This window comes from Amblyomma maculatum, chromosome 4, assembly GCF_055883805.1.
Source record: "Amblyomma maculatum isolate TAMU_Amacu chromosome 4, ASM5588380v1, whole genome shotgun sequence".
NCBI classification, from domain to species: domain Eukaryota; kingdom Metazoa; phylum Arthropoda; class Arachnida; order Ixodida; family Ixodidae; genus Amblyomma; species Amblyomma maculatum.
The window spans coordinates 77,242,636-77,314,724 of NC_139347.1; the positions used below are offsets into that span (position 1 = coordinate 77,242,636).

At 45.6% G+C, this 72,089-nt stretch overlaps 1 protein-coding gene and 1 pseudogene across 1 annotated transcript in view; one reads left to right on the forward strand and one right to left on the reverse strand.

The window, feature by feature from the left end:
• Nucleotides 1–7,628, forward strand: part of LOC146191473 (uncharacterized) — a 26,186-nt gene extending 18,558 nt beyond the window's left edge. The window contains exons 2-7 of the mRNA XM_084600334.1: nt 571–634; nt 3,923–4,008; nt 5,386–5,478; nt 6,768–6,827; nt 7,361–7,444; nt 7,620–7,628. Coding sequence (XP_084456460.1) covers nt 571–634; nt 3,923–4,008; nt 5,386–5,478; nt 6,768–6,827; nt 7,361–7,444; nt 7,620–7,628 — 396 coding nt within the window. The remainder of the gene's footprint in view (nt 1–570; nt 635–3,922; nt 4,009–5,385; nt 5,479–6,767; nt 6,828–7,360; nt 7,445–7,619) is intronic.
• Nucleotides 7,629–20,600: 12,972 nt separating this feature from the next.
• LOC146191474 (beta-galactosidase-like) lies at nt 20,601–55,446 on the reverse strand (annotated as a pseudogene).
• Between the last annotated feature and the right edge of the window lie 16,643 nt (nt 55,447–72,089).

Genomic DNA, 72,089 nt, shown 5'->3' on the forward strand with positions numbered 1-72,089 from the left:
AATGCTGAAACCGATGCGGTGCTCGCACAAGCCTCCCCCATGCATTGTACTTCCGCCCCACCGATTCTGTAATATCATGCGTAACTTGTCCGAACTTCCTGCGACGAACATGCAAAGCTTTCACTATAGCGTCGCACTCACGGAGCAAAACTTAATGACCACATGTCTAGATAGTAAATAACAGGCGTTATAACTGCGCTCGCGAAGCCTTTCGGTTGCCTCCTTTGGGAATTTGGTAGATTATACTTCTTGTGGAATTCTTTGTAAATTCAGCTTCCGAACACAGTTATTCAGGCCATGTCCAAGACAACAAATCGGTACCGCGTATATTACAATGCGTATAGCTTTCACTATAAATTTTCTCGCTTTGTTATTTGGATAGTGAGCAGAGTTGAATGTCACATGTTTTTCCCTTAATTTTTTTGTCACTGTTTTAAAACGGCATTCTTTTTACAACGCCGTGACTACTTCAAAATGCCTTCCTTCCAACTTAGTGCTCATTGCTACTGTCTCAAGGACCTTTAGCTTGAAATTTCTCGACAGTTAACTTCCTTACCAATCTTATCGCAGGTGTTTTACACCATCATGATCGCGACAGGCGTGTGCCACGTCCACTCGGAGCTTCTATCCACAGGTGAGAATACATGAATGTTTCGCTATTTCTGACCTTGTCTCTGCACAGCAAGAGAATGGATGGGTAGAAGGAAAATATTCGGTTAATAATTTTCTGACAATTAGATTGGCATTTAAAAGTATAAGATTAAAATTATGGGAATGAACACACCACTATAAACCGAACTAGTTTGTTGTCATGCATGTCAGATATGTCTTTAACACTTTTGTTTGACCTAGGACTGTTTTACTTTAACAAATGAATTATAGTGATAGTCACAGAGCGCGCTAGTTGCGGATCTCTTGTATCATTTACTTAATTACCCTAATTTTTATTTATTAGTTGTTATCAAAAAGAATATCTCTGCTCAAAATAACGGCTTGAGGGGCTAGTTGCTGCTGCATCATATTCAGATATGTGGCGCAAAAATTTTATTGAGCAAACCTCCTGAGTAATGCAAAGAACGAGATTACTATCGGGCCTCAAGCTGTTATTCTTGGCCTAAAGTTGTTATTCTTGGACACAAGTTATGTGGTGTGGATGGACATGTCCTACTGGATATGTGTGGCGGTGGTGTTTAGTGTATGACTATGTGACAATGTGGTGATATTTTTTTGTCCAGCGTGGTATGAGTTACTGGGCAAAGCAGAGGTGTGCGGTAACAAGACAGTGAGAATTTGTGACTGTCATGTTTGGACGAGGTATATGGTCTGTGAGGAAGAAAGTGTCACTATCCCCCCGATAAAGAAGAGGAAGAAGAGAAGAAGAGGAAGATGAGATTGGTCAATACCATGTTTGGACGATGTTAAGGTCTGCGAGGAAGAGAGTGCCATTATCAGCTTGGCAAAGAAGAGGAAGATGAAATGTGCCTGAGTGTAGAAGAGGAGGCGTGGTGAAGAGGAAGTGTTTTCAAATTCTAATTACAGTTGGTAGTGTGCGCGTGTGTTGTGTATCTTCTCTTGTGCTTGTGTTTTTTGCGCCACATATCTGAATATCTCTGCTGCAGATGATTTTAATTTTATTGCATAAATGCAGTGGCCTGGGGCCGTCACATGTAAAACGTAGCCACATGCTGCCCCAGCCCCAACAATACAAACAATACACAGTGTTATGGATCGACGCGACTCGTCCTTCTCCGCGCTATATAACCTCTGTACAGCGAATGTACTTCTCGAGTCTCGTCGATTCTTCTAAACCTGCCCTTCATGCCCTAATCTAGATAATGAGAAAAATTGGTTGCATGACGCCAAGCACCTCCAATTTAACTGATAAAATGTTTTACATAAATTACGGCAACTACCTTGCTTATTGTAATATCTAATCGTACGACCGTGGCTCAGCTCCCTTACGTGTGCTCACCCAGTTCCACAGCAGATTCAGGCACATATCAAGTCCTCGTTTTGACATGCGCTCCCCTGATTTAATACATATAATGAAATACCAAACTAGGAGCGGCCCATGCAAGCATTTTGCCTTTCCACCACGCAGATATAAACAAATGAACAAGAAATATAATCCCGGCCTCGGCGGCTGCGTTTCGATGGAGGCGAAACGAAGTGGCGTCCGTGTGCTGTGCGATGTCAGCGCACGTTAAAGATCCCCAGGTGGTCGAAATTACTCCGTAGCCCTCCACTACGGCCCCCCTTTCTCTCTATCCACTTTCACTCCCACCTTCATCCCTTCCCTTACGGCGCGGTTCAGGTGTCCACAGAGCAAGTGTGACAGATACTGCGCCTTTCCCTTCCTATGAACCAACCAACCAACAAGAAATATAGGAGTCAGGCCAAAACAAATCAATTTTGGAAACATCTAATAATGTAAATCGGCGAACACACTTTCTAGAGTAGAAGGTAAGCATGAAATTCTTTGCAGTATACTGGCGTAGAAGATGAATGAAACTGAACCTCTTAGCAAGGTCTCTTCTCAGCCAGATACAACCATCCTTCCGCCGCGTCGCTGGGGCGGCTGAGTGGGACGTCTAGATCTACTGCTTGCAAGGGGTCCGTGCCACGCCGAAGGATGGTCCCGTGGCGCCGCATGAGAATGCACGAGTAAGAGCAGGCTATGCTACAAGATAAGATCCGAAATGTCAACCATCACCAACATCAGCCAATACAAAACCGCCATTGAAGATGTTTTGTATTCATATTAAATTTCACAGCCCACCCCTCATGTAATGTCCGCGGACCTTTGAGGAATAAATAAATAAATAAATAAATAAATAAATAAATAAATAAATAAATAAATAAATAAATAAATAAATAAATAAATAAATAAATAAATAAATAAATAATGCGCCTCAAAGTTTGAGCACGAGACCAGTTGCCCGCAGGAGCGCGAATTACGCAACACACGCACCGCTCCCGATTTTCTCACGCGTAACAAGTACTGTGCATGTGCGGCTCGTACTGCAGGACAAGAGGCAGACTTCTACGCCGCGCGCTATCTTCGCCCATCTTAAGACCCTGAAGAAGATGTTGATGACGCATGCGCTCCTCTGGCGTCAGAGCTTTCAGCACGTAGGCGTCAGACGCACACTCAAAGTTTCGCCAAGCAACGTTCAGATTCGCCTTCATGGTCTCCCTGTCGGTTCGTCGCTTTGTTCTCCCTTCCGTCCTGGCGCCAACGTCCCCCGAAGTGCCCAGAACTCACGGGCACGGCTCTGGCAGGTGGTAGTTGGTGGCTGCCATGGCCGGGCTCTGATTAGCCGTAGGATTTCCTGACGTCAAGCAACTATATAACAAGGCCGATTCGGCAGGAGCGGCCAAATTTGGCCTCTCCTTTCAATGAGAGGGTGAAATAAGTATTAGCCGTCCAGGAAGGACCCTTGCATTCGTAATCAGACACGCTTCGCTAGCCCGGGCAGGGCATGCAGGCCCACGCAGCATGTCTATGCTGAGTGGACTTCCACATGGGATTCTATGCCAAAAAAAAAAAAATGTGTGTGTAGGATATTAGAGGAAACTATTAAGGGTTCAGTAATTAGCCAAATAGCAAAATCCATGTAGGGGAACAAGGGTTCGCAAGGACCGTTGTTCGCCTACATGTACTTCGCTTACATGGACGAAGAAAGAAGGAACTATAAGGTCCGCAAGGACTCTTGTTTCTTGCAGATGCACTCTCCTTGCAGAAACTCTCCTTGTTGCAAGAAGAATTTGCAAACGAGAGCAGTTAACGCTGCCGCCTCTTACCGTTAACTGTCCTCCCAATTTTGTTTTGACGCTTATTGAAAATTGCCTCCCTAAAATCACCTCCACACCCCACATTCTTCTTCTTATGACCATCACATGATGTTTTTTTTCTTTCCAGTCGGTTTCACGCTAGTTCTTCTGCTCCTGGTACTTTCGGGGCTGTGCGTCGTCTTCTCCATGGTTCTACTATTGGGCTTGTATACTGTAAGTGCTTTCAGTCACTGTAAACTCGTGTTTGTACACATCTGTACTTCATTTCACAATCTGCGCCTTATTCTCGGCGCCCCAGTGCTGGTGAGAGCTGCAATAGAAGCCATTCGATTATACTATCAATACGCCCCTCCTTTTCACTTTCTACGCGAGGAAACTTTATCCCATACACTGGTGCACTTCAGTCCTGTAGCGGGGAAGGCGGTAAGCCTAATCTTGCTCTAGTCCCGACATCAACAAAAAGAAAACTATGATGGGTCTCAGAGCTGCAAAGGCTCCACACGATGTACTATATGAGTCCTTGTTCTTTATAAGAACCTTTCAAGGGTACACGTTAATTCAGGACGCAAAGGATTCAGGATGCGCGCATAAAAAAAAAAAAAAAAAAAGAAAGAAGAGCCCTCAGGAGACTGAATGATTGCGTCAACCGTTCATGCGCTTTCAGTGCTCAACACGCTTGCACGTACTCTCTGGCTCTCAGAACGCTATTATGCGTTTGCTTTCAAAGCGTAGGTTATTACCTCGCAGGCCTACGTGCGGAGTATATTCGAAAAAGGCATACGCCGTCGGTCCTGCGTCTCCGACAGGCCAGCATCGATCAATGTCGCTTCCGTTTCCATAGTATCCTCCCCCCAATTTTAAAAATCCTATTAGGGTTTGAAGCTGGCTCATTCGGTATTTAGAACAGAACACGGAAAAAGAAAAATGTCTCGCATTGACCTTCATTTACGTCATGGTGATTTTTTTCCTTTCGAACATAGTGGTCGTTTGTTTGCTGAGATGTAGAGAGAGCATATAAGGAACCACCAGTTCGCAAAAAGCTGCCCCATTAAATTTACAGATGCTCCAATATTATGCTTTTTCCATTCGTCTACCGAATGGCTTTAAATAGAACCCATTTCAGAAACTCTATTGTGAAGAAGCAAGATGCGGAAAGTATACCAGAAGCTTTGGTAGTACAACGTTACGCAATACTACAATTTTACGACACACTAAAAATCACACTTTCTTCTTGCCCCGCCGGGGTGGTGCAATGATAAGACGCCCGACCACTGTGCCGGAGTTCCCGGGTTCGAATCCGACCTCGGCGGCTGCGTTTCGATGGAGGCGAAACGAAGAGGCGTCGTGTGCTGTGCGATGTCAGCGCACGTTAAAGATCCCCAGGTGGTCGAAATTACTCCGTAGCCCTCCACTACGGCTCCTCTTTCTCTCTTTCACTTTCATTCCCACCCTCCTCCCTTCCCTTACGGCGCGGTTCGGGTGTCCACAGAGCAAGTGTGACAGTTACTGCGCCTTTCCCTTCCTGTGAACCAATTTAACTTAACTTAACTTAACTTAGTTGTAATTTTTCTCGCTTATACTCTCTTGCAGAACAACCGTCTCATGCTACTCCCTTGGCTGACCTTCGTACCTCTAGCGACCCTTTACGACATATCCCTTTCGTTCTACTTCATCACAGACCTCGTAAGCCTCACTTACGTTCTCTCTTTTTAACTTATTGTCGTGATTACGGCTGAAACGTTTTTAGGTAGCGTCGAGGGAAAATTAGGATGCCACTGCTCTCGCCACTAGGCAGGCTTGGCTAAATGTCCATGCTGGTCATGTGTAGTTGTTCTCACGAGCCCTTTCCAAACGCATAAACGGTAAGAAAATTGCCTCAATTTCCAGTTTGAGAACCAATGCGGTGAAGATAGATACCCTTAGAGGTCGTGAGACAAAAGCTTTATTTCACTTCTCATGGAGTTATAGCTTTAAACGGCTTCTGCGAGAACCGCATTGTGATGAACTTGAGTGAAAGGGAAGGAGGAACTGTTGCGTATTTAAACTTCTGTTCGCCTTTCCTTATTACTCTGTGCGTTGGTTTATACCCCATGACTAAGTTACTCTAGGCGAATTTCAACATCCTGCGCCAGGTTCAATTCGCGTCCGAAGTGCCTTATATTATTCGAGTCTTCCCCGAAGTTACACGGGACAACCTGCATATCTTGAAATTGTGATCACTAGCGCTCCATCCGGCGTACTTACTGTCCACTGAACATAACCATCATGCAGAGAAGTTTTATGATGGGCAGTTGCGGCAGAATCGCCGCCGCACGTCATTCTACCGCCGCGGGCCAAAGGAGGGTGAAATAATCTGTATAGGTATCGTCATGTCCTCTATGAAACCATCCCTCCAAGCCTAGTTTCTTGTAGGTGCCGTAGAACGACAACAACAACAACAGGCGCCTTAAAACGACAACAACAAAAAAGAATGCACAAGGTTGTGGTTGTGCATTGTCGGCTGGTGTGCCTGAATTTGTCAGCGCTGACCGCGCTCAGCGCAGACGTTGAAGGCTCTCTCGACACCGAAGATGTTCGGCACATGAAATGCCAGGAATGTCGTCATCAGTAAGCGCGGTGACAATTAAGACGCCCGTCAACATACGCCCGATGCAGCCACCTTTCCCTATGGCCACGACAAAACAACAAATAACAATAAAGAAATCGCGTGGCCCTTAGGCTTCGTTATAACGAAGCTCAGCTGTAGTACTTACAACGGCAGCTACAAATCAGACGGTATACATGATAAAAGCTGTTTAACTGCCCAAGGAATATCGCAATATACGCTTCTTCAGCGTGACCGTAACTATTGCCGCATTATATTGATGTTACTTTTCCTAAGCTATAGCACAGAACACCTGTGCCCTCCATTATTCCACGGTTTGTGTCGTTTTAGCGCGTCACTCTCTTTTCTACTTTTTCTGTAATTACAGCAAATCAACGGGTTCGTCATTGCCATGCATATCGTCGACTACATCTTATGCTCAGTAAATGTAAGTAATCGATCCCTTACATACCTCAATTCCTGCGTTTCTGCTGGTTATTTTAAGCTCGCCTCGGCCCACACTTACGCAGTTAAGGCAGCTAATAAGACAACTTATCTTGTAGCACAGAACGACCGCCCATGGTTTAAAATGGAGTGAAGGAAGACAATTTAAGTTTGTATTTGTACGTGTATTAGTCTGTATTCGTGTGCTTGTGCAAACTGCCATGCGATATCCTCAACTAAAGACCTTAAGTGCAAAAATGAATAACCAATAAAAAACTTGGGGAAACCGCCGGAGTAATTGTTCAGTGCCGTTTCTTGAGTTGTAAAAACCAACATTCTTAGATATAGACGTACCCACTGGCTCAGGCAGAGAAACCATTGCTCTGAAAACTCGCATATTGGTGCCGTTCTCTTTGATTGGGTGCGTGATGCGTGCGTGCTCGTGTGTAATATGTATTACAGAACGAGATCTGTGAACCAGATGCTTCTTTAGCTGACAACTGTCACCGTGATCCTAAGCGTTGAATGCTTCTGCAGGTGTACTGCACAGTGTGCGTACTATCCCAGTACCGGCAGTACGCTGACGGAAGACGAGCAGTAGACCAGACTGCCCCAACAGGGGTAAGTTTCGTGAACCCACTAAAAGGGGCGAATTGTGCAATTCTAAGATTTTTGACTCTGGAAAAAAACGTGATTGTCGCGCCTTGGGATTTTCTTTTATTAAATGGAGTATTTTTACCATTTTGCTCCAAGATATTGCATTGTGACGTGCAACACTAAATGATTATATTTGCAGAAAATATGAATATAGGTGATAGATGACACACTACAGACGAGCCGCAATTTGCACGACCAAAAGAACACGCACTCCGTTCTATTCGCGTTCCACGTACGAGCGCATCACTTCGTCCTCATCGTTGGTCATCAATGACAATATGCCAAAACGTAGCTATTTAGACAGTCTTTGACAGGCATATTAGCTGACCTAAAGATTACACATAGAATTAAAAATATATTCCCAGTGAGAACTTACTGAAAAAAAAAAAAAGAACACGAAAATCCAGGAAAGGTAGGAACATAAAAATAAAAATCGTAGCAAGAATGATTCAGAAAATCAAAATTATACCGCACTGCTCGCTTTATAGGACACTTCCTATAGGACACTTTATAGGACACTTGCACATTTCTTTATAGGTTTTTTTTTTTTGGTGGCAACTCTCTAGGAACCGCAAAAAAAAAAAAAATGGGCTTCGAGGGGTACTGGAAAAAATAAATATCTGCACAATCCTGATATTCCATATACTAAAATTAAGCTTTCAGACGTCATTTCAAGCACAAGCTAAATTATTTGTTCAAACACTACACATGCCATGACAAAAACATTCATGTCAACTTGCTGAAAAACACAAAAAACCCGGGAAAGCACAAATATCATTATAAAATCAGCAATAACAATAATTTAAAATATAAGCTAATTGGTGCAAAGCCTCTTTTCTTAGTAGAGAAAATTTGGCATGCCTATTTGTAAGTTCCTCAGATTAGTACTACGCGGAAGCAGTGATCGCTATCCAGCTCCCGAGCCGGTTGTTTGAAGTATGACGTACCCATTATATAATCTTAGTACACCAGTAAAATGCACTGTATATATATATATATATATATATATATATATATATATATATATATATATATATATATATATATATATATATATATATATATATATATATATATATATATATATATATATGACGTACAATGCGCACCCCTTTCCAATTCTGTCCACTTTCATCGCCTCCTTCCCCACTATCCCCGGCGCAATAGCTGTAGGCTAAATATTCTCAGCACCGAGCCGACCTTTCTACCTTATTTTGCAAATTAATCTCTCTGTAAAGTCTGTCGCTCTTTGGCGGTCGCTTCGCCTTCACTTTTCACATGCATTGTCAAGATGCCAACCTCCTATTGTCACATGGCGTCACGTGTTCGCAGCTACCGGCCGTGTCCTCCCAACACAACGACGGCAATCGGGGTGGCAGAGAACGCTACGCCTTCGGCCCTATCGGTGCTTGGGTGCCAAAGTGGTTCTCTCGGAAAGATGCTTTTGCGAACGGCACTGCTTCTTCGGGCTCACGCTCCACTGCCGGAGGTGCACCAGCGACGACCATCGACGCTGGTAAGCGCTGCCTCTCGAAAACGAATCAGTCGCTGTTTCAGTTTGTATTCCTTTAGATAACATGAAGTCACGAAGAAAAGAAAAAGAAAAGGCGAATCATCAAGCGGAAGCAAAACAGCATTTCACGAAAAATTAAAACAAAAAAAATAATCCATGTGCATTTGCCATCGAGAATTTTATATCCCAATGAAAGTTTTAATTTTTTTTTTAATTTAGGCTTTTAGGTGATTTGCCGCCCGTGCTGTTCGCTCTCGTTTCATTTCCCTACCTTTTTATTTCTAGGCGAGGGTGACGAGCACATGACTTGCGCCGTAGGAGATAATTATTTCACGATCAAGGAACGCAGACGCGGAGCCAGCGGATTGTCCAGAAGTATGCAGGCGTCGAAAGCGGAAATATTCCTGCACCTTTCGGTCGAAGCGCCTGAATTTAGTCTCCTTCCCGGCGAAAAGGTAAGAATGGATGGAAGGTCACGACTTTTGCCAATTTGAGCGGCAAATTTGTAGCACTTGTGGAGTTCAGTAAACCAGTTTTACGGAATTCTTCCTTTCAGGCTTTTAGTAGGTTGCCATGCGCTATCATCTATTTGCCGCTGTACTGCATCACCTCAAAGAGCTTATTTGAAGTTTTTGCGGCGGGACAATGTAACCAACGCTAAGAGTTGCTGTTTCTGTGCGGACTAGAAATGAACAACTTCACGCGAAATTTGTCTGCGTTTTAGGTGCTTTTTATATGAATACAGACATCTGGAACCCGGATTTCGCTAATAAACCAGCCAGAAAAATTAAACCCGCTTGTCATAATCACAGCTCTGCTCGAAAAGCAAGCTAGCTTTTAATGTAATAGTCTCGTGCTAAAAAAGAAACAAATTACAAAACGCAACTGTTTGAGCAACTCCTACAGTGAAGCTTATGCAGTGCTTTTTCGGAGCCGCTTGAAGAGTTCATAGAGTGCGCTAACAACCAAACACTAAGTGTTCCAAAAACCAAAGCTGCAAATAAAATTAAGGAGTGAAAAAAACTACCAAGCTCCTCGGCCGCTTTCACAGTCAGTCAATCGCACATAATTAATGAACGATGGCTGGAAATCCCCAATGTTAACCTAGTTTAGTGTTGCTGGCATATTTTATACCTTTATTTCAAAGTCGGTTTCTCTGACTGTTCGTGTTTTCCTGTCTCTCGCTCACAAACCTCCGCCAGGTGAACGACAAAGGGCAAGCGTTGGCAAAGCTTGCAAACGACCACCCTTGTGAGACGACTCTAGACACTGGCGCACAAGAACAGAGGCTGAGAGCGGAAACAGCTAGCTCCACGTCAGAAAGCTTACCTTTGCTGCATACAGTAGGCAGGGATGACATCTGCCGTGACCAAGGCAACACTAGCGAACACAGGTGAGCAGTGTACAAGGGCGATTATTTACAGGCTGGCAAACCATTCGTGGCTGCAAAATTCAAAATCTCGAAAAACCTGAATAGACCTTGCCGAAGTATGCCGTCCTGAAAGAAACATGCCATTCGTAACCTTTATCCCGTCTCCCATAAAACCTTAGGAATGTACAGAGGAGAACGGACAGTGGACGCTACTGATAGCGAGGTTTGGAAACTGTACAAGCTTTAACTATGTAGAAATGCAGACATACGTTGAGTAACATTGCCAGAATTTTGCTGGATACGTACAAAAAGTTGTCTATGCCGCCTCGTTACCTTGTATTGAGACAAGTGCTTTTCAATGAAAGATTAAAAGTGCACTTATATAACACGGGGAAACACACACTTCTGGTATTTGTCTGTCAAAACAAGCAGGCGCTGAAGTGAAAGACTGGAAGCACGCTTATATAACACAGTAATCTTGGCCTTTACGGCATGAAATGGAACTTCACACCATTTTTTAAAGAGAATAGCATGCGGTATGAGCTGAGCATACACACTAATGCGCGAAATTTCAGGAGCGTTAGATATTTAGAAAAAACAAAACTGAAGAACCCTCGTCGGCCCGTTTCAGCTACATCATTTTCAGCGAAATAACTTATTAACCTACACTTCGGCATTAAATGACTGACTCCTTTCAATAAATTTGTTATTGTATTGTTACATTTGTGTTAGTTTGTATGCTGATGTCTTTTGCGTGGGTAGCAAAAATAATTAGTTATTAGTGCGCTTAAGAGTATCAGGTCCTTCAATTTTTTTGCATGATTTTCTCGTTTCCACAAAAATAATATGTATATTGGCTAAAAGATAATATACAAGCCCACACTAGGTGAACATTTCAGCGTAACTCGAATGCTATAGGTAACTGTAAGTACCAATGATGCGGACTTCAAAGCTGCCAGCGGGAGGAGCGGTGTTCACGAAGCGAAGGAACACATATGCAGCTGGATGAAGTTACACTTATTTCCCTTGGTAAGACGATGTTAAGGTTCACATAAGGTTCGCATAACTAATACCAAAATCTTTATTTTGACAGTTAAGATCAGCTCTACTTATAATGACGCTAGTCTGCAACTGACTGCGCATGATTTTCGTATTTAACAACAAAGCTCTCCAATATCTTCAACCCACGCCAAAGCTCAGTAGCTGACGCTAAAAGGCTATACAATGAAATGAATACAGCGTCAATTCTCCTTGCATATTAGGGAGTGTTTTTCTTTTTTTCTTTTTGCTATGTTAAATAAAAAAAAAAGAGATATTTAAGTTTTGCCTAAGAGAACGACGCGACAGCGTTAAAATATCTTGTCTGCCTTCATGAATCCTCTTTCGTGTACAAATTTTGCTTTGCTAATTGCCTAATCCCTACTGATCTGTCAATTTGTGCTTCTATTATCACACAAATATAGTCTTTAGTATACAGCCAATTGTGAACTACTGTATTCTGTAAAAACCCACCCGAGATACACGCAAATGTACCTGCATGTCCTGGAGGGTTTGATTTCCATCTCCCACTGCCTGCCAATTAGTTATTTACAAACTATTACCAGCCATTGGCATACTCGTGATTTTTCGCTGACAGTGCCAACGTTAGATCTTGTGATTAACGAGATATTTAACGCTGTCTTATTAATATATCACGATTTATTGACCTCTGTCTGAAACATTTTGTTAGGTATTCTTTCTAGGCAACTATACCGAGAGCTGCCCTGGTGCCGCACGAGATGAAGTCTGGCGTTAATCGAGAAACACGAAGGACTCCGCGGGCAAGAACGAACGAAGGCGACAGTAACCCATGCTCTGACCGCTGACTGAAGCAAGCGAACCATAACGGGATGGAGAGGCAGAAAACTCTCATGCTATTAGCCACCTTGCCACAAGCCAGGTGACATCAAGCTACGCTTCGATTCTGGTTCTTTTTTCTTTATAGGGTGCAAATTTTTCATCAAGACCGTGGTCTCGGCTCAAAAAGTTTGGGTAATCCCTTGCTTCGTTTACGGGCTTGTTCATCATCATAATCACTATCACCTTCATTTATTTGTCATTAAGAGCTCCTGTTCCGGCGTTAAGTACGGGAGGGGAAAGACAGGTAGCAACCACAGGATCCCAAAAAATCTATGGGGGACAATTAAGCTGCGCCTCTAAAGGTATGACGCGATAGCGTAGGCTGCCACCTCCCCCGCTTTAATCGAGCCGTAGGAACGTGCATGCGTGGCCTAAGGATATACGTGAATGCATGCGGTCCTGGCAGGCCGATTTTGTTATCACCCTCCCGTATGAAAGGAGAGACCCGAGTTGGCAGCTCCTGCCAAACGTAATGTCAGGAAGCCTAACGTCCAGTTAGTGCTAGGCCATGCCAGCTGCCTGCTTCCGCCAGCGATTATTAACGCTATCGCGTTATTAAATAAGCTACTATGCATAAAGAAAAGGTTTGAATTATGGCGTTTAACGTCCCAAAGTGACTTAGGCTATGAGAGACGCCGTAGTGGAGGGCTCCGGAAATTTAGACCACCTGGGATTCTTTAACGTGCACTGACATCGCACAGCACACGAGTGCTTTGCCTTCCGCCTTCATCGAAAAAAGGCCACCACGGCTGGGATTCGATCCCGCATCCTTGGGCACAACAGTCAAGCACCCTGAATAAAGATAAGGTAGCCCGAATTATTTGCTGAAGAAGTCAGTCAGTCATTGCTTTAGATTTTACGTAACTTAATTCACAACAGTGTCTGAAATTGCATTTGGCTCCTGCCTAGCAAAGCCTTGGACATTTAGGAAAGGTTTAAAAGGCTTACTGTAACTACGAGTATAAACGTTTGCTTGTCTTAAGTTCCATGAGTATACTGTTAGCCGCTTGACATTATTTTTTGCTCGGCCAGTTCATGCTTTCAAATTTGAGCAAAACTGTTCAACACAAAAAAGCGCAACACATAATGGGAGATTTGCGCAGCGATTCTTGCTCAAATCGCTTATCACGGATGATTGTATTGAGAATACGATACCTAAATGCTTCGATGGCAGCGCACCAACCTTTTCGAGGCTTTATTTGGTTTACGCTAGGCGCCCTGATTCATTATCATCGTCATTATCACCATCAGCCGGACTATACCCATTGTAGGGTGAGGCCTCTCCCATACTCCTCCAATTAATGCGGTCGTGAGCTAGCTGCATGCACTATTTTTAACCTCTTTCGCTCACCTAACTTCTACCGCCCCCTACTATGGTTTTCTCCCCTTAAAATCCAATTTGTTACCCTAACTGACCATCGATTATCCTCTCTTCGCACATGCATCCTGCCCATGCTCATTTCTTCTTGTTGATTTCGGCTAGAATGTTATCAACTTATTCCTCTCACACACTCTATACGATTCCTATCTCTCAATGTTACACCTGCCATTTTGCGTACCATGGCTCTCTGCGCTGTACTTAACCTAAGCAGAACCATTTTCGTTAGCCACCATGTTTCATCCCATAAAGTTAGTACCACTGAGATTAAACTGTTATATACCTTCCTCTTAAGCGATACTACTCTGTAATTAGTGATAACCTGCGAGTACTTGTCAAATGCACTGTATCCCAATCTTATTCTCCTAGTTATTTCCGTTTAATGGTCCGAATCTGTGGCTACTACCTATATTAAGTAGACATATTCGCCTGCCAGTTCCAACCTATTGTAAACTGCTGTTCCTTCCAGAGTACATTAGCCGTAGGACATTACCTTAATCTTCTGCATGTTACTTTTTAGGCCTTCCTTTCTGATTTTCCTTTGTATGTCATCAATCCTAATTTGAAATTCATCCCGCCATTTACTTAGCAAAGCAATGTCATCAGCGAATCGCAGATTACTGAGATGTTTACCATCAACCCTTACCGCTAACTGCTCAATTCCAAGTCTTTAAACACTTTTTCTACGCAAGCCGTGAATAGTACTGGGGAGATCGCGTCTTTTGCCTAATATCTTTATTTATGAAATATTTATTACTTCCTTTATGGAAAACTATGGTTCCATTGCAGCCACTATGAATATCTCCCAGTACTTTCACATAAGGCTCATCTACACCCTTATTTCACAATGCCAGCATGACTGCTGAAATTTCGACTAAGTCAAATGATTAGTCATAATCAGTGATTAATATGTACAGGGGCTGGTTATATTTCGATCATTTTCTATCACCTGGTTTATAATATGAATATGGTCGATGGTAGAGTCGCCTTTACGAAAACCTGCTTGATCCGTTGCTTAACTTAAGTCTACGGTTACCCTGATTCTATTAACGATTACCTTAATTTATATCTTATTTAGTAAGACCCTGTTTCTCATACGCCTAAATAATATACCATAAGTGTCTGGTTACGTGCACATGCCTCTACCGAAATAAAAAGGATGTTTGTCATAAATCTACAATCCCTGTTTGCTTCATTTCTTTTCTTAAGTGTGTAAACGTCCGTTCAGCTTTTTATGGGAGCTACATGGAAAGGTCAATCCTAGTCGCTGTGTCGAGGCGAAATAATGAGAGCACCTTCGCCCCCTCCGTTAGTTCTTTCTATATCTAAGTGGCAGCAAGGAGAGAGTTTGGTCAGGCTCCTAAGTGCAAAAGCAACAACGCCGACCGAAGAGGTCGCTGCGTGACCTGCTGGTTGGCAGTAGGTTATGCGTATAAGTACCAGCTCAAAGAAAGAAGTTAAATATACCTGCCAGATTTCCATCCAATCCTCTTTCCTTTCCTTTCCTTTCCTTTCCTTTCCTTTCCTTTCCTCAGAATTTCCTTAATGTACACCACTTCCAGCCCAGACAGTTCAGACCCGATGACGCAATTTCGGGCTACAGCGTGGGCTTATAAGGTCGTTGAGAGCAACGGATTTGAGGCCATCTAAGTGTAGTGCCCACAAATCGCTCATTGTTGACAATAAATGTTTTCCAATCCAATACAGCCTGCACTCTCGGGCTTCCAACGCCAGAGAAGCATCGCAGACCACCTTTGGTTGCATCATTGAAAAAAAAAAAAAATATATATATATATATATATATATATATATATATATATATATATATATATATATATATATATATATATATATATATATATATGTCTTATGTTTTATCCCAATAGCGCACTTGACCGTAAAACCCCACTGAACGATATGCAATGAAGATAACCAATCGGAGCTTAGATCAATTTAAACTGATTAAGAAGTGCGAAAGCACAGTCGCGCTGTCTGGTATGGTTAGGCTTAGTTTTGCTTGCGAATTAGCATTGAAACACTGTCACAGGGTTTGGCTAAGTGTTAAACGTCTTTATTGCACGTGCTGGGCTTTAAATTCAAGGAGATAAACTTATGGTTGGTGCATAGTCCAACATTTCATTAATGCTACACAGTCTGCGTTGAAGCACCGTATTCCCTATGGCTAGGTTAGGCTTAACAAGGTGTCACAGTTGCTATGGCAACCTGCGAGGCACAAAAATTTTATTTATTTGCTCTGCTCTGACATTGTATGACAATGTTCGCACTGATAATTCCCGAACGTTATTTTCTTACTGTAAAGAGAAGCTTATGAGTGAGGCACATACACATTATGTGCAGGTGCTCAAGCGTAAAGCCACTTCCTTCCGATCCTAAACACAACACAAAACTTAATACTCTACCTCAAGAGAGATCTAGCTCGGGACACCAAGCAAGAAGCGGCAACAAATCTTGGTGAGTGACTCAGTTCCAGGAGGGGAGTGATAGAAAAATGCCCAAAGAGCGGAAAAGTAAGTTGGCAACGATTTTATTCTATCTCATATGCGACAATGCATTTATCATGTTTACATCTCAAACATACATCGTCGAAGCATTAAACAGGAGCGCACTGAGGCCCTGGAAGCAAAGCGGACCGCGCACACACACACACACACACACACACACACACACACACACACACACACACACACACACACACACACACACACACACACACACACACACACACACACACACACACACACACACACACACACACACACACACACACACACGCGCGCGCGCGCGCGCGCGCGCACGGACGCATGCACACCCACACACCCCCCCCCACACACACACACGCACACACACACACACACACACACGCATACACATCCACACACACACACACACACACACACACACACACACACACACACACACACACACACACACACACACACACACACACACACACACACACACACACACACACACACACACACACACACACACACACACACACACACACACACACACACACATCCACACACACACACACACACACACACACACACACACACATCCACACACACACACACACACACATCCACACACACACACACACACACACACACACACACACACACACACACACACACGCATACACATCCACACACACACCCACACACACATCCACACACACACATCCACACCCACGCGCACGCACACACACACACACACATCCACACCCACGCACACACACACACACACACACCCACGCGCACACACACACACACACACACACACACACACACACACACACACACACACACACACACACACACACACACACACACACACACACACACACACACACACACACACACACACACAGTGCGTCCCGACTGAATTAAACCAAGGTTTTAAAAATAAGGAGTCCAGGCACCAGTGAAACCATCTCAAAGCTGCCCAGAGTCACCTTTCCTAATCTGCAGTATTTTATTTCGTTACATAGTCGTAGATAGCCATTTTTTCAGGTGACCTACTACGTTCGCATTAATTCGTTGCTCCTGAAGTCAACGAATGAATGTTGGCTAATTATTCTCTGCAAATTAGTTATGAGGAGTGCAAAAAAAAAAAACAACGATTGCACTCTAGGATAAGCGACCATCAACAGCTCTCACTCATGACAGTCAGAACTCGATTTCATGAAACCCGATTTAAAGAAGATATCCGAATTCCCCCTCAGACGCTTATAAGGTCTAATGATTTAACTAACTCTATATAACGTTTCGAAACCAATTTCGTTATTGTTCCCAATTTAACAAACCTTTCTTCTAAAAATGAAGGCAAAAGGTGTTAATTTTCGGTCTGTTTTGGAGGGAACGCCCGACAATTCATTCCTGACGAGTTAACAGCAACATATCGCGGAGCACCTTTTTCCTTTTACCAAACTGGATGATGCAAAACGTGCTTTATAATTTTGAATTGAATTAACCAGATGGTGGGCGAAAGGGGGGATTCCCTCTGTCTGCCGCGGCAATTTGCGAGAGCTGGGACCGAATAAGTGCTAGATTCACTTAATATTAACAGGAATCAGTGCGGTCGTTCCTTAAAACGCGAGCGCAAGCAAAGATCACGGACTTCTTTCCTGGGACATATTTATTTCTCAGGCTCTTTTCGTTGAGGTGATAATCTCTGTTAACACGCGCGCTGGGGGTGTCGGTTGTCTGCACGGGCCTAAATTTAATCTTCAACGTAATTACGCTTTGAGAATATGACTCCGCGGTAGCTTTCTCAATGTCACTACGCCATATAACCGAAAGTATAGAATAAAGTGACCGAAAAAGCCCACTCAATTTCACGAAGTTCTCTATTTAACGAAATATTTCATGGCTCCTCTCAATTTCGTTAAACTGGGTTTAGCTATATATATGCCGGGTGTTCCCATGAACACTTTCAAAAATTCGTAAAAAATAATGGATTTAAAAAAGCGAAGAACTTTTTTGAAAGAAACTGCCGCAGCGGACACAATACGGTGCAAGACCCTTCTAATTATTCAAATACGTAACTAAAACCCAGTAATTAACCTTTAATTATTGAAGTTTGGTGGTTAGTTTCTATGGTGAGCTCAAAGCAGTGAAAAAAGCAATGCCGCATCAGCATTTGAAAAAAGAAAAACTTATTTTCTTAAGCCCTGCACCGAAACTGAGCGCGAGATGCGCCGAAAGTTCGGTGCAGAAGTGACGTCCGGTAATGACGTGTAAAGTGGTAGCGGCGCCAAATTCAAACTGCTTGCTCTAGTGTGACCTGTCAAACACTATTTCGCTTTGTCTCCCTTCAAAATAATCAACACGCAGTTGGCAATGTCTGGCTTTTCCCATGTCCCAATAGCTGCGAGGCAAAAAGATGTAGTCTTTATCAAAAGTCCTAAAGTCAGATAAATTTTGTCTCAGTGAGAAAATAGAGCCATCATTCCACCATTAAAGGCCAAATTGAGTTTAAAATGCTGTAAAATAATTCTTGATCCCTGCAAGAAAGTATCCTATAGCATTTCATGGCCCCTTATTCTCTAATGGCACCTTGACAGTTTCATTTTGCGGCTGAGGCGAAAATTCTGTGGCTTCACTTTTGACCAAGGCTACGTGACGGGGCTCTACGTCGCTTTCAGTTTAAAGTGAGCTCTGTAGTTCCTGGTCACTCACTGCTCACTCACTCAATTATGGTGTCCGGGCTTACTTTCGGAAATGCTGTTTTGTGCCTAAAATCAGAGGTACAGTCGATATTAGAAATAAATCAGAGAGCCGTCGGACGATTAGCACTGGGTGCCCACGGCAAAACCACAAATGAGACGGTACAGGGAGATATGAGCTGGAGATCTTTCGAAGTACGGGAAGCTCAGAGTAAAACATTATATGAGGAACGCCTGAGAAAAATTGACAGTAACAGATGAGCAGCTAAAATATTTAAATACCTATACCTAAAAAGCGTCGACTCACAATAGAGGAAAAGAACTAGGAAACTAACCAGTAAGTATGCTGGTCACAAGGACGAAGAAAGAAAGAGCGTTAAGCAACAGGTGAAAAACACAGAAGGCAAAAATTAGATTAATTCGATGGAAAAGAAAGATAGCGTGGAACTATGCCGAAAGTGGAAAAGGCAGATCAGGAAGGAAGCTTTTTTCGATAACTCAAGAGGCAGTACCCTACTTTTTGAAGCTAGATCAGGGTGCCTTAGAACACGCAGCTACAAAAAGAAATTTAACAATGAAGATGACGCATGTGCAGTATGTGGTAAATCCACTGAAACAATTGATCATATTATACTCGAATGTAATGCCATCCATCCGGAAGTCGATGCAGGCGCAGTCACTCTTCCTGAAGCTCTGGGGTTTAGAGATACCAGTGGCCGGTTGAATGAACCTGCGGTTGAAGCTAGCAAAAAAAGATTGGTGGCTTAAAAGCAGAAAAGCTACATAATGTTAGTAATGTAGAAACAAAAATTCAATAAATAGAATGATGGTATACATAACCAATCAAAAACAATAATTAAGATATAGGGGGAAAAATGAGCATGATATTAACTGCTACCACCCCATTTCAAAGGGGACGCTCCTATATTCCATCCATCCATCCGCCAACCATCCTAGGCGTTTAAAGAGCTACATTTTGGTTTAGTACTAAGAAGAAAAAAAAAATACTGGGGTGCACATAAGTCTGCGTTCGTGCAGACATACGAAAAAATTGCGAGTTCCGTGCCTAGTGTTATGAGTTCTACGCTTCGCTGCTCACTGCCGTCACTTATAGCTGCCATTTATAATAATCAAATTAAGAGAGAGAAAAAAAATTGGAAGGAATTAACCGATCTTTACTGACGGCCCAAACAAATTTGAAAGTGACCCTTGAGTTGTCCTTACTCAATATAGTTTACATGCCATGTTTGATCCAATCCGGACGAAGTCAAATTTCAAAGGGTCTTGTGTAGGCAAACTTATGGTGGTAGCCAACTTAAAGTTGGAGACCACCACTTAATTGACCCAAATCAAATTAGGTTAGACATCAGTTGTGGTCAGATTCTAACGAGGTCAAATTGTGGAGGTGGCCTATCCAAATTTGGAGCTCACCAATGATTTAGCCATACTAGAATTACACAATTCATTTTGTCCAGCAAGGTGGCTTTTTCTCACGCCTCGTAATATTGGAACAAAGCACGCTTTACACAATTCATTTTGTTTGGCAAGGTGGCTTTTTCTCACACCTTATCATATTGGAACAGAGCACGCTTTACAGGAGCTGCACAATTGTTTGGAAATTGCGCTGTTGGCAATTTCATTCGCATTTGTATAACGAGTTGCATTATTCTGTTTCATTTCTTGACCTATGCAGTCAGGACATGCCTTATGGAATATTTACATGAATTGACTCCTTTATCTTCAAATTGTCATTTTAATAACGAATAGTCATAAATGGCTCGCTTTTTCAACTGTCCCGTTCAACTCGGCCTTTAGTACAAAATGGACGACGCATGGCCTGCCGCGCCGAAGGGGACCCCCTTCGAGTTCCACGAGTACCAGTACGTTCTCCTCTCTGAAGAGCGTCCGGGGAACGTACAGGGTCTCCTGCGGTCCTCCCCGCGGCCAGTAGCGACCCAGGTTGAAACCATTCAGGAACGCGATCCCCTGCAGGAAACGAGGTCAGGTATCGCGTTAATTTTTAGCCCATGCACAAATCCTTCCCAAAATATTTCCTTACTATGAGTGCGGTGCCACTGAAATAATATATCCCCCTGATCCTCCAGACTTCCTCCCACGTCGTTCGCCATCACCACGTCACCGCTCCATTTCGCCGATGCGCCGACGACCCGCCACCCAGCACCTCCACCAAATGTAACGGATGAAATGGTCTTAATACACGTGAACTTCGTATGAAGGACGGACGCACATGACTCAGAAAAACCCGGAACAGAATGCGCGCGCCTCGCTTCCTCCGCTTCTTCTTCTGCTTCTGCTGCTTCTCAGTGCGCCGCTACGCGGCGTAACAATATATTTGTTTGAGCTTGAAGAGGAAGCTCACCATCTGTTGGTTAGCGCACCAGGCTAAGGTGCAGAATCACTCTGTAAATAAACCTTAACAGTGTGGTGGAGGTGCTGGGTTGCGATTCGTTTATCATGGACTGAAACTGGGAATCGGCATGATCGGGACGTCTAATTGAACGAGAAACGCCGTCACTGAACGCGGCGATGAGCATAGAAAGGCGTTCTTTTCCAAAGTCGGCGAGTTTCAAACCACGCGGCAATACGACAGGTTCGTTGGAATGGTTGACAGTCCACAGCGTGGCACGGCCCTCGTTCACTCGAACAACACTGCGGGGCACCAACACACTCTTTTTGGCACCGGAAAGGGAAACGGGTTCCACCAGAGCGTCGAAGGAATTGGGAACCGCGCCCGAGGACACAACTGGGACGAAGATGGCGGACATCGCCGGAACGACGGTATCCTCGAAGACAGAAAACACTTGGACAGCCCGCGGCGGTTCTTCTATGAGGGCAGATCGAAGGCTGGGGCTTATTGATATCTCGCCACTGTTGAAGTCCAGAGTTGCGCCACACTGCTGTAAAAAGTCAACTCCTAGTATAACGTCGTGCGTAGAGTGAGGGAGCACATAAAATTCAGTTCTAAACTCGTGTCCAGCGATCGCTACATTTACGTAACAAATACCAAGCGGAACCAACGATTCTCCCCCACACCTCGAAATATGACAGTTTTATCCCAACCAAACATAATTCTGAGGCCGAGATGGTTCTTAAAATCTAAGCTCATCACGGAAACTGTAGCACCCGTATCCACTAAGGCCATAACACAAACACCATCCACTAACACTTCCAAGCGGTTCTTCAGCATAGCAACCGGTAGAGTAATATATATATATATATATATATATATATATATATATATATATATATATATATATATATATATATATATATATATATATATATATATATATATATATATATACATATATATATATATATTTGTGTTTATTTATCTTTCCCCTAAACACATTACATTACTAATTTACGTGATTATGAAGTAAAAATAAAAAAAAAAGGACAAAGTACAATCCACAATGCTTTCCTTGGCCTCGCCGACTGTCGGCTTCTTTCCTTATATATATATATATATATATATATATATATATATATATATATTAATATAATATAATTTATAATTTTTAAAGGTGCCAACGGTCTACAGGTCAAAGGCAAACGTTGGGGATATACATATTTTTTTTTTAATATTTTGTTGTTGGTATTGACAAGACTGTATTTTGATGATTTTAGTGATAAAGCATATTAAATGCAAAGCGGAAGGAGAAACAACGCTCCAATGGTGGGAGACGAACCCACGACCTCCGAATATCGCGTCCAGTGCTCTCTCAACTGAGCTACAACGACGGCTGTCCAACCTTCCGCTTTCTTGGGTATTTATGTTAACTGTAACCAAAATCTGTGAGCGTTCACCAGCGCAACCCTCACTCCTAGCGGCGGATGTGAAACATCCTTTTATACCGCGAGGGTAACGTAGCACGTGATCATTAAAGAGGGAGGCAGCTGTGCGAGAACCCTCTTACGCTACCTTTTCGACCTCAAGACTTCCAGAACCGAGATCCTCGCAAGCTATTAAGCAGACAATTGAAGGGGGGAAATGAGGGCTCGTTATTACAGAATTTAAAGCGTTCACGTTACCCCCAGGCCACCCAAGTACGTTCAAAGGGCTTTGTAAAAGCGGGGCTTTATATGTGGGCGGAGGAAAAAGAAAAAGAGGAGAAGAAGAACGCTCGGTCACCTGCCCCTAATGCTTTCGCTCAATATTTGGTTCAGCAGCGTTGAACCGTTTTAATTATTTTGAAACGTATCTACGTAGTGCATGTTCTCGCTTTAGCGGGACAGACCGCAACATCTAATTGTATAACGCTTATTTATGCTAACAAAAAGAAAACGTCATACTTTCGTCTAGGATTTAGCAGATATACAGGTTAGCGATCGGTGTTCCATCACAGCAAATATGCAGTTGAAATTTAAGAAATAAACAAATACACACTCTCAGTGTTAAGGGAAATATGTCAGTTATGTCAAGTCAGCAAACGTTAGCCAATCCATCGTGTAAAGCAGCGGGAGAAGAATACCTTAGTCATCCGGTCGGGCTTTAGAAACGTATCTTGAGCGGGAACGTGGGCAACTTGAACCTGGCCGCGTGGAAGCGCACCTCGGACACATTGTCGGCGGCTCTAGCAAGCATGTTTCTTTGTATGACACGCATCTTGATGTAATTCGTGAGCCAAGAGGCGTTTGTAAGCGGCACCGGTCTCATGGTCCAATTGGTCAGCACTCGCCTGTTCTGCGTCACGTTTCCGATGATCCCCTGCCGAATATCAGAAGAAAAAAAAATATAAAAAAAAAACAGTCGTTCTATTGTCCACGGAGAAGAACAGTTTTTCTATTGCCTGTTGTCTATTGCCCAAGAAGGAAGAATGAAACGCAGATTTTTTTCCGTTAAGACGGAAAATGATATATGCATTGGTTATAGTTGCGCTTACAAGGGCTGTAAGCTTGCTTTATGGCTTCGAGTCCAACGCGATCATGTAACGTAGTAAGTATTTTCTGAACGTACACCACAGCTCCGCCTCCTTAGCACCTCCAGTCACGAGATATACACCGGGACTAAACTATGGTGCTCTCAAGTTGTAACAAACTATGTTTCTTTTTGTACCAAAAAAAGTAACGGCCTCAGTCAGTTGCGCAGCCTGAAGATCGCCAGAGAAGAGAGCGGGGGAAAGACTTTGAATGAACGACGGAGAAGTGCACTGCCGGACTCAGAAGTAATATACAATACTCCGCTCGCTCATTTTTTTCGATGGTTCTATTTTATTTTTGTAATTAGCAGCACATCCCTGAATTAAAAACGAAATTCAAGTAGTACTGGCGTTGCCATTTAATTTGAATACATTATATTCACGCTCACACTTTTCAGGGTCAACATCATATCGTGTATCGGACAGTATCACGTGTAACTCAAATAAAAGGCAAGCGAGTAATTTGCGTTGTGTTGTGTATTATGTTTTTTATGGTGCATAAGAATCTAGGGCTATCATGAGCCAAAGGAAAGAGCTTGTGTTCAAGTGGTTGCTAACGTGCTAGCGTACATCTAAATGAACTTACGTCGACTAGAAATAGTTTGGTACTTTCATGAACTAAGCATTGCTTTTTTATTCAATGTGTTTACCATTGGAGATAGCAAAAATAAACAGGGGTTAGAAATAACTACGTTATTTAATGAGTTAACAAGCGTAAACATTACTTCTTTTTATCCTTATAGTAACGGTTTGATCCTTGTACAAAAATTCTTACGGCTCATCTTTTCGTTTTGTTTTTACATTGACTATGCTAAGCAGCTCTGTGCAGTACGTAGGCACAAATACAGGTCATAAGCCTCAAAGCTCCGTGTTAGATGTTCGCACTCGTTTAATAGTAGTTTTTTTATGTTACTGTACGTGAGCTTTGTGCACTGGGTACGCACCTAGCTTCCGTGTGTTTTTTTTTACGCTCCACTAGCTGCAGAAAGGCACACATCAGCGTGACGAAATCTCACTCAGGCTTGGTGCAGGGAGCCAGTGACAAAGAAGATGGTTAGCGTGAAGGAGCAAGAAGTTGTGGCGTCAACGGGTGCAATGGAAAACGTTAACAAAGAAAGCAGAAGACGTTAGCGTGGTAGGCGCGTCCACAAATGACTATCAAACTCCTACTGCGGCCAGATGAAGCTAGCACTAATGTAACAATAAGCCGACCCTATTAATGTAAAGGAATTATCGCAGTGAAGATGCGGGAAAGTCCGACCATGCCCTGCACGTCAAACGCACCTATCTCGATGGGCGCTGTAGTTGGGTGCGCTACTAAATAAAGCTCCAATAGGATTTGTTTTTCTTTTATTTCTTTCTTTCCTGCTCTCGATAAGTTGCAGTCATGGATAGATGCCAGATTGTCATTGTGATGCAAGGGTAGATTTATGGGTCACTTCCGACACAGGGGTGCTTACGACAGATCTGTGGACACATTCCCATACCAAAGGCATATGACAACACGAGAGGATCAAACGAAATAGTCCAAGAAAAAGCCCTGCCCGTGCTGTGAATTTTTTTTTTTTTTTTTGCAGGGGATAGCAAAGTCGAAGCTACTACTTATGACCTCTGGGATCTGTTAATGGGGGAGCCTTGCCGCATGGAAATAACATCTCAACAAAGTTGACGACTGGGCAAGTTGGTAAGGGTTCATACTTAACCAGCCAAAGGACGAGACACAGGAAAGAGGAGGACAGGACAAGGCTGGACTAGCAACTGAATGTTTATTGAACAGGAGAAAACAACGAAGACTCCTTCCGAAAATCACGTGCACAACCCAACCGTAGGAATGGCAGGAAATTGGGAAGAAGATGAAGAAGAAAATTGAAAGCCAATTCAAAGTCAAGGCCTAACTAACGACTTTTCTAATAGATCAAATTCCTTACAATGAAGGCTAACCGATGCCTTAGCCACACACTTGTCCTCGGCTTTAGCAATGTAAAATGCTTCAACCAACTCTCTACAGAGTTGATTACCATTGATGTAAACTACACCCGTATTATTGAAATCAGGCGCACAAAGGGACGGGTCATGCTCCGACTTACACTCTCGGGATTGCACATGTAGCGCCAGATTAGAACTCGCCTTCCCTCCCAGAGAATTAAGAGTGCTCCGTCAGGCGTCTACCCGTAGTAGCACCGGCCACAATTGAGCGGAATGCGATCGACCACATTCTTTCTGCAGGTGGTGAACTTTTTCTTATGTGACACTGCACAACGAAAACTATCACGAGCTACACTGTCGAGCCCCTGTCTAACTCTGACGCACAAGCCTCCTATCTTATTTCTCGCTGTAAATACAACGTCAACGTCGCACCTTGCCGCCAGTTTTTTGAGTCGGTGCGAAACGCCATGGAGGTAAGGTATATGGCAGCAAACTTCTTTCGCCGCGACCCGTTTTGCTCTTCCTCGACCGTGTTAAAACACGTTCTGACAAACGAGCGAGATGGACAGTTGGAAAGCCTGCCGCCAACAACTTCGAAATTTGTTGGGAAAATGCATCTTCAACACGGTGATGGCAAGATTTACGTAATGCGGACTTGATGCATGCGACCGCCAACCCATCCTTTACCAACCTCGAGAGGTCTGATTCAAATCTAAGCAGGGGCTTCCCTGACCAGGGGCTGTAGCTCGAGGACCATTTGAAGCATTTGGTTGAAGCATTTTACATTGCTAAAGCCGAGGACAAGTGTGTGGCTAAGGCGTCGGTTAGCCTTCATTGTAAGGAATTTGATCTATTAGAAAAGTCGTTAGTTAGGCCTTGACTTTGAATTGGCTTTGAATTTTCTTCTTCATCTTCTTCCCAATTTCCTGCCATTCCACCGGTTGGGTTGTGCGCGAGCTTTTCGGAAGGAGTCTTCGTTGTTTTCTTCTGATCAATAAACATTCAGTTGCCAGTCCAGCCTTGTCCTGTCCTCTTCTTTCCTGTGTCTCGTCCTTTGGCTGGTTAAGTATGAAATAACATCTCACAGTTCGTTCGCAGCGCTATGAAAGCTATGGCGATATGTGCCTGTTAGGACAGTACGCTGCATAAAAGCCTTTCTCCACTTCCTTCACCCCGCGACTGATGGCTTCACAACTGGGAGGGGAATGGTACCAGTGTCCAGCTGCTGCGAATGTGAGACTCGGCCAACACGCGTACGCTATGTTCAAGAAAGACGCGCATCACTTCGCAACGGGTTTCAACACTGCTTCGTTCTGCGGTTTCTCTCCTAATTTAAGCACTGAATGAAACACTCGCTACCCTCACAACTCTACTATTCTTATCCCCCCCCCCCCCCATTTCTTTTTAAATCACTGCAATAATTTTTCTTAAAATAGTTCGGCACTGTTCCAGTTATTTTTCTGTCCCTCTAGCCATCACTGGGGGTAGGTGCGCTAGCGGCTTCCCATCACGGTGAAAATGAGTTGTGAGATGTGGCATATCAATTCACATGGCTCTCATATTTGACAACGCAGCTTTATACATAATATTGTCACGTACACGGTGACTAAGGATACCAATGATAGCAGGGGGTAGCCCAGACACAAGAACACAGCCGCACAGACGCAAACGTGCAAGCGACACTTTGTCGTCCTCTTCAACTTCGTCCTCCTTTTACACCTCAGTCATGCGCCACCTGGCAACGCTAGGTGGCATTACCCCCTCCCTCCGAAAAAAAATGAGAAGGGCCGGTAAAAATGGTGTGAAAAGCAAGAAAATGGTCACAGCGGGTGGCCATACGCTATCGGTGGTAGTACGGCTTCAGTCGCACAATGTGCACAATGTCCGAGCTGTGCTTTCGACGTTTTGGTTGTGTGGCACCGTCTGGGATAACTTCATAACTGAGGTCACTCACACGGCGCAACACTTTGTACGGCCCGAAGTAGCGGGAAAGGAGTTTCTCTGACAAGCCTGGACGGCGAACTGGTGTCCATACCCAGACTTGATCTCCAGGCTTGTAGTCAACCTGGCGGTGCCGGAGGTTGTAACGGTGCGCGTCAGTGGTCTGCTGCTGCCCAATGTGCACACGGGCGAGCTGGCGGGCTTCCTCAGCGCGGATGGCATATTGCTGGGCATCTGAGGATAGCTGGTCATCATCTGGGCACGGGAGCGTGGAATCGAGCATGCTCTGAACTTCTCGTCCGTAAACAAGTCGAAATGGTGTGAAGCGCGTTGTCTCTTGTAAGGCTGTATTATACGCAAATGTAACGTACGGCAGCACCTCGTCCCAGGTCTTGTGCTGCACATCGACGTACATTGCCAACATGTCCGCAATCGTCTTATTCAATCTTTCTGTAAGGCCATTGCTTTGTGGATGGTACGCTGTGGTTTTGCGATGGGTCGTGCAACTCAGCTCAAATATGCGGTCGATCAGCTGTGATGTGAAAGCTGTCCCTCTGTCGGTAATGACGTAGGAAGGGGCGCCATGCCGCAAGACTATGTTGTGCATGAAAAACTCTGCTACTTCGGAAGCTGTGGCATGAGGGATTGCCTTTGTCTCAGCGTATCGAGTCAGGTAGTCAGTAGCGACTACTATCCATTTGTTTCCGGCCTGCGACAAAGGGAAAGGGCCAAGGAGATCCATTCCGATTTGGTCGAACGGAATGCGGGGTACTTTAACGGGCTTGAGAAATCCGGCAGGCTTCTGGGGCGGTGTTTTACGGCGCTGGCATTCGCGACAGCTTCGTACATAGCGTTTCACTGCTGCGGAAAGTCCTGGCCAGTAATACATGTTGCGCACTCGAGCAAGAGTCCGTGAGCAACCCAAATGACCAGACGTTGGTTCATCATGGCAAGCAAGGAGAATATCCTCACGGAGCTCGCATGGCACTACCAGAAGGTAAGTTCTGTCTTGGCTCTGGGAGTTTCTTTTATACAATACGCCTTGCCGTATGCAGAAGGAACCAAGGTGCCGAGATAGGTGTCGAGGCAGAATCGTATCACGCCCTTCCAGATAATCGATGAGTGGAAGGATGTCTGGATCAGCTCTTTGTCGATCCCTGAGCTCAGATGCGCTGAGGACTCCTAGAAAACCGCTATCGTCATCGGCTGTAGTATCGCCAGTGTCAACGGGTGCTCGTGACAGCGTGTCGGCGTCTTCGTGTTTGCGGCCGGACTTGTAAACAATGGTTATGTCAAACTCCTGAAGACGTAAACTCCAGCGTGCAAGTCGTCCAGATGGGTCTCGCAGATTTGCCAGCCAGCACAAACAATGATGGTCGGTGACGACTTTAAATGGCCGGCCGTAAAGATAGGGACGAAACTTCATAGTAGCCCATACGACCGCCAGGCATTCCTTTTCTGAGGTGGAATAGTTCATTTCGGCACGAGAGAGAGTGCGGCTGGCATAGGCTATTACTCGCTCAAACCCGTCTTGATGCTGAACAAGGACCGCGCCAAGACCGATACTACTGGCGTCAGTGTGTACCTCAGTGTCAGCCGCTTCATCGAAGTGCGCCAGAACAGGGGATGTTTGAAGGCGCTCACGAAGCAAAGAGAAGGCCATCTGCTGCTCAGAGTTCCACACAAAGGAGGTGTCCTTCCTTGTAAGGCGCGTCAGAGGTTCTGCGATCTGAGAAAAGTCCGCAATGAAACGCCGATAATATGCGCACAGGCCGAGGAAGCGCTGAACAGCCTTCTTATTAGCTGGAACGGGAAATCGTGCGACGGCAGCAGTCTTATCGGGATCCGGGCGCACCCCATCAGCGCTTACAACATGGCCGAGGAACTTGAGTTCTGTATACCCGAAGTGGCATTTCTGGGGCTTCAGCGTGAGATCAGCAGAACGGAGGGCTTCCAGGACAGCTCGAAGGCGTTCGAGGTGTTGATCAAATGTTTCGGAAAAAACAACTACATCGTCCAAGTACACAAGACAGATCTGCCACTTGAGGCCAGTGAGGACGGTGTCCATCATCCTTTGGAATGTAGCTGGGGCAGAGCACAATCCAAATGGGAGTACTTTGAATTCATATAGGCCATCTGGAGTGACAAATGCGGTTTTTTCTCGGTCTCTTTCGTCTACTTCGATTTGCCAATAGCCGCTTTTTAAATCAATAGATGAAAAATACTTCGCACGTCGCAATCTGTCCAGTGAGTCATCGATGCGCGGCAACGGGTATACATCTTTCTTTGTCACATTATTCAATTTCCGATAGTCGACGCAAAATCGAAGAGTGCCGTCTTTCTTTTTGACAAGGACTACTGGTGAAGACCACGGACTTTGTGAAGGCTGCACAACACCATCATCCAGCATCTCCTGAACTTGCGTCTGGATCACTTCTCGTTCTTTGGCAGACACACGATAAGGCTGCTGTCGTATTGGGCGAGCGTCGTCATAAGTAATGATGCGATGTTGTGTGATGGGCGTTTGACGAACCTTCGAGGAAGAAGCAAAGCAGTGCTTGAAGTCTAGCAGCAGTTGCTCTAAAGCCCGCCGTTTCTCCTTTGACAAGTGACAGTTAATGTCGATGTTGTCAAGAGATGGCTCGTTAGTTTCTACTGCCGTGGATGCAAAACAGACCGGATCGTGCGCAACATGGTCAGCAAAAGCGATAGCAGTCCCCGGGAACAAGTGTCGGTACTCATTAGAAAAATTTGTGACAAGGAGTGCAGCCCGGCCATTGTGAAACGACAATAAACTTCGGGGAGCGCAAATGCCATGAGCAAGCAGGAGTGTATGGTTCGCCTCCGCTACAGCATCACCGGTACGGAAATCGTCACAGGTAACTTCCACAAGAGCACTGCTTCGCGGCGGCAGCGAGACGCTCTCAGCGGAAACACGAATTGCGTTATTGCAAGGACTGCTACTATCTTGTTCGGTAGATTGTCCCATCGAAAACGTGACGAGTCTATTTCGCAGGTCGATAACTGCTCCGTACTCCCGCAGAAAGTCAATGCCGAGGATAAGGTCACGGGAGCAGTCACTTAAAACAACGCAACTAACGACGAACGTACGTCCGTTAATCTGAATGCGAGCCGTGCACATCCCCTTTGGAGTAACTATATGACCGCCGGCGGTTCGAAGGCACACACCTGGCCAAGCAGTGAGCACCTTCCTCAAAACAGTCGCCATGCGACCACTCAAAATTGAATAATCGGCACCGGTGTCCACTAAAGCATTGACCGTGGTGCGACCGTCTAAAATAACCGGAATGTCCAGAGAAACGCTTTTTGCTTCCCTATGTGACGGTACCAGCAGCTCGCGGTCGGATCGAAGCGGCGACGACGGGAGGTCTTCAACGCAGCGACTACCAGCGGCCTCGCCCCCGAAGGTCGCTGTTTTCAGTTTTCCCGACCAGGGCTAGACGAGCGGCCTTGGTCCTCTCGCGAGGAACCGTGAGTGAACGAGGAGGAGCGCCTTGGCGAAGGGGAGCGGGGCTGACGCTGCGAACGAGATGAACGCTGCTCCGCCAGGTACTCCTCAATAACTCGGGGTCGTTGACCAAACCGGGGAGGAGGCGAGTCGATGCGGAAGCCGTGGAGACCGAGGCGTCGATACGGACAATCCCGGTAGAGATGTCCTGGTTCACCGCAGTGGAAGCAAAGCGGACGGCGGTCAGGCGTGCGCCAAATGTCGGCTTTGCGTCGGGGCAGCGGGCGATTGTCGAAGTTCTGCACTGGCTGCACCGAGGGCAGCGGGCGATTGTCGAAGCTCTGCACTGGCTGCACCGAGGGCAGCGGAACTGTAGGTGACGCGAGAATGGGCGGTGGTGAAGGGGGAGCCTGACTCTGCAGAACTTCCGCATATGTGGGACGATTGTCGGTCCCCGACAGCAATGGCGGGCTCGGAACTACAGGTGAAAGAGGGCTCTTGAGTGCCTGCCGCACCTCCTCCCGCACTATAGCAGAAACGGAAGATGGCGATTGCTGCAGAGGGCTCCAGAACTTGCTTAGTTCTTCGCGCACGACGCTGCGAATCAGTTCGCGCAATGCATCGGGATGCCGCTCTGAAGATGCAAATGATTCCGCGGTTGTGCGTGTATGAAAAGGTCGGTCATAAGCCACGGCACGTTGGTGTAGCACCTTTTCCATTGTGGTGGCCTCCGCAAGGAATCCGTTTACAGTCGAGGGTGGGTTTCGCACAAGGCCTGCGAACAACTGCTCTTTCAAACCCTGCATCAAGTGCCTGACCTTTTTGTCCTCGGACATTGCGGGATCGGCTCGCCTGAAGAGGCGCGTCATGTCCTCGACGTATGCTTGGACACTCTCATTCGGCCTTTGGATGCGAGAGTGAATGGCACGTTCTGCATGCTCGCGACGATCTGCGCTAGTGTAAGCCTCGAGCAGTTGACGACGGAATTCCCGCCAAGAAGTTAAAGCTTGCTCTCGGTTCTCGTACCAGATACGGGCGCCGTCCTCAAGGCTGAAGTAGACGTTCCTTAGTTTGGCAGCATCGTCCCACTGGTTGAATGCAGCGACACGTTCAAACTGAAGGAACCAGTCCTCCACATCCTAAAAGAGGTCCCCATGGAAAGTCTTCGGTACCCGAGGGGCCTGCAAGGTGTAGTTACAGGTCGGTGCGAGGCCCGTCACCTGCTGCGCAGGAGCACTAGATGTCATGGCGGCGGGTGCTGGCTGAAACTCCGGAGACAGTCCCTGGAGCCGTCGACTGGAGCGATGCACGGGGGTGTCCAATGGTACAGGGCTGGCGCGACGTCTTGTAGATGGAGATTCTTGCATAGGCGATCGTTTTTCCCAGCAGCTCCACCAGAATGTCACGTACACGGTGACTAAGGATACCAATGATAGCAGGGGGTAGCCCAGACACAAGAACACAGCCGCACAGACGCAAACGTGCAAGCGACACTTTGTCGTCCTCTTCAACTTCGTCCTCCTTTTACACCTCAGTCATGCGCCACCTGGCAACGCTAGGTGGCAATATAAGCTTTGGAAACGATCAACGGGCCAGCCTCGAAAGTGACGTAGCTTTGCCACATTTGCAGTCTCGTGACTTTTGTACTGACAGTGACTGCAGTCAGATATCCCGCACTACAGGACACAGAGAACCCCCTCGAAAACACAGAAAGTATACAGTGGTTCGCATTTCATAGCGTAGAAAAATCAGTAGCCGTAGGCATTGCAGAAAAAAAAAAGTATCGCACGCAGTCACCGTTCCTGAACGACCTTTCTTTCTTTCTTTTTTTTTTTTCTTTTGCATCTACCGTAAACTTGTCACCTTTTTGTGAGTGCACTGAAAAGTGTGTGTGTTTTTTCTTTTTTTTTTTTAGTGGTGTCGAGCCCTGCCTATAAACACCTTATAGGTTGTTAAAGGTAACCAGAAACCTTACAAACGTGCAAACAGCGATCATATATATTTATTCAATGTGACAATCTTCGTAGAGGTTTCCGATCTCTGGACACTTCAGCAGGATTGCATAATTATAAGAACGCTATTTCAGCTTCCTCTGTCTGCACTCGTCACTGCACTGCACTGACAAAGCGGGTGCGTCAATAAAGGCGAACTGATCGAATGCTACATGGGGCGACGCCCACAGCCAACGAAGATACTGCTTTAATCGTACATAGGATGATTAACACTTCCCAGCAACATCATGCGCTAGATTCGCGATGGTAATTTTCAGAAGCCTTCGCACGCGACAGAGCCTCGGAATCTATCGATGCTTTAACCACAATCGTAGTGGCCACATTGTTCGACCAGCAAAGAACATCAGAAATCACAGTGCAGGTTTACGCACGAAGACGTGAAATAGCTGTTTAGAAATATTTTTCTTTTTCAGCGTTTTGGCAGTTGGCTTTAGGATCTGTCTTCCTGACCTGTTACCGTACACATATATGATACTTTTTTTTTCTTGCCGCACGTCAGCATTCAGCGCCATGTCTGGCGACTGATATTTTCCCGCCCCACACATTCGTAATTTTAAGTCAAGCCGAAACAAGATGAGATGAAAGTTCGCGTACCTTACTGTAATCTGAACTGTTTCCCGCAGAAATCCTGCCTTGATTATGGACGAGAATTGTCAATACTTGGTTGATCTTCGCTTTCAGCACTATCTCGTATTTCTTCTCCACGTGAGACAGGGTATCGATGAACACCTATTAAATGACATCAGAGATTCTGCGTTTCAATTCCAAACGCAACAGCAGCAGTAGCAGTAGTAGCCATACAAGAGGCCAAGTGGTAAAAGGTCCCAGAATAGAGTTCAACACATGAGACTTTTCGCTAAGTCCCCAAATTTAAGAGAGAGAGAGAGAGAGAGAGAGAGAGAGAGAGAGAGCGGTAACGCAACGAATAGGAACTTCTGTCAAAGCTAAAATTGTTTGCGTTTACTCAACTGAACGTGACGCATTAAAAGTTGGCTTTTCTGTGTATTAAATACAGCATCGTATTTTTCAAAAACCGACAATGTTTTACTTTTTTTTTCTTCAGGAAGAAAATGTGCGTCCACCAAGAACGACAAGTAGACACCTTTGGCTCTAAAACAAGACATCGCACACATCTTACTGGAAAGCCAACAAACAGTGCATGACAGTTGACTAAATTCGAAGGAGCTGTTACCTTGCTCACCGCCGGTCTCTCTCTCTCTCTCTCTCTCTCTCTCTCTCTCTCTCTCTCTCTCTCTCTATCTCTCTATCTCTCTCTCTCTCACACACACAAAAAAAAAACAGTCTATTATTACTAAACAAGACGAGGCCACTAATTAATAAGTCACCGTGGAGTAGAAAGAAGGCTACTCTTCCGGAAGAAAACAAAGGAATAAAATATATAAACTTCAAAACTGACTTTCCTTGACCCCCCCCCCCCCCCCCTGCTCCCTATAAAAAATAAAGTAACGATTAATCTTACGATACGACATTATTATAATAAAGAAACAAATGCACCGTTGAAGTTTCCTAGCGAGGAAACACTGTAGAGGTTGCAGCAAATTCATCTAAATTAAGCGTAAAAAGCAGCTGTTCACGGATTATTTGGTATATCTTTTAAGGAATGTGAATAATGAATAGGTTTAATTTGTTAGGTACAAAACTAGGTAACTACATAAACATAAACAAGTCTGCGTAAATTCGTGTCAAGGCACATTGTCCTGGTAAGCGCTTGTTCAAATCCAAAATGATGCAACAGGTTATAAAATAACACGAGGAAAAGTACCTAACTGCACTGTTTAGAGCATGACAATCTGTAATACAGGTTCAGACACCAGCACAGCTATGGGGCAACAATGCCTTATCATAGTTATTTTTTATTTATGGATGCTGCGATCTTGTACACAAGATCATAGCAGGTGGGAAACATCGTGTTAAAATATAAAAATACAGACATATACAAACAAAAAGAATTGCACACAAAAGGGCAAGAAACTACCGTGGCGAGGTCACCAACGACAATCATTTCAAGCGTTCTCCAAACAAATGCAATGATGTCTGCTGACAACATCATCCGTGAGGTTATTCCAATCAGTCATGGTCCTTGGAAAAAAAAAATTTCAAAAATTAACTCGCGAATTTAATGGTATAATAGAAAGAGAATCACGACTTCTACTTTGATACCGCGAGGAATAAGCAAGAATAATGGAGGTGTCATTGTTGAAATGATTATTATTTACTGAAAGAAAAACTTCAAGTGACATGTGCGATTGCTGTTAGGAATAAAGGGTAAGCGGATTTTTTTGATGAGGTCACTTACTGATGTTAGCCCGTAAGTGTTGAAACCTTACTGCTTTCTTTTGAATTCTTTCTATTGTATTTATGTTTACCTTTATTCCTTAGCCATTTGTATAAGGACAAATGCATGTTACTCACGTCGTCGAGATGTACGTATCCCTCATCTCGAATTCCGTTTACGACGAGCCACGAAGGCCAGTGTGGTTGCACTGGGATCTTCACTTCGTAGAACATCAAGCCATTAGCCTGCGCCGGTATGACAAAACGTTATAAAGCAAATGACAGATAATACCATTACCGGGTTACGTATTTGCTCCTTCAGAAATGTATTTTAAAAATAGAAGTGGGTATACGAACTCATAAAATCTTTATTATCACAGTGCCCTATCACGGGAACAGCTCACATTTTGTGTTTCGTCATTTTGATGTTCTTGTCTCCGCCAGAAGCTTTTACAGCAGAAATGTGAAACTGCGCCTTCCGGATTCCTTTCTAAACGCTATGCTCTCAGATTTATAAAACTGCTCTGCCATGCACCTAATACCGTCGCGCCCACTGGGCACTCTGGAAGTTCTAACCATGCACTCGAATAGTATGCAAAGATAAACACTTCGTGACTTCCTGGCCAAGTACAGTGCATGTGATTTGATGTAATGGACGACTGCGACAACCGCGTACTATTGTGGCTGGAACAATACACCTATAGTTACGGCACACAACGCAAAAACTGCCCTTGCTCTGCCTCTGTTCACCTTGGAATAATTCAACAAAACCAGATGCTTTGACACTGAAATCGTTTTTTGTTTTGTTTTTTGTAGCTCCAAGAAGCTATTGGAAGTCCCGAAGGAAGTGGGAAAGCAGCCTAGAATTTTCTTCGCGGCAGTTTTCGTCTCTAAAAAAGAGAACTAAGAAATTTAAGAATAAAAATCGAAAGAACAGTGGACGTAAGGACAGAAATGAAGCAAAGATAGAAATGAGAAAATGGGAATTAAAAAGGAGGGACAGAAAAAGAGAGATAGATAGACTGAAAGAATTCAAGAACAGAAAATTGAGAAAAATTAAGAAAACCAACCAACAAACAATGAAAAAGAAAGAAGGAAAGAAAGAAAGAAAGAAGAAAAAAAAAAGAAAAAATAAACAAACGTGCGGACGGACGCAGAAACTGAAGAACTCAGTGCAATAAGAGCAATAAAGCACACTCCTTCATTTTCCATCATGTGTACTTTGCGTGACCTTTGAATGCTGTAATACGAATTTTTGTGTACAAGTAGATCTGAATACATTTGCGTTGAGAAATAGTGATATTGACGCGTGATGTGAAACGAAATGTCACCTGCGGCAGTACTTTGCTAATGCTTTTTGAGGATGTAGCTTCCATAGCGTACCGTTTACCTTGGCGCTTCTAACAGCACTCAAACACCGTCTTTCGACAGAGGCTTATTAAAAACCTAGAAAGCAGATCGATTTCAGCTTACGTAGTCGACTTGCTCGAAGGTCAGTGGAAACGTGGATGACACTTTAGTGGCCAGGAATCGGAGCCCTTCCAGGCCAAACATCTTCGGCAGCGAAGAGAAATGAAAACGCGCTTAAGATACTATACATTCAAATGCACAGGAACACTCCAGTAATTTGATACATCGCAATTATCTCTATCAAGGAAAAAAAAAACACAAGAAAACCTCAACGTAAGGAAGGATTACTCGCTTGCAAAAGATTATTCAGGTCAGTTGGGTATTTTATTTATTTATTTTATTTATTTGAAATACCCTAAAGGCCCAATAGGGCATTACATAGGGGGGGATGTGGAAGCAAATCAGTGTAGAACAAAAACAGATTAACAGATGATGTTATGGTGGTATGTGAGGGAAGTATATCACTAGTCATAGTAAACTTTATACAAAACCAGAGAAAAAGAAAAAAAAATAGTCGGGCAAGCAATATTTCAACATAATAAGAGAACTGTAAAAAGATAAAAATGTGCAGCGATTTCAGCAAAAGGGAAAAACTTGCACATCGCGCATGACAGACACTACAAAGCTGAAACTAAAACCAGAAAAAGACAACAAATGAAACACAGATTACACCGAAAGAATCAAGAAAAGGAAGCTCTACACAGGGAACGACAAAACCGCGCAAATTGACTACGATGCGTCTGAAGAAGCTAGCAATGCTGCTTGAAACTCTGATAAATCAGTCAAAAGAGCGATATTTGACGCCAACTCATTCCATTCATTTATTGCTAAAGAGAGTGGTGAGTATTGGTATTTTTTTGTTCGTGCGAACAGTGGGAGGATTTTGTTCGCATGGTCAAGCCGGGAAGAGACGTGAGGAGCAGGAAGAAGATGGGAGCGAGCAAATTTCGAATTGCTATAGTATAATGTGTGAAGAAATGATAATCTCGCAAACTTCCTTCTGAAAGCGAGCGATGGTAGGTTTAAAACTTCTTTAATTGATGATACGCTCTGAAATCTTGAGTAGGATGATGTAATGAATCTTGCTGCTTTATTCTGAACGGATTCAAGAAGATTCGAAAGGGAGTCCTGGTGAGGATGCCATATAACGGAAGCATATTATAAGGTGGGCCTTATTAGTGTAGTGTAAGCTTGATGTCTTGTGGTAGAATTTGCGAGGTGTAAACGGCGCCTTAGCATGCCAAGTTTTCTGAAAGCTTTGCCGGTGATGAAGTCTATATGAGTATTCCAAGAGAGATTAAAATGCAAATGAACACCCAGATATTTTATAGAAGAAACAGATTCAACAGCTTTACCGTTGATTGTGTACACGCTAAGTAACGGCCCTGGAACAGAAGAAAATCTTATATGTTTAGTTTTTTCTTCATTAATTTCCATTTGCCAAGTACGGCACCATTCAGTTAGCCTGTTTAGATCGGACTGGAGCGTATGTGCATCTTCCGCGTTAGATATTGTTTTATAGATTACGCAGTCGTCTGCAAAAAGGCGAATTGATGAGTTGATGTTACTTGCTATGTCATTTATGTAAATTAAAAAGAGCAAAGGCCCGAGAACTGTCCCTTGTGGGACACCTGATTTTACACGTGCAGGGTTAGAGATGCAATCATTTATCTTAACTGATTGGAAACGATTAGTCAAGAATTCAGCGATCCATCTGGCCGTGTTATCATCAAGCTGCAGATTTTTAGTTTTTAACAGTAAACGTTTGTGAGGAACACGATCAAAGGCTTTTGAAAAATCGACAAAAATTGCGTCTGTGTCAAGGGACATATGTAGCGCATGATGTAGGTCAGTAACTAATTCAAATAACTGCGTTTGACATGATCTTTTGTACTGGAAACCATGCTGGTTTTCTAGAAGCAGATTATTTAAGTTTAAATGGTTCATAATGTGAGAGAACAAGATGTGTTCTAATAGTTTGGAGCATATTGATGTCAGGGAAATGGGTCTGTAGTTAGTAGGATCAGAACGAGCTCCCGCCTTATGTATAGGAATGATGTGAGCGATCTTCCAGTCGTCCGGGACGCATCCTGAGTCAAGTGACTGCTGAAATAGCAGCGATGCACACATAAGGAGGATGAACAGCCGGGCGAGTTGTCAAAAGTCCAATCGGGATGGTAAAGCGCGAAAACAGACGAAAAACGAAAGCATTAGTTATAAGTTAGCGCTCCTCGGCGTGGTTTTCTTCCTCGTTTTTTCGTCTGTTTTGGGGCTGTAGTACCCACAGTGACCAGTATATACCTATTGAGAATGGATAACGGATCTTAAATAAGAATGTCAGACCTAGATTATTAATTATGTTTGTCATGCTGGCCGAATCCATGCACATTAACGCCACAATATCACACCAAACGCTAACAGTAAATATTTGGTGAGATCATTCTGGCAATGTCGTACTTTTCAGTACTTTTTAGAGGGACAAAAGTGATTTTTTTTTAATCTACAAATTACCGCGGGTAATAGTGCTTTTGTTTGCTTCTGTACTTAGGCTGACAAGGCTTTTTGCTGCATGTCGAGAAGAGAAAAGGTCTTAGTCATCCGGCCTGCCATTGTTTTGGTTATGACTTCAATTACCTTGTATGATGTTTGACAAAGATAATCACAAGTTTCTTTCTTTCTCTCTCTCTCTCCTTCACACACACATTATATATATATATATGCGCTCTCTCTTTCTACTCTCTCTCACGCATACACACAAACAAAACAATAATTCGCGACTCAAGCGTCCGAATGCGGTAGAAATATAAATATCAGTTCAGTTCATCACTAGGAATGTTATCAAGTCTCGTCGCAGCTATGCTATACAAATTAAATAAATGAGGCATTTTGTTTCCAAACCTCAATCATCTCTCCACGCGCTTGGTCACATTTCCAAAGTGGCGCATGACTTACGTGATTCATCACGATGGGTCCAAAGTTCATCTTCTGTTTCGATACCGGCTCTTCAGGCAGGTTGTCGAGTGGAGACAACTGGAGAGAATGAATGCGATGAAAGAAAAATGTATTTGATGTCTGATTTTCGGCATCCGTTTAAATATGCAAACCTAAAACAAGGTTCCAATCATGTAATCACAAATGAGCAAACGATGTCCAGAAAAAATGTAAAATAGTAACTGAACACAGACACTTAGTAACGTAACAATATAGATGATAATGCGGAACCCACACTTGTGTGAAAGTATGCAGAAGACACCATAAAAAAAAAAAGAATAAAGTGAAGATACATGGCGAAACTACATTGTGGATGTTAATGCGCAGCCTACGATGCATACACATCCAATAAAACAAACACAACTACACGAAAGGTAAATAACTCACAGTGACATGTAATCACTGCGCAAAGGTCTTGTATGGTAAGGTAAAAAACATTTTATGAAACAGAATGAAAAAGAAAGATAGCAGGCATGTCCCTGCTTACCTCTAAAGTTCGTCCCACAGAAAAAAATTGTGGGCCTAAGACAAGCAAGTTACATTACCTACGTATTGGTTTATGTCTGACGACACGGATTTAAGCTTGTGAATACAAACGATTCTATGTCTTTGTGGTCGTAGTGTGATCAAAATCCAGGTTCAAAGATAGTAGCCTTTAATTTATTAAATGAGTGACCTGGAACGTTTGCATGCAGTAACCGTCACTCATCTTTCGTGACAATGTAATCCGCGTTTAAGGCTTTTATGGTTGCTTAGATAAACTGACGACCGTCCGCCCAAATTATAAGTTGAATAAATTCGATGCCCCTGGCTTATTTGGTATAGTAGTTAAAATATCAGAAACTGATTCTGTTCACTGTTCCGCGCAGTAATACACGCGTATCGTACTGTTGCCCATAATTGACAACTGCTTTTTTCCCCCTAAGTGTATCCTGTTATAGTAGATAAATTACGCTTTCACTGTCGCAGGTAAAGTTACCTCTGTAGCGGGAAGGATTGGCAAAGACGAAATTTAAAGACATGTTTATTACATGCATGGTACAGAGCTGATGAACACTATGTGGGTTAGGTGGGCGACTTCGGAATATGTTAAAAAATTAGCTGGGGCTTAGCTTTAGTTAGGCCCGGTAGGTTGCGAAAGCAATAATAATAGACAGTTTTAGTTTCACGTACGTACAGAGTTACGCACGCAAACGTGAGAAGCCTACGTGCGCTACGCGCAATACGCCAGGACTACTTTTAGTTTCACGTACGTGTCTACGTGTACGTGAAGCAAAATGTATGGACCTTTCATACAAGCCTCGAAAAACTGCGTACGTGTTATGCCGCGCCATCTAGTACAGATGAACAAAACTAATTTTGTTTAGTCGAGCTGCCTTGAGCCGAGCCACGCTGCGGCCGTAGCCAAGAGTCGGTCGGATTGGAAATTGCTGTTCTCAACGTTGTTGCTCTACAGTGAACAATTAGCAGTTCGCGCTATGCCATCGAGGCTTTGTTTTTTGCCTCCGACAGGCGCATACCTATATGCGTCCACCGCACTGCGTGTCGCATGCAGTTTTCGAATGGATTACATTCTCTCACGTCGCGAAGCATATCCAGATCGTCGCTTTTGGAGAAGCGAATTCGCTGGGCAACAGAACCAACAGAACTCATGCTTACAACTTCACAACCTTCCCCCTACAACGGATTGGCTCTGGTTGGCTGCCGGCTTGCATCTGGCACTCTAGCCACTTCTCGCTCAACTCTGGTTTGGCGTGATCTCGCGAGATCGTTGCTATGACGACGACAAACGCTTCACGTCAGGCTTAACAGCTGAAAAATTGTCCTTCTATCTAAAAAAAAAAAAGACTGTTTGTCACTTGAAACTTTACGCGAGGGTAAGATTGGGTAAGCTTAAAGCGAATACAACAGTTTATAACACGATATCGCGCCGAGGAATTAGCGGCGAAGCTGTTATTGCTGTGAAGCGGACGGGCAGGGCGTCGCCATGTTGTCAACTTTACGTACGCCAGCAACGTAAAGACGCCAACGTGAAAATCCGAATCTCACGTACGTCCGTAAACGTCCCGCGGACTCTTCACGTTCTGCGCATGCGCACTGGTCACACGTAGGCGCTTCACGTACGCTAAGCTCCCACGTACGTGAAACTAAAACCATGGCTACGCTATAGTTCCGTTGCCGTTCTTCTGTTTCCTGAACGCGTCGTTACCGCCTGGTTACATTCCTACGTTCTTGACTGGTGAGTGAACACGTCGACAAAGTGTGTTCACTGTTCAAAACGTCCATTACATTTCATTCGGAGTCGTCACCGGTTGAGTACGATTCAAGAGAAGTGCGACGCGCTCGTCTAGCTGAATCTTGAGCGCACCGTCGAGCGAGACGCTGTTCCCGTTCATCTGTCTGTAGCCCGCTGTCGTTTCCTGGCTTCATCGAGACGGCGTGATCTTTCTTTCTGTTTATCAGATTGCATAGCGAGTGCCTCAGCTGAGCAAGCGCGAACGTTCATATACTCCTCGTTTTCCTCCTCCTCTCAACTGCAAGAGAAGAGGTGACAGCAGCGCCTCCACTCGGTAGCAGCGCGGCTCTATCTGCAGCGCGCCGTGCCTACCGACCGCCGCCTCCCGACGACTCAACTTGGTAGCCCATCTCACGGCCGGTCTCGAGGGAGAGCACGCGCTCTTTCTCGAGGGAGAAGCGCGCTCTCTTTCTCGAGGGAGAAGCGCGCTCTCTTTCGAGGCCGGCCGTGCCCATCTCTCCCAGCTGGTATGACGTCACAGCCATCTGGCGTCATCAAAGGTCAAACGTGCCTACCGACCATGGCTACGCGAAAGGCTGAAAATGGAAGTAGTATTGTTTTGGCAATAAAAAAAAATCCCGCAAGATTTAGAACGTCGGAATATAGCTCACGGTGGTTCCTGGAAGATGTCATTTAAGCGCTCACTGATACGTTGGATCACTCAGGCACTTGACGCTACAGAAACTGTAGACAGGAAGGACGTATCAGTCATCGTGGAAACCAAAACAATTCGTGAAGTAGAGATCTGGAGAAAACCCTGCGTCCGGTGTCACGACCTGTAGAGGTGGATGGCTGATGATAACCGGTACAAAACTATCCTGACAGCTCCCTTGCGTCCCTCTGTTGCCCAGCGGCTAACTTCGGATCTAGAAAGAACTTTTTCTAGCCAACATGGTCTCTCTCTGGTTCTCCATTCGAGACCCTTGTAGGTCGCTTATCTTTTTGCCACCGCTAAGACACACCAAAAGCTACTGTGTCCAACTGCCACCGTAAATTGCCTATCAAGGCTCGCCCTTGGTCCAGAATTGAGGTTCACTTGGGATTCCCGACCGAATGTCGCTAAGCGAATTGTTGTGCAATAAATCACCTTTGCATTCCTCGCCGTTGGTTCTTGCGGGACAAGTGTAAGCTTGACCTTGCTGACGATCGGCGTCGTTTACGCCGCTCGCGACACCTACACAAAGTCGACGATCTTAGGTGATGAAGCGTTTAGTCGGAACTTCCAAAACCTAACGTCCCCATACGTTAATGCCCCAATGAGCCGGGCATGCATCGGCGCGACGTCCGCCGCCGCTAGGCAGGAAGGCAACTTCAAGCATGCATTCAGCGCGGGGGCCGCCATTCATATCGGGGACGTCGAAGTTGTCACGAACATAAACATACGAAATGCATGAACAAGAAGCATAATTAGGGAGACTCATATGCTCCGCCTCAAGGTCATGACGCGATAGCGATTGATGATCCTCTCTGATTACACAAACACTCGATAGCATACAGTAGTATGGAACCAATTTACGTGAAAGACCTTGCGCGGTTAGTCAGCAGCGGCCATAGCTAGAAAGTGTGGATTCGAATCTCTCTTGAGACATAAGGTCTCGCCTTCAAAAAACGGGTCCGCAAGCCATGGTCTCGCCCGACGAGTAACAAATCTAGTCTCTTAAGAACAGCGGTTTATTACGGATAAACGAAAAAGCATTAAAAAAGAAACATCCTGTTCATGCGCGCGACAATAGAACACCAAAGAAAAGCGGGAAGAATGTCAGGACTTTACCACGGCGAGACAAAACACACTGCGGAGCGAATAGGGCGAGCAATAGGGCCAAAGCGCTAACGGCGGCACAAGAAACATTGCTCCTCGCGTGACAGCAACTCACGCGAATACGCCTAGGCCGTTCCTGCAGGCACTCCTTCCACCTTCGTGTCGCCGTTCTTTCCGCCGTCCGCGCACACCCCGCTTGCCCATGACGTTCGCTGGCTGCCCCGCGCTGGCCACCCCGCCGGGGCAAAATGCCCCAAGGCCCCGGGGCCTTGCTTCCGAGTGCTTATCTACCCTCGTCTTTCGCCGCTAACATCCCGCCCCTAAGATTGGCTGCTCGCTCATGCGCACTCGCGCTGCCCGCGCAAACGCAATACAAATAGGAAAACGCGCGCACGGTTTAAAACACTTAAAGGGGTGGCGGAGCCCCACAAACTTTTTAAGCAAAATAAGTTCATTTCTCGAGTTAACTCGTTTAAGACATGAGTAGACCCTTATTTAGCATTACGTGTCATGTTTTACCCGCTTTCATACCGAGCGCGACGTCACGTTTAACGAGAGCGTCGTTGGGTGTTATATATTCCCGTTCAAGGCCCTGTGGCATCGACGTCATGACCCTCTCGACCAATCAGTATTATTCGCTCGCCGCAAACTACGAACACGACGGCGACGCCGACTTTTGTGCTAAGTGGAACTCTAAAGCTATTGCGTAATAATTGCGCTATACTGCGAATCTGTCAGAGTGTACTCAACAATGTAGGACACAACTGGCAAGTGCGGTCAGTGCTACATGCTTGTGAAACAGTGCCTATAAAATAGTATATATAAGAGCACAGTTGCCTCTGACATTCAGAGCGCACTTCTTGTGGTCGCCAGCCACAACGCTTATGCTGAAACATATGCTTTGTTTGTTCTGTTACAGTCATGTTTTCAACGCTTGCAGTTCAGAGAAATGCGACAAGCAGTGATTACTATCGGTCACTGCTGAAAACCATAAGATTTAAATCCAGGAACTTTATCATTTTGGTAATATCTAGGGCCTGCATACGACCGGCAGTTAACAACGATGTGCACCCCGCTTGCCTCTGCAATGACTTCCCGGACGGCGCTGAACTTCTTTGTCGGGTCACCAGCTTCCGTCAGCGGGGCGTTGAAGTCGTAACTGGTCACCATGGGGCGGTACTCGGCGTCATCGGGCTTGGAACCGTCTACCATGCTGGCTGTGACAGATGCCAAGGAGAAAAAGGATAATAACCCTTTTCTAAATTAAACTAAACCCGGACAATTGGGCAGTCATAATTGCTCGCTTGCTCTTTTACTTGGTCAGTTTCTCAGCCCCTCAATTTATCTCATCTCACCAACTCTCACTCATTCTCACTGACTAGCCTAAGCTTTCTCACTATCTCACTCACTCACTCACTCACTCACTCACTCACTCACTCACTCACTCACTCACTCACTCACTCACTCACTCACTCACTCACTCACTCACTCACTCACTCACTCACTCACTCACTCACTCACTCACTCACTCACTCACTCACTCACTCACTCACTCACTCACTCACTCACTTTATGCCAGAAAATACAGCTTAGGATAGCAAATCCTACTAGCGAGCAATGGTAAAGTTTCAAAGCTTTATCGCGTTCCATCCACCTTTACTGAGATCTCTACTTTGTTCCTACTGATCACTGTCGTTCGCTTGCGAGGCTTCGTACTGTAGCAGTCGCAAAGAAGTACGAATTTGAACAGTTACACCTTGAACTGACAAGATGGCAACACACATAAGAAAAATAGACGAATTTTTGTAGCGGTCTGTCTGCGTGACTTCGGAACGTTCTCAACAAAGGCCTCTGTGTGTCTTTTTTTTTTTCTTCCTTTGAGAACGTTAGCTCATCCTTAGCTTATTTTTTCACAGTACAGAAAGCAGCTGACACCCCTCCTCCCCCCCCCCCTCCCCTCTTCCCACCTAAATATAACCTCGTAGTTTATTTACTTATTGCAAGCAAATGTATTCTCAATAAATTAATTGTCGCGTTATATACCTTCTGGCTCATATGCACTACAGAGGAAAGTCCTAGGTAAAACTCAATAGGGGATGGGAGAGAGGGAAGAAGAGAATAATGAGTTCTCACTGTAATGCAAGATTGGTAGCGGTACGACACCGAAACGCTCGATTTATTTAAATCTGCACTCTCACCTCCTGCGGTGAACCCGAACGATGTGCCTCCATGAAACATATACCTGAAACGACAGCACAAAGTTCATATAGACGTGGACCTAATCGAACTCGAGTAGTCTCCTGTCTGTGGTATGGTAAGGACGGTTTTAGCGTCCCAGAGTAAATTTGGCTAGTAGGGACGACGTATTAGGCGGGCTCCGAATAACTTAGAGCGACGGGGGCCTTAAACGTGCACTGGCATCGCACAGATAATTGTCGCTTTTTGCATTTAGGACCCACCGAAAAGGGGCTGGATTCGATGCCGGGTACTATGGCTCAGTAACCGAGTGTCTAGATACCGCGGCAAGTAGACTTTAGCCTATTATATTTGTTACATATTAAAATCCGCTAAAACTGTAGGACCATAAATCCGTGTATCATTTATTAGGATTTCTACAGTGTTTTTCTATTGAACGCGAGTACATACCATGGCGCCGCCTCTCGGCAGCGCAAGCGTGACGCACTAAGTGAAAGAACGCGCGTTTAACTACTCGTGTGTGATGCCTTCCGAGGCAGTTAGTTGTGCGTTAATGTTCGATCTACTTATTTAATTTACACTTCAGTCCGGGCCTGAGTTAGCTTAATTTGAGGTATTGAGCCCCCTCAGTCGGCAAGAAAGCACTTCACGGAGTCAACGAGCTTCCAAAGCGTAACCCGGGAATGTTCTGACTACTGCGACGACGACACACACCGACCAGATCTGTTGTCGGTGCTATGAAAAGAACAGAAGCTGCCACACAATCAGCAAGAGGTAAGCGCTCACTGAATCTGTGTAATTAGAATTCTCTACGAGATGAACAGAGATGTCGGATGCCGGACAGATGTGGATCGCCTTCATCATAATCCTCATCGTCATCATCTTTATTTTCGGCGTGAGATACGTGTACATGATTATCAGTATTACAGAAGGAGGCGCCGTTCATTTGCTCTATTGAACAGCGGGGAGGGACGACGCGGAGAAATCCTCCTTACCACTGGGGCTTCGGGCGGATTTTTGTTTTCCCCGCGCAAAGCAGATTTGTTGAACCTTATCTCAGATGATCACGAACTGTACAGTTCTTGCTCATATTTGCTTACTTCTCGGTAATTTGAAATTAGTACTTCTGTACTAATTTCTGTACTAAGATTCGGACACGACTGAACGACTGAACTGAACTGAACTGAACTTCTGTACTGCTGAAGTTCCCTAAGACGATTCATCATGGTTACCTCTGCACATGGCGGCAGAATCTTTTAGTTCGTTGCAGTGAAATTTTCGTCATACTTATCGCGCATCAGTGCATTCACTGAGAAATTTCAAACCTCCCGGCTTTCGAAGCACCTTTTCTCACACTGATGAGGTGTACAGCTCCGTGATGAAGATGGCAAATTATTAAAGCGAATGACTCAAATCTCTCTATTTTAAGACCACTTCGTGAGATACAGAAAGAAAAAGCAGTACCGGAGGGAGCGCGCCAGGAAAGGAAAACAGCAGCGCCGGATTAGGTTCCTGGGAAAGGACGACGCGATAGAGCGCAGCCGGATATTTAGGGATAGGTCAGCGGCGGCGCAGAAAGGCGCGGAGAGAACGGGCGACAGTAGAGTGAGCGGAAATTTTAGGGAGGCAGCGGCAGTGGGGAAAAGGAGAGATATCAGCAGTGGCGTGGGAGGGTATCACTGCTGGAGGGAAATATCAATGGTGGCGCCCGTTTAACGTCCTGGAAATGGTGGCAGCGCACTCACAGCGCTTGCCCGCCATGTATATACGCCGCCACTTGAACTTAAGAGTTTTATTCCACATTGTTATGGATAACGACGCACCAGTTCTTAGACGTGGGAGGGAAATACAGAGAAATTACGCAAGGGCGGAAGAGATTAGACTAGCTCAGAATGTCGCTCTTAATAACCACCGTCGGGAAGAAGCGGCTACGGATGAAGCTACGTAAGCAGTTCGGAAAGTTCAACAACACCAACTTCAGCGGCACATCAACTACACATTCTTAGAACATTCTAAGGATTTTCCGTATTTTTTTTCCCCATTCTTCCAGCAATCAGCCTAACGGTAGGAATTATAAGGAAGCAAACCTAACGGCCTTACAAAATTTACTAGAATAAGCAGGCACAGTTAGCAGGCAGAAAGGTACTGCAGTGAACTAAAGTGAGCTGCTGACGATGATGGCTACGATGATGACGGCACGGTGCACTCTATATGCGGCATTCGCGGTCAGCAACCGATCCCGCGAGCATGAACTCGGAAGGAAAAAAAAAAAAAAAATAGCCGTCCTGCACCGTGGTAGGTGTGCCACAAGATAGCACTCGAAATCCGGTTTCTCGGTATAGTATCGGTGCATGGTTTTAATGTTGGCTATTTAGCGCGTTCTCCTTGAAAGCGCTTTGGGCCGCAGCAGTTAACGCCTTTCTCATGACTGTTATTGGCTATGCTGCAACAAAGCCTATGCCCCAAGATCACGTACATTCTTATGACGCCCACGCTATTTAAACATATCAACTGTCAAACGTTGTGTATTTGTCGGCACGAAGACAAAACTTGCTTCTCAAAAACAAAAACAAAAATCTAGGAAATTAAATAGCGCACACGACACGGAACAAGGATGAAAACATAACACAAGCGCTTCGCTTGCCCCGTGTCGTGTGCGCTATTTAATTTACAAGGTATTGTACCAACCCGCTCAATTGTCAGTTTTACAAAAACAAACATGTTTACAATATCATCAGCGTAAATGTTGTAATTAGTGCACCAGGTGTCTGATCTCACGTGTGGATGGAAGCAAAGGTTATGGGCAGCGTTGCTGGACTTTCTAACGTCTATGCAATCTATAGGGTCGCCCACTCTCAGTGCGAACACGCAAGCAGGTGGTCCCTTTCTTGAAATCTCCACGCGTCCGACCCAACCGCACATCGAAGCTAAAAGGCAGGTCTTGCGAACATCTCTTGGATGTCCCTCTGTGCCTGCGCCACTTTGCTTTCATGTGTTATTGGGTACGACACTTTGAGCTTTGAAGAGAGAGACTACCTGCTCGCATGTTAGCACAAAAAGTGGACAACCCTATACGTCCGGACGCCGGAACACGTTAATAAGAACGGGGGATGCGGATGAGTAGTGCCCTGCGCGTCACTTCAAACGTTAGACTCACAGGTTGGCCGATCCGCCAGATGCAAGGACCTCACGCAGGGTTTTGGCGACCTCTCTGCTCTTGATGTGACGGTGCGGCATCATCCATTGGTCGTACCAGCCCGTGTACAGCTCCGAGACAAACAGGGGGCCACGCTTCTGGAAACCCCGATAAACATCGAACGCTTCAGACACGTTCGTACCTGGAATCGCGTACCCACCAAGACAGATTAAAAGTCGTGAAATGCTACAAAAGAATAAATAGAAGGAAAGTGCGAGACACGTGCCATTGGTAAGATCAGTTGAGCCATCACATGTAAAAGCCAAGCGCCGCATAGACATAGTTGGATATAGGCGATCGGGCCTATTGCTGCAATGCAAACACAACGGCGTTATGTGCTGTTCAGACTGAATAATAAATTCTGTCGATGTTAAAATAATGCACTGCCCTTACAGAGCGGCCCTAACAGGCTTTCTAAAACCCAACCATTAAACTCAGCTCAACGCCATTTGATTATGACATCATTTCCGCTTCGAGCTGCTGATCGATTCAGCCTCGAAGTGATGTCCCGATGAAAGTCGGCAAACGAATACCCCCCCCCCCCCCCCCCCCCCCCCCCCAATGGAACATGTAGCCAAAACATAACTAGAAAGGAAGAGAATACAAGAACGGAAGCGCTACTAAAGATCATATATCATGGAAGACAGGACATTAGTCTATGTAAAGCCACCCAATATGAGGACAGGCATGTTGTGGTTACGGTAGGAAGAGATTATCAAAAATATATATATATAAAAATAAGCGGCTCTGTTAGGAAGAGCGTAGCTGACACAATTGAAGAGATGGCCATTGACCTACGGCATCATATACAAAGGCTACTACAAGCTTAAATAATTCAAAAATAGCAATAGGCAATTTTCTCAAGGGAGGGGTCTCTCCACGGGAAAAAATGATCCTGGAAACATATCAGGATGACAGAATCATCTGGCTAATATTTCACCAGCCCATTCCCAGCTTCAGGGAAATGAGGAACTCATGAGCTCGCCCGCGGTCTCACCTTCCGGATAGACTCGGAACCACGTACAGTACATTCTGAGCAGGGACACGCTAGGAAACTATAAATTACTGAGCGTTATCGGCCAAACAGAGTAGAATACCTGCCGGCAGATAGCGCACTAAGAGCCAAGAAAGCGTCTGGAGGCGCTTAAGAGCACAACCCAAGCAATTGTGTTGGCTTCAGCATGGATGTCAAGGATTTATATTACAGCCTCCCCCATGACTGCCTGCTTAAGCGTGTTCGATTGTGCATCACTGAGGACAATAATGAACGTGGTCTCATTAATACCTCTGGGTTAAGTGTTGAGAGTTTCGTCGAAATTTTGAGGTTCTACCTACAGTCCACCTTCATAGGCTGGAAGGGCAAGTTATTCACGCAAAAGTCCGGAGTCTGCATTGGATCGAGTTTCGCCCCTGTCCTAAGTTAAATCTTATTGATATTCGTGGACAGAGAGACCTGCAGGAGAACTTAAGGTGCCTCCATCACTCTACCTTCAGGTATGTGGACGACTTTTTAAAATTCACAGACGTGAATGATTCTATCAACGAATGAGTGGCGTCATTGAAGTTTTTACTGAGTGTGGACCTGGGCCAGAGTTTACTGCCGAAGAACCAGTGGACAATCGGTTGCAGTTTTTGGATTTGTTGATCCATTTCGGGCAGGATCATGTTTGTTGGAATCACAACCCGAGATCGGCGAAGCCCTTGCGGAGTTCAGGTTCGGGACATTCAAAATTAGTAAAAAAATGGGATGATCAGCACTTGTTTGCTCAATGTGTTAAAGACGTCTTGCTCACACGACATGGGTAACGATTTTGAACGGCAATTGACAAGAATTGCAAAGGCCGGTTATTGGGATTCCGTTAATAATGACGCCTGTTATCGTCGTCTGAAGAGCGTTTCCGATTCACAACTTCTGCGCCAGAAAACATGCACCCTCATTCCTCCGTGTTCGCACCTTCTCTCCCGTAGCCTTACTCGACAGAAGGAGGTATCAGTGCGCCGGATTCGGACAGGGGCTGAAGCTGAGTTGTGAGTCAGCGCTTGTCCTGTAGCTTCCTTTTATCTTGTCCTATGTCTTCCTGTCTGCGCTGTTTTTATTAACAGTGGATAAGAAAGCCCCTTGGCTGTTTATTTTAGCGGTATGCATTAAGAGGTTAACTTATTAGCACCCACTTGAAAGCAATCACGTGGTGCACTAATGCGGCAGTTTCTAGTTATATCCTTAGACCAGCGTGAATGTTAACAAAGGGCATTTTGAGAAAACTGCATTTTTCCATTGTAGCCGTGAGCTAAGGTGCGTTCTATTAAATTATTGTGATTTATTATGTTGTCCTCGTGCACCATTTCAAATTATTGTTGTTAATAAAAAATTGTATGTTGTAAGAAAATTGTGAACCATGTTTTTTACCTCTATTGTTTTGTATTCTTGTATAGATTATGCTTTGTGTTCTTTTTATTGTTGCTAATTGCCTTTCCCCTCTGTAATGTACTCTATACCCTAGGGTAAAATAAATAAATAAGTAAATAAATATATATACTGCGTTGTTAATTAAAATCTACTCCATATTGGGGCATCCAGCTGAGCGCATTGGACTGTCTGCATATGGTTGTGCTGGTATCCCTTTTGTCGACTGGCCACAGGGGACCTAAACAGTGATGTTGATGCCTTTTACAACTCTATTGTTAAGGGGAATGAGTCACATTTGGTAGAACGCCAGAAAAGTCATCCAATTCAGATCTTTCTCTGCGTATCCACGACATTTTGTTTAGCGTCTCATCGTTTCATTTTAAAGTGTATAAAAGATTTTCCTTGTTGGAACAAACCTGTTCCGAAAGCGATTGCTGCGAAAACCCCTTCGATTCTTCCGCAAGACACGCCGGACGTCTTGACGCTATGCGTAGTGAAAAGCACCGTGTCTCTCCCAAGCTCCTTTCGCATCAAGTCTCGTAGATGCTGCAAGTAGGCGTAGTCACATTCCTCGGACTGGCTATAGCGGCTTTCCACCTGCAAGTGTCACCGCCATGTTGCTGCTATGTACCGAAGAAATTCATCGGCCCGAACTTGCTCTTAACACTGAGAGAGCTTGAGTTTAGAATGAAAAATACCTGCAGAAAAAATTGTGGAGGCTCTGAAGGAAGCGTTGACATATATAATAACAAACCCACAACATTGGTAGAACCAAGACCGACTGAAATACAGACCTACACAGATAGCACTGCTCCAGCGAGCACCTTCTAGTTCATAGCCTTCGCTGCTAGGGAAAGAACACTACGGGCAGCCTGGCGCTTCTGTTAACCTGTTGATAAGAAGGGTCTATTAGTTATGTCGTTTTTCTTCGTCGTTATAGTTTAATTAACTGTCCACGTTGTAATGCATAAGCACCTGTTCTGCGCATGCGCAGCGGGTAACTGCAGTGCCGTCGAACAAAGCGGAATCGCGGTATGTCCTCTGGCGAGAGAAAAACATTAAAATAAACACTCTCCGCTAAAATACAAAAAGGCAAAATTTTTGAAGTGTAACTCGGGCAAAGATCTTTTTTTTTTTTTAATCTGAGTACACTTTGTTTATATTAATTTATGATTTGATGATGATGACAATGGCAGACGAACAGGTCAACCGAGCGCCCTCAACGGCGAGAAAGGTAACGAAAGTTGGCGCACGAGGTCCCATAGGACCCTGTTTTCCGTGCAGGTTTGTATTTCAGTCGGTCTTTTGTAGAACAAGTGTCGAGTTTTTCAGTGCTTTCAATTTGGTTGACACGTACCTTTGTTCTGCTGCGAAACTATGACGTTCGCTTCTCCGCAGCCTATATACGAAACCAAAATATTTTACTAACTGCGCAAAACCCTTTATGTTGCATGAACAGTCGTCAAACAGCACGTTCTGGCAGCAACAATCTGCACGCCTGACATGATCAATTTTTATGAGCACTACGAGAGAGAGGGAGAGAAACAGACGTGTAACACATTTCGAGACTTTAAAAATTTACCTGAAACATGATGATAGGGCCACCGTTCTTGATCAAAAGGTGTCTGACATGCTTGAAAAGCTCGACGAGGTAGCGGTCCGCAAACCTTATGTATCCTAAAAAAAAAAAAAAAAAAAAAAAAAAAAAAGCCTGCTCTGCGAAAAACAGCTTCATGGATAATCACGCGGCTTTTATTACAAGTAAATGTTTGCAGTTGTGCTTAGAGGAACATCATGGCGATAACAGCAAAGCCAGACATTTCCTGATTCTTTGCTGATGAATGAACTGAGTGATATGTCATATTTACTCACTCTCATCCATTGTCCGTAAACGAACGTCGGAACCGTTTCGCAAAAGCCAGTAGGGAAGACCACCCTGGAACGGATATACGGAGAAAAAGAAAATAAAAAGAAATTAGGGCATAACCGCTCTTCCTAAAGAACGAATTAAGTTTAGCTTTTGTATTTTATTTTTCTCCATCACACGTATGGCTACTGCATGTACCCTTTCTTTCTTCTTTCTATAGCACAATATCGGTAGAATGATTCTTTCCGTCGACAAGTTTTCGTTTCGTGCAGTCTTTCGGCACATTCTGTTCCTAAAAGTTTGCATACCGCCAGTTCATGCAGAGATTTCTCGACACATGATATATGTAAACCTCAGTGAGCCGCAGAGCAGATAGCTAAACGTACCTCGGAATGGCAGCCCTGTGGACTGCTTAGGTGACCAAAAGGAAGGGTCCAGGTGGCATCGAGAAACCGAAAATATATGAATGTCCTTTACTTTTTCCTGTTTCGTCATTGCGGCTGGCGACGACAGTGCACAGTTTTACTGCAGTATGCATTTCATGCTTCGTGTTCCAGACATTCCTGTTCATAAATTTATGTCAGCTGCTAGCTCTCGTATCCGGTCATATGTAATGAAAATTTGATGTTTACAGTTCAAACGACCTCCCCCAAAGTTTTCTAATGGCGTAAGTTTCTCGGGTTCACACGAACATTTTGAGTAGTTATAGCCCGTCGTGTCAGCAGTACGTCTAAGCTTGGCGTCCTCTACGCACTGCAAAAATGAAAAGTAAATCTAGGGCAAATCTTAGAGCAAATATTTCATTCAGATTCATATAATTAAAGGAATTCGAAAAGGAAAACTTAAGCTTTTTTTTTTTTTTTGTGCTCTCTCTAACGAGATCGTGCAAAATAACGAAAGCGATGTTTTAACACAGGAAATTGAAGGCTTAACGGCAGCCGACTAAATGACAGCTGCGGCATTTGTTAGTCATATTTTTAATATGCTCATCTGCCGGCGCCATCTGTTATCAGGGGAAATTAAAAGGAGAAAAATGAATCTGGCAGTGACGTATATTTTGGCGAACAGGTGATCGATAGTTCGCTGTAATCACAAAGCGGACTCCAAGAGCCAGTAGATAGGCAGGCACACGAGATCTGGAAGCCTGCAGAATAAGTGGGTGCAGAACTAGAGTTATTGGGGAGCCATCGGATGTATAGCCTGCAGGGCACATAATCTCGCCAATGACGATGAGTAGCCATATGCGCTCGAGTTGGCTTCTCACCATGTCTCGCTCGGCACCTATGTAAGGGCCAGGCCGTAGAATAACCATGAAGCCAAGCCGGTGCGCTGTCTCGAGGAACGCCGCGATATCCTGCTGCCCTTGGAAGTCGAAGTGGCCTTCCTCGGGTTCATGGCTGCTCCACTCGACGAAACTGCGTGGTACGTTCGCAACGTGTCTCAGGCCTCCTGATCGTCGAGCTGCAACCTATACAACACCCAATGCTTGCGTCCAATGCCCCATTCGTAAATGCCCCAACTTTATAAGAAAAGAACGGGCGTTTGTATTCTTGCATATTCGGCCTATTTGGAGATTACTCGGAAAAACTGCTGCCCCAGTAGCACCCATGGTTTGGCATCTGTCAAATCATCAAATCCGTTTAAATGCCACTTGGCTGCGACCGTAGTAACATGTGAGGAGAAATATGGAGCATTCGCGTGTATTTACGTGTCGATGGTGTTGAGGCCGGCGGCACGCGCGTACGTCAGCCGTTCCAGCCACAGCTCGGGCGGCGTGCGGAAGTAGTGGACGGAGCCGGACAGTATCCGCACGGGCTTGCCATGCAACGTGAATGAGTCACGCTCCAGGTCGATGGCGAACGTTTGGCCCTGGGGACGTACCAGCGGGACATTAGTATGCGACATTAGTACGCGAACTTAAGTATATGCAGCCTCAACACATATAAAAACTGCACCGGTCACCACATGATCTATTTTACACTTATGAGAGGGTTAAAATGTTTCCTCTGGTTTGTTTTGGTTTACTACGCAAAGCGACCCAGACTATCTAGGTAGGCTCTAGTGAAGGGCTTCGGAAATTTCGGCCACTTCGAGTTCTTTAATGTGTATTATAGCAGAGCACAGCACACGGCCGCCTTCTTTTTGCCTCCATTTAAAAGCGGCTGCCACGGTCGGGATTTGACCAAGCGCTGTACAATGGATCCACCGCGGCAGGGCGATAGCAAAATATCTTCTTTAGGGCGGGACAGTTCAAACGAATGGACGGATAGACGTGCGCGAGTGTGTGTGTGTGTGTGTGTGTGTGTGTGTGTGTGTGTGTGTGTGTGTGTGTGTGTGTGTGTGTGTGTGTGTGTGTGTGTGTGTGTGTGTGTGTGTGTGCGTGCGTGCGTGCGTGCGTGCGTGCGTGCGTGCGTGCGTGCGTGCGTGCGTGCGTGCGTGCGTGCGTGTGTGTGTGTGTGTGTGTGTGTGTGTGTGTGTGTGTGTGTGTGTGTGTGCGTGCGTGCGTGCGTGCGTGCGTGCGTGTGTGTGTGTGTGTGTGTGTGTGTGTGTGTGTGTGTGTGTGTGTGTGTGTGTGTGTGTGTGTGTGTGTGTGTGTGTGTGTGTGTGTGTGTGTGTGTGTGTGTGTGTGTGTGTGTGTGTGTGTGTGTGTGTGTGTGTGTGTGTGTGTGTGTGTGTGTGTGTGTGTGTGTGTGTGTGTGTGTGTGTGTGTGTGTGTGTGTGTGTGTGTGTGTGTGTGTGTGTGTGTGTGTGTGTGTGTGTGTGTGTGTGTGTGTTACAAAGAAGGGGAGGTTTCAGGCAAATAATAAATATACAAAGCGCGATCAGCCAACGTGTAGACCTGCAAAGTTTCCTGTTATTCTAGGTAAACTTGCGCCTTGCGCCATCTCACCGCCTTCCTCACAAAACTAACTAAGATTTCACTGAAAAAAAAAAACACCCTATAAAGTTTCACAGCAGTTAAGCCCTCATCCAGCGGCGGAATGACGTTATTCCATGGCTGCAACAAAAGTGCACGTTCGCATCCCTCTCGGTTCTTAATGCAGGCAGCGTTTGATGTAACGACACCCGCTGGACTCGCTCAAAATTTTTGCGGGAGTCAAGGAACCCGGTCAAGTGGTCGAAGTAGATCCACAACCCTCCTCTCGGCGCCTAATTCACAGCGTATTTTATGCACAAGGATCGGCCGTTTACTACTGGCGCGTTAAGTCCAACCTAGCTGAAAGCATGAACTTGAAGGCGCATGTATTTACTGTAAAGATGGAGCCATTACCTCCCTACATTCTTTAGGATTTCACTATAAGACATTTTACGCATCTTCAAGAGAGGGGTTTTACGGAGCTTGTGGGGCCGCTGCTGAAGAGCAACCCTCATGACAAATTTCAACAAGGAAAATACACAGAACCCTTGGTCATTTCCCTCTTTTTTATCTAACGCTCAGAAAAAATGTTCAAGAACTTGTTTGGTTTGTTTTATATGGTTTAATGTCCCGAAGTGACTCCTATGAGGGACGCCAGATTGGAAGGCTGCGGAAATTTCGACTACCTCTAATCTTTAACGTGCCCTGACATCATACTATACACGGAAGCCTTGTTTTCCGCCTCGATCGAAAAAGTGGCTTCCGCGGCTGGCATAGAACCCGCGTACCTGGAGTCGTCAGTGGCGCGCCCTAATTCCTTAGCCACCGCGGCGGGAAAGTTAGATGTCGTACACTACTTTCTCCCAAGTAGTCCACAAATAATTTCGGCGCTGAAAATGAGCTTAGAGCTTGGTGCGTTCGACTAAGTTTGGAAGGACAGTGACCCGATCTTGGGACGCGTTTGCAGTGATTTCTCTGGTGGAGGAGCGGACACACATTGTACATCACCTCCCCCCCCCCCTTTTTTTTAATTCATAAGACATCTTTTTTAGTCCTAGCGAATCATTTTAAGGTGAGCTGAACTGAAAGTCTCCCGTTCCATGAAAAAGATGGCGTTGTGTCGGGAATCCTACGTGACGCTGGAAAATCAAGTCATTGAGATTCATTTTTATTGCGAAAGCAATACTAGGCCAGGTTTCGAGCCTTCAGCGTAGCGTGGTCCGGCAGTTACTCTTTACACCACGTGACTACTGACGTCATACCAGCGCGAGAGCTGGGCTACCAACTCGGCTCTTCAGCGTAGCGTGGCTCGTAGCCACGCTGGGCGTTTCGCGCTTCTCCCACTAGGTGCGCTGTAGTCTAGCAGGTGGTAGTCTAACAAAAAGGTGGTAGTCTAACAAAAAAGAAATTTAACACTAGGATCAGCTACATAAACATGCAAGGAGGTAGAAAAAGAGCGAAATGGCTAGAGATAGAACAGCAGTTGAAGAATGACAAAATAGGTGTGTACGCTCTTTGCGAGACTCATCTCAGGGATCTAGAAGATCCGCCGTTTATAGAAGGCTACGTCTGGGAAGGGTGCAACAGAACGAGAACGGAAAAAAAGGGTGGAGGGGTAGGTTTGTTGATACACCAGGGAACAAATTGGCAAAGAATTAAATCATCTTGTAAAGAACTTATCTGGGTTTCAGGAACAATTGCCGGCATAAGGACATGGCTACGGGTAGTTTATATAGGAACAGGACATCAATGCAGGCAAGAAAACAGGGATCTTGTTGAATGTCTCAGTGACGAAAGTCAGTTTGGAAACGGGGCCAATATTATTCTACTGGGGGACATGAACGGCCACATCGACGATCTGGATGGATACACGGATTGTAACGGCAAGCTAATGCTAGATTTCTGTGAGCGACACGATCTAGTTATAGTAAATAGGGAAACAAAATGTGAAGGCCAAATCACATGGGAATTCCGCAACAGGCAGACGACCATTGATTATTGTCTAATGTCGCAGGAAATTTATAGCAAGGTCACAAAAATGGAAATAGACGAAGGAGGGGAGTGTAGTCTGAGAAGTGATCATAAACGTATTAGTCTGCAGATGGGGCCCTTGATGAAAAGAGAAATGGAACTCAGACAAAATGTAAACGCAAAATTAAACGACGATCAAATAGCGCAGATAGCAGCAGACATAGCGGAAGCAATAGAGAAAAGCCCCATGGAAGACTGGGATTATGAACAGGTAGAACTACTCATATATAAGGAGGAAAATCCAGGAGGTTAAAGTAGCAAACCGCTGGAATGGAAAGAGGAAGCCACGGAGCTTGTGGAATAAGGAAATCAGGGAAGCTATTGTGCAATGACGGGCTGCTTCAAGGGAACACCGAATGGTAAAGAAAGCACAGGTATCTCAGGAGGAAATCGACCAAAAATGGGAATCATATCGACAAAAGAAACTTCAAGTGCAGGCCCTCGTCCAAAGTAAACTAAGACAGTCCACCTATCACTGGATGGCTGATATACACGATGCCTCTGGAGGCGGAGCAAGAAAATTCTGGAACCATTTAAGCTGGCTAGGGAAGTAGAATCAAAGCAAGCAGGATCGGATTCAAGATAACGAGGGAAATTGTTTAAAGGGAGACAACACAGTGAACTACATTACATCAGTTATAGCCGAGTCATTTAAAAGCGACGATAGGGTAATCTCCGCAAATCAGGAAGCAACACAAGGTAGCAGAATACAAAGCAGCTTAGAACTGACCAATCTAAACTGGAAAAAGGCAGAAAAAAATATTCCTGAAAACACATCTACAGGAATAGATGGAATTCCGATCAAGCTGATTAATGAACTCGGTCCAAAAGTAAGGAAACGTTGTTAAAAGCTCTGGAAACATTCATAACGAATAAGCAAATTCTGGACAGCTGGCGGCAGAGTAAAATGAATTTAATTTATAAAGGGAAAGGAGACAGGATGCACATAAAATCCTACAGGCCGATTACCATAACATCTGTTATGTACAGGTTAGCCATGCAGGCGGTGAAATTAAAGGTGCAAGCATGGGTTGAAAGTAACAAGATACTCGGAGAACTTCAGGACAGCTTTAGAAATGGTAGACGCTTAGATGATAGCCTGTTCGTGCTTACCCAATGCATCGAAATATCTAGAGTGGAAAATAGACCTTTGTATTTGGCCTTCCTGGACATAAACGGGGCGTACGACAACGTAAACAGGGAACTCCTGTGGAACATATTAAAAGAAGAAGGTATCGGTTATGAGATAATAGAGTTCCTACAGGAAATATACCGAGATAACAAAGTAGAAATTACGTGGGAAGGGATAAGAAGTACGGAGGATGTCAAAGTATGCAAAGGATTAAGACAAGGCTGTCCTCTATCACCGGTGCTGTTCATGCTTTATATGGTAAACCTGGAACGGAGGATACAAGACAGTAGCCTAGGTTTTAACCTGTCATATAGATTAGGTGGAAAGGCGGTAGAGCAGCGCCTCCCCGGTTTGATGAATGCAGACTATATTGTGCTGCTAGTTGAGAGTCTGGAAGAATTGCAAACTCTAGTTAAGTATTGCGGAGACGAAGGGGACGCTCTAGGCTTCAGTTTCAGCGCAGTTAAGTCGAGTCTGATGATTTTCAACGGCTCAACTGATCAGGGTCTTAAAATACAAGGCCTTGAAATACCTAGAGTAGCAGAATATAAATATCTGGGGGTACGGGTAAACGAAGGATTGGCATACATTGGAAAGCATGAGCAATCACTTAAGGCCAAAGGGCGAAGGAATGCCGGGATAATGAAGCATAAGGCATTGTGGGGATACAATAGGTATGCGGTTTTGAGGGGTATTTGGAAAGGAATTATGGTGCCCGGACTTACTTTCGGAAATGCGGTTTTGTGCCTAAAATCAGAGGTACAGTCGACATTAGAAACAAATCAGAGATCCGTTGGACGATTAGCACTAGGTGCCCACGGCAAAACTACAAATGAGGCGGTACAGGGAGATATGGGCTGGGCATCTTTCGAAGTACGGGAAGCTCAGAGTAAAATATTATATGAGGAACGCCTGAGGAAATTGGACAGTAGCAGATGGGCAGCTAAAGTATTTAAATACCTGTACCTAAAAAGCGTTGACTCACAATGGAGGAAAAGAACTAGGAAACTAACTAGTAAGTATGCTAGTAACAAGGACGGAGAAATAAAGAGCATTAAGCAACAGGTGAAAAACACAGAAGGTAAAAATGGGATAAATTCGACGGAAAAGAAACAGAGTGTGGAATTATACCGAAAGTGGAAAATGCAGATCAGGAAGAAAGATTTCTTTGATAACTCAAGAGGCAGTGCCCTACTTTTTGAAGCTAGATCAGGGTGCCTTAGAACACGCAGCTACAAAAAGAAATTTAACAATGGAGATGACGCATGTGCTGTATGTGGAAACTCCAGTGAAACAATTGGCCATATTATACTCGAATGTAATGGTATCCATCCGGAAGTTGGTGCAGGCGCAATCACTGTTCCTGGAGCTCTGGGGTTTAGTGATAACAGTGGCCGGGTGAATAAACCGGCGGTGGAAACTAGCAAAAACCGACTGGAAGATTGGTGGCTTAAAAGCAGAGAAGTGACATAATGTTAGTAACGTAGGAACAAAATTTAATAAATAGAATGGTGGTTTAGTTAACCATTCTAAATCAATAATTAAGATATAGGGAGAAAAATGAGCATGATAGCTACTGCTACCCCCCTGTTTCAAAGGGGACGCTCCTATATTCCATCCATTCCATCCATGGTGCGACGTCATAAGCGAGGCGAAGATGGGCTACCAAGTCAGCTCATCAGCGTAGCGTGGCTCGTAGCCTGCAGCGTTGGAGGTTTTGCCTCCCGCCAAACCCTCTAACTCTACTGCCGCTCCCTTTCCCAATAGGGCGTAATTTTGGCTCTGCCTCGCGGCCAAGTCTCGAAATTATTCTTTATCAGCATGGCCTCCGAGATCTCAAGGTCATGCTAGCAGAAGATATTCTAGAGCACTGTACAGACGCTCCTCGCGCCAGTGGATCAGCCACTTGTAGGCAACTTCCGCGAATTCTAATGGCCTTGAAGGTGTTTTAAACCAACAGAAAATCAAAAAAGGGCTATGAATGCAAAAGCGCTCCTGCATATGTTTCGCGCGCGCGTAGCACATGTATTGTATAGGGCGTAACGCTAGCGCCACCAAGCAGTCCCTCAGCGAAACAGACCGCCGATTTCAATACTGTGGAGACAGGCGCGACGCTGCAGGCACTGTTGCCTGCTCGTAGCCACGCCGGGCGTTTCGCACTTCGCCCACTAGGTGCGCTGTGGTCTAACATATGGTGTCGTCTTGCATTGGAGACCGCCTCTTGTTTTCGCAATCTCCTAGGCTTAACTGCAGCTGAGCCACTGTGATTTTTTTTCGTGCTAATTACACAATACCAGTATTTAATCCTTGAAAGCATAGTCCAGTTTAAAAAATCTTGCTCGTCGTCGTCGAACCCCCAGTATATGCTTGCTTCGACAAGTTTTAGGCCGTTAGCGCTCCCGCACAAATTCAACGAGTTTTGGAGTAACGCCGCAATCGACACTTGGCTCCCCTTTCTCTCCTTTCACTTTCCCTCTCATCTCCCTCCCTTCCCTAATGGCGCTGTTCAGATGTCCACAGAGCAAGTGTGACAGATACCTCGCCTTTCCCTTCCTGTGAACCAATTATTATTATTATTAGTTACATCAGGTGTTTAATTCAGCAGTGTGCCTACCATGTGACTTCGTGCAGACCGGGGGATCACACCATAAAGATAAAATTAAAAGAAATGAAGCAAAAAATTAAAAATACGAATAATCAATTTGGTTCACTAAATTTAAGCATGCAATGATATCATCGACCGCGGCGGCTGCGTTTCGATGGAGGCGAAACGAAGAGGCGTCCATGTACTGTGCGATGTCAGCGTTGCTGTTGCTGCTGTAGGAAGTAGGAAAATAAAATTACGCTACAAGTGACACGCATGACCACCCGCATCACCAACAGGCGGCATGGCATGCGCGAAGAGGACACACTAAAACTATAGTTAGAAACCTGGTAGGGAGCCGAATTATATACAGCCTGCCCTACTAGTGCCTCAACAAGAGTGAAATACAACAAGCGGATGCCCTGCTATGCAAAGCGTATAAGACGGCGCTCCGATTACCACGCAACACGTCTACAGAAAAGCTCATGGCGCTTATATTGCAAAACACATTCGAAGAACTACGCGAGGCGCAGCTTGAGTCGCAAAAACTCAGGCTGCTGCAGACAACGACTGGAAGAGCGCTCTTACAGAGACTCGGATACTGTGAGCAGATGCGAGAAATAGCGAGGACGGTAACGATCCCCGACGAACTTCGCAAGTCCCTCAAGGTAGCTCCAATCCCGAGAAACATGGACCCTAACCTCCACCAAGGTAGAAGAGAAGCAAGGGCCGATTTTATTCAAAAAACATACGCTCCTCAAGACACGACCGTGTATGCAGACGCGTCCTCGAGAGGAGGACACAACAAAATTGCAGTGGCCACGGTGGTCGATTCGTCTCTACGCGAAGTGACCAGCGCCTCTATCCGACACTGCACAGTAGCAGAGGCCGAGGAAGTAGCCGTTGCTCTAGCGGTGGCGGAGGGCTATAGAGCTGGGCGGTCGCTAACGATACTCACGGACTCTCAAACAGCCTGTCGAAATTTCATGAATGGTAGCATTGGTCGTCACGCACTCCGTATACTCCTCAAAGCGAGCGACAGAATTAAAAACCGCGAATAAAAGAAGACCAGCCACAAAATTATGTGGGTACCGGGGCACATGGGGGTGGCAGGGAACCAAGAGGCTGAGAGGATAGCTCAAGCATACACTACTTTCCGAGCATCCGACGAGTCCGCGGAACTTTTGCCAGCACCCAAGGCATACTCGGCCATACTAGAAAACTATAGAGGAAGAAGAATGCGATATCCCCCACCGCACAGTTCTCTCACCAGAGAGGAAGCTGTCATATGGAGACAATTACAGACGGGTTCATACCCAAACTTACACATACTAAACAAAATGCACCCTACCATATACGCTGACAGATGTCCGTGGTGCGATGAAAAACCAACACTATATCACATCACATGGGCCTGTCAAAACATAGATGTGGTCCCCAAAATTCGAAACCCGAGTGCGGAGCAATGGGAGACTCTGCTGTCCAGGGACCGCTGCGAAGACCAGCAAGGTCTGGTACAGCGAGCCCAACGGGCAGCAGTAGCCAGCGGAGCCCTGGACTGAGGGCAACCGACCATTGTGCAAAAGCGGACGAAGTCGACGGAGAAGACTTGTGGATTTAACAAGCAGACATCTCTGAAGACGTCCCAAAAACCGTCAAGTAATATAGGGCTAAATAAAGTTTTTCCTCCTCCTCCTCACGGGCCTGCTACTGGCTCTGTAGCTGAGCCACCTCCGCTGATTTAAAAAACTTATTTATTTATAGGAAGGGAAAGGCGCGGTAACTGTCTCAATTGTTTTTCTGTGGACACCGCAACCGGCAACACGACTGGTGGGCGAAGCGGCGGGGGTCTGTACTTTCTTGAGGCGGCGGCAAAACGATGAGCTCATGATCGAGACTTGGGCACCAGTGTCAATGAGGGCAGAGACGGGAACACCATCCACGAGCAGGGAGAGGAGGTTACAGGGCGAAGAAATGGGCAGTAGAGGATTTCCAGGTCGGGGTACCAATGCAGCGTCACCTCCGAGAGCTGCATTGGCTAGTTTCCCGTGAAGCGGCCGGCAGTGGACGGCGAGAAACTGCGGCTAGGAAGAGGTGAACGGGAACGGCGGGCTGGCGGGGAAGGAGAGCGACTGGACACAGGAGGAGGCGGAGTAGTATCGGTGCGGGGCGGCTCATAACGAGGCGTGAAACGGCGGTGACCGTAATCGGAGTAGCGGTCAACGTAAGGAAAACGTCGAGGTGGTGATGTCCAGCGGCTGCGGCAGTGGCGAGAGATGTGGCCAACACGCGAGCACGTGAAACAGATCGGCCTGTCGTCAGGGGTGCGCCACTCATCAGGATTGCGGTATCGGTAGCGTGGCGTGTAGGTGTTGCGGGGCGTAGCGGTGGCGACCATGGGAGGGATGGGGCTCGAACTGTGGTGTTCCACGGTGTGGCTATAGGGGACGCCCAAGTTAACAACCTCTTGACGAACGACGGCTTGAATGAGAGATATCGTCGCTAGGTTACTGTCCGAGGAGGGCGGGTTGGATGCAGCAGGAGCGAGCGCTTCCAGTTCACGACGCACGATGCGGGTCACATTTTCAGTGTTGGAAGGCTGCCTTAGGGTCGGCAGATCCTCGCACGTGGAGCTAGGGGCAGTGTTGGGGAGCCGATTGAAGCGATGTGCTTCAACAATATAATCGAGATGCGCCCTCAACGGTGGCATTTCATGAGCTAACAACGCTCGATACCCATGTTCGGCAGCGTCAAATGGCTTGAAATTTCTTCTTGCAGCTCCCTTCGTATTCCGGCCACATCAACTCTACGAAATTCAGTTCACTTTGCATTGGTTATTTCCTGCAAATTGGTTGCTCGTCCCCAAACCCAACGTTTCTTACATCATTCTTTCCTCGCTCAGCCACTCAGCCATCGACTGGAATGGCCTTCCACACGACATCGCTTGTAACCATCCACATGTATGCCGTACCAATTTAACACCGAAGACCAGCGCTCACGCATGATAATAATAATTGGTTCACAGGAAAGAGAATGCGCAGTATCTGTAGCGCTTGTTCTGTGGACGTCTAAACTGCGTTTAAAGGAAGGGAGGAAGGTGGAAGTGAAATTGAAAAAAGAGGGAGGTGCCGTAGTAAAAGGCTTCAAAGTAATTTCGACCACCTGGGGATCTTTAACGTGCACTGACATCGCACAGTACATGACGCTCTATTTTCTCTTCAACCGAAATGCAGAGGGGAGGTGGTGAAGGATGGCTGTTCCTGGCCCTACGGGGCTGGGACGGTAGGTCAACGCCGCTTGCGGCGGGGGTTGTTGTTGTGGCTGTACAGGAAGAAGGAAAAGAAAATGCACGGGCCTGCTACTGGCTCTGTAGCTGAGCCACCTCCGCTGCCTCGTGCAGACAGAAGAGAAAATGGAGAAGAAAGGTTGGTTGGTTGGTTTGTGGGGTTTAACGTCCCAAAGCAACTCAGGCTATGAGAGACGCCGTAGTGGAGGACTCCGGAAATTTCGACCACCTGGGGTTCTTTTAACGTGCACTGACATCGCACAGCACACGCGCGCCTTGCTTTTCGCCTCCATCGAAAAGCTGCCGCCGAGGCCGGGATTCGATCCCGTGTCCTTGGGAACAGTAGTCGAGCGCCGTAACCACTGCGCCACCCCGGCGGGGTAGAGGAGAAAGGAAAGGAAGAGGGAGAGAAAGACGCGCGCCGCAACAACAGCCGTCGTCCACCACCGAAGAGGTGGCGGGTGCAATGACGGCCCACAACAGGTAAAAATTCGAACAGGCTAAACCCCGCCGCAAGCGGCAGTGACCTACCTGTCCCAGCCCCATCAGGGGAGTTTTTGCAGCGGGGGCTAGCCAGCGACCGAATTTTTATCTGTTGTAGGCCGTGATTGCACCCGCCACCGCTTAGGCCGATGGTGGACGACGGCTGTTGCGACACGCGTCTTTCTCTCTCTCTTCTTTTTCTTTCTTCTCTACTTTCTCTCTTCTGTCCGCACGAGGATAGGAGGGCTACGGAGTTAAAGATCCCCAGGTGGTCGAAATTACTCCGTAGCCCTCCACTACGGTTCCTCTTTCTCTCTTTCCTCTTTCACTCCCACCTTACTCCCTTCCTTTACGGCGCGGTTGCGGTGTCCACAGACAACAAATGAGACAGTTACCGCGCCTTTCCCTTCCTATAAATAAATCAGTTAAATCAGAGGATACTGTGCCGGAGTACCCGAGTTCGAACCCGACCTCGGCGGCTGCGTTTCGATGGAGGCGAAACGAAGAGGTGTCCGTGTGCTGTGCGATGTCAGCGCACGTTAAAGATCCCCAGGTGGTCGAAATTATTCTTTAGCCCTCCACTACGGCCCCTCTTTCTCTCTTTCCTCTTTCTCTCCCACCTTCCTCCCTCTCTTACGGCGCGGTTGCGGTGTCCACAGCAAACAAGTGGGACAGTTACCGCATGTTTCTCTATGGTTACCGCGCCTTTCCCTTCCTATAAAGAAATCAGAGGCAGCGGAGGTGGTTCAGCTACAGAGCCAGTAGCAGGCCCGTGCATTTTCTTTTCTATCTTCCTACAGCCACAACAACAACCGAAACGCCGCCGCCGGTGGTCGGGATAGAGCCCGGGTACTTCGGAACATGTAGTCTGACATCTTAACCACTGAGCCACAACGACGGGGCCTCTGTACATTGTTTAATTAGATTATATTAAATTGGCCTACAGGAAACGAAAAGCGCAGTATCTGTTATACTTATTCCGTGGACACCTGGACAACGCCGTAAGGGAAAGAAGAAAGGTAGGAGTGAAAACGGAAAAATACATATAGGTGCCGAAGTGTACGGCTTCGCGGACACATTTGCTAACGACAGTATGAGGCATTACAAACTTTCGCTTTAATACACCAGATGCGGACCGTATGCAGGATACTGAAGACAAAACTACGCAGGAGACAGGACACAGAAAAGAGGCAGACAGGCGTCTGCGTACTGTCTCCTGTGTAGTTTATGTCTTCAGTATTGCGCCTTACCAACTAGCCCCTCATCACACACTCCTAGTTTGCGGGAAATAACAATAATAATCCTCACTGCTCCATGCTGTGCGCGTTTCGTTTTTGGAAAATATCGATGTGGAGAAAGGAGACAGCAAACGCTCACTTGCTGAGGCGTGATGATGCACGGAGTCCGAGCATGGTGAAAAAGAATGGACCCGGCCACGGCAGCAGTTAGCCACTTTACAAGGGTGACCACTCTTCGTATCCTTGCAGTTCCCATGGCTGTTGTATTGGGAATGATAGAGACCGCAATTACATGTAATTTCGAACCTTGATTTTATGAGAAAGAGGTCTTCCGCGCATAAAACACAGGAATATTGTTCGCTATTCCTATGTTACATTATATTAGATGTTCCCTACTGAGATACTCTGTTCCTTCTTTTTGCAATTGTTTTCTTTTTTTGCGCCGACTTCACGTAACGAATAGTGGTACCAAAGTCCGCGAATGTAGGCCCGCAAACGAACACATGTGCCAAGGTATCGCGGTACATTTTGTGAGGCTGTTTAGAGGAGCCCTACAACCATAGAACTGTCTTGTGGCCAGGCATTCAAAAATTTGTTTTGGCGTATGCCATTGTAACAAGGGTGAAAGATACAGCGCCTTTTCTTTACTATTATTTATATTATGGCGTTGTTGCGGCACTCTCGGAAAGCATGTAAACGGCATATCCTGCTCCCAGAGGAGAACTAAATGCTACAACCGACATCGGTAGCTCTATCAATCCTCTCTGCTCTCGATATTGCTGCTGTTAGCGAGGAAGTTGTTCAGCAATAATAGCTCACTCTAAACCTAAATTGTGTCTTCAGTCTCACCAAGACAGGCTTTCTTCTCTGGCTGTAGGTCACAACCAAGATAACATGAATCCTAATCTTCTACTGCTACTTCTTCTTATACGTCGCCTCGGCACGAGGTTCAGTACAAGCTACAGTCTGTTGAAGAGTAATTAATAATTGCCCCCTGCATTCAGTATAAGAGGAATTTCGAAAGCGTGACTACACAAGTCGAAATAAGTTCTACCTAATGGACTTTCATATTAAAAACACACACACAAAAAAAAAAAACGAAATATGCCTTTAACGAGACTTTTGTACTGCTGACGTTGCCTCGATTCAATAGAATATTTCTAGTGCCCAAGCAAACAGGATCCCGTCAGATGAACTACAGTTATTCCCCCATAGGTAGCACCAGTAGCATTATATAGCTAAACTTCTCCCTCTTCAAATCACCTATGGTGGTCATGCGCGCTATTGGAACTGAGCGTTTCCACTGTTCCTCATACCAGGCGCTGAGTCATGCTTTAATGCATTTAGCTTTGCAGCCCTCATAAGAAAACATTACAAGTCCCTCAGACACGGGCCATTACAGGAAACGGAAGAGGGGAAAGAAGGTGTCAAAGAAAACCACCGAATATGGCGAACGTTGTTGACGCTGAAAAATATTCATTGCCAAGTCTTGACTACTTCCATTTTGCTTTATTCAAATCGGAACACAGCAAATTCTTACCTGGTGGTGTCACGGTCCACCAAGCTGTGAAATGGCAGAGACGTCGCTTCCTGTTGGCAAAAAATAAGATTTTCCTTAAAAGCATGGCGACGCAGTCATGCGTGAATACTTCAGTAGCTCAGGTTGAGAATAAAACTGGTAGAGCTAAGCTTACGGCCTTAGCGCACCAATCGGCGTGAGCTTATTGGTACACGCTGCCAAAATGTGTGGAATGGTAGAAGGCTGCGAACGTAGGCCTGTCGTGCGGCCGGCTAGATTCGCTCTGTCCCTGCTCTTTCCTACAGCAATGAAGTAGAGCAGCAGTTAGCAACTGTGGTATGCTGCGGCTGTGCAAAAGATGCGACACACGTTCAAATTTTGGTTTGCACGTGCAAGTGTATGCGTGGTTTTGCTGTGAGGTTGACTTGCGCTCGAATGGAAACTGATGAAGACGGTGATGGAAAGCGTGAGAACTAGTGGCTGTTTAGCACGTGCTTGCTGCGGAGAGTATCTGTCGACAGTCAATGAAAAATATCTTATGGGGGCCTTAGTTCACAGTTTTTTCCGTGCCCTCACATCGTTCGTCTTTCACAGCCATGTCCGAAAAAAAAAAAAAAGAGGGCGAAATGATGTCGGTTACGCCTGGAATGAAAACGTTTTTCTTTCACCTCAACACAGGAACTCTACCTGCAAAAAAAAAAAAATGGTTGTCGTTATATATATATATATATATATATATATATATATATATATATATATATAGTGACATCATTGCTCTTCCTATACGCCGGAGCCACTGCGCATGCGTGGGGTGTGTATATATATATATATATATATATATATATATATATATATATATATATATATATATATATATATATATATATATATATATATATATATATATATATATATATACACAGTGGCTCCGGCGTATAGGAAGAGCAATGATGTCACTGCGCATGCGCGGCGCGGTGAACGCGGCGGCAGTGGCACCTCCGAGTCACCGCGCCGGGGACCTGCCTCTTCTTTTTTTCTTTTTTGTCTATTTTTTTTTCTCTTCTGTCCGCACGAGGCAGCGGAGGTGGCTCAGCTACGGAGCCAGTAGCAGGCCCGTGCATTTTCGTTTCTTTCTTCCTACAGCCACAACAACAACAACCGCGCCGCGGAGGAGTCGGTGGTTGGGGGGGCGGTGGCCTCAGCAAGCCATATGTGCACCGCATGCGCAGCTGGCGCGGTGGCGGCGGTACTTCTGAGTCACCCGCGTAGCGGAGGAGTCGGCGTTGTTCCGACGCGGCTACATCGTGGACGCGGCTCTCCAGCTGTGCTCCGTGTGACGTCACTCGTTCCTCGTGCATGCGCACCTTGGCTCATCGGGGGCGGGTTCGAACCCGACCTTGGCGGCTGCGTTTCGATGGAGGTGAAACGAAGAGGCGTCCGTGTGCTGTGCGATGTCAGCGCACGTTAAAGATCCCCAGGTGGTCGAAATTACTCCGAAGCCCTTCACTAAAGCTCCTCTTCTCTCTTTCCACTTTCACTCCCACCTTCCTCCCTTCCCTTACGACGCGGTTGAGGTGTCCACAGAAAACAAGTGAGACATTTACCGCGCCCCTAGCAAAAAAATCCGATAGAAAACTAATAGCCTATCAGATTATTGATATTGGTTTTATAGGTCTGCCAGAGTATTGGTCTTATGGGTATCCTAGCCGATTGGTTTTACAGGTCTACTGGAGTATTGGTTTTATAGGTCAATTGTTTACTGGTCGTATAGGCTATGGTTTTATCGGTCCTATGGCATCTGATAAACTGATAGGTCTGTAATGCTAGTAGACCCATAGCTGTCAATAATCTGATAGACCTACAAAACCAGTAGGCTTCCTATTGGTTTTGTAGGCCCTATGGAATATTGGTCTCATCGAGTAGCTGCGGGTGTTTTACCTCTCCGGACACCTGAAAGGAGAGGGCAGCTATGTTCCATTTTCTAGGGATGAGTTACGCAGCAGGTGCATGTATACACATTTTAATCCACAATGACAGCGGCAACGCATACTGGCACATAATCCAAACATTGACTGCATCCAGGTAGCCCTCGATTCCAAGATTGCGGATTTCGGCCCGATGATGTCTCTCGAATGCCAAGGCACCTGAAAGAAATAAAAAAAAAAAAATGCGTTACAGCTTGAAAAATAAGCGATTTCAAGAACGCGACACCACCATGACTTCAAAAAATCGGTCCACACATATACCGGCAACCGCGATTGCGCGCGTATTCATGCGGAGGCAGTTAGGAGAGGCGCCGCCATTACTGAACGCCGAGGTAGCTGCTGAACCAACATTCCGCCTTGCGCCTCAACACAGGTTCTGCCACTTAAACACAGTGCGCACGATATTCGAAGACAGATTAACGCTAAAAAGTTTCATCAATACTTTCAAGAAATCGTGCCGACAACTTTAAAACTCGACGCTGCGTTATATCACACCGCGCGATTCAAATTCCTTTGTTGGCGTGCAGGCAACGGCATTCTGCAACGCAAAGCCACATCATACACTGACGAAGTATAAACGTCAGCCCGAAGTTGCAAGTGATGCACACGCACCTGATCAAAAGCTGAACGTGCGCTGGAACGTTGATATCCTCGAGAAGCACCCCGAAAATCGGCGAAAACTTATAAACACAGGGCACCGACCGAACTGCCGCCCGATCAGCGATCGCGCCAGCGCCAATGCCTCTACGGAGCTGCGCATGCGCGCCCAGAGGAGAGGTGGAAAGGAGGATGAGAGAGGCCAGCACGGGAACGCTTGCGCGGGAGAGAAAGGAAACCTACCTCTCCGCTGCGAAGCGCCGCCGGCATCGCGCTACCGCGTCGGCAGCTCGCGCCGTACTCGTCGCGTGCTCGATGTCGACTCCTCTCGCTTCGGCGGCGGTTGCAGCGTTGCAGTTGCTTGGACGCGCGCCTCTCAATCCATTTCACCGTCCTGCTCTGCACATGTAGCTGATTATGACTGAGCTGGGCCCCGACAGAACCGTGCTATATCCTCGTGCTTTCCCATCTCCATTCAGTGATCCAGTAGCAACAGCGTCGCGCGTCTTGCGGCTCCAACCGTACGTAGTTAGTTGAGACCGCGCGCAGCGTTCTCAATTGTTATTGCGGCTAATATTGTACGTTACGGCAACACTCAATAAACGGGATGAATGCGTGAGTTTTGGGGATGTGTCCGAGATGGAAAAGGAAACAATGACAAAGACCTAAAATCTCCAACGTACTGATCCTGCATGCAAGACCCATAAACAAAGGCATACTGATGTATCAGACACATGAACCAATATGTAGTAGTCTACAAGACAAGCATGTATCAGCCTATAAGATGTATGGGCTTCTGCACTGGTCTGATACTTTTCTTATACAACCCACCGATA